At 38.3% G+C, this 68,710-nt stretch overlaps 1 protein-coding gene across 1 annotated transcript; it reads right to left on the bottom strand.

Moving 5' to 3' along the window:
- Window positions 1–17,068: 17,068 nt before the first annotated feature.
- On the bottom strand, window positions 17,069–57,051 carry LOC145140180 (uncharacterized). The gene is made up of 5 exons (XM_079073756.1): window positions 56,482–57,051; window positions 55,782–56,382; window positions 20,658–20,759; window positions 18,266–18,313; window positions 17,069–17,073 (listed from the first exon to the last, which is right to left on the bottom strand). Exons 1-5 carry the CDS (start codon window positions 57,049–57,051, stop codon window positions 17,069–17,071), a joined length of 1,326 nt encoding a protein of 441 aa, XP_078929882.1.
- Between the last annotated feature and the right edge of the window lie 11,659 nt (window positions 57,052–68,710).

Genomic DNA, 68,710 nt, shown 5'->3' with positions numbered 1-68,710 from the left:
CAAATTTGGATTTATATTCAATGACGTACAGTCCCCCAAAGTCGAGATATCAAAACTGGAAGTTTTTTAGTTTTTCAACTTTTTTGTATTCTGTGAAAAATTTAAAACATGCACATCTAATTCGTTTGAAGTCGGATTGACATGCAGTTTTTTCGAACTTGTAGTTTAGAGTTTGTACATGAGTTTAGACTATAATTTTGTCATTGTTGGTTTAATATTTAATGAATTACAGTCCCTCGAAGTCGGGATATCCAAGATGAAAATTATCAACTTTTCAGTTATTTGTTTTTGTATTTTGTATTCTATGAAAATGTTAAAACATGCATATCTCATTCGTTGAAAGTCGTATTGACATTCAATTTTTTATAAAGTGTAGCTTAGAGCTTGTATACGATTTTAGACTATAATTTTGTCAATTTTGTGATCATATTCAATGACTTACATATTCCCGAAGTCGGGATATCATTATGAAAATTTTCAAAGTTCAACCTAGTAAGTAGCGAGTAATTACCAAAAAATTCTGATTTTTTCCGGGTTTTCTGGTTCTAAACCCACTTTACCCGGTTCCACCCTACCCACTTTGATGTTTTCGGATTTTCCGGTTCTAGACCCACTTTACTCGGTACCGTACGCGGAACTAGTTCATATATGCCGGTCCGGTTTCTGATCCTACAAAATCTCGTTAATCGGTTCGGGTTTTCCAAGTCCATGTCTATTCAGGTCGGGTATGGACCCACTTTCATCCTTAGCATGGAGCACTTGGGAAAGGAATGAAGCATCATGGAGCATAGATGCACCATCCATGATGAAGATGCGTGACTTAGAATGTTATATGCATCATTTAGGAAGAGGGTGTGCCACCTATATATAAGGTGTGCCACTTTGGAATCAAGATGTACTATCTAGAATGAGGATGTTCCATCTTGAAGGAGGATGCGCCAACATAGAGGAACATGCGCCACTCTAGTGTGACATGGTGTACTCTGCAGTATTGATGTTCTACGGATGTGTTGCTGAAGCGTGGATGTGTCACTAATGATCATGATATGCCACTTGAGAATCATGATGTGCCATTAGGTGGCTTGATCTGCCACACATATTCCTGGTGTGCCACATTTGTTCCTGATGTGCCACGACATCCCTTGATGTGCCATCATGGCACCTCGACGAAGTGTTATGCACTGGAGATGCAACCAACTGACATGAGGTGCCACCACATAACAGGCGATGCCGCCAAGTGACAGGAGGTGCCGCCACGTGATAGGAGGTTTCGCCAAGTGCCTGGAGGTTCCACTAAGTGACAAGGGGTGCCACTTAATGACACATGATGTGCCAATGGTGTATTGATGGTGCCAATTCAATGTCTCTCAAGGATGAAGCTTCCAGAAGCGTTTGCATGGCCTTCCATTATTAGTTTGAGTTTCGGGCATCCCCTTCGTGGGTTAGTTATGGATGGGCCTAGCCCATCATAATTTGTGTTTCCCATGCTTTCCTATAAATATGTTAATATCATCATTTGTTATTCCTTACGAGTACATGCTTCTATATGTGTACACGTGAATTTCAAGAGAGCAATAATTGTGAGGTTGAGTGCACATCATTTAGAGCAGTTAGTAAGCAAGAGAGATTCTTTTGTTTTGAGAGATCAAGTGAGGTGTAACCTGCGTGTGTGATTATAAATTTTGTTGGAAGTTTAAGAAAATACTCTCTCTCTCTCTCTCTCTCTCCCGTGGACGTAGGCCAACTTGACCGAACCAAGTTAAATTTTGTGTTTAGATTTTGATTTAAGTTTTTTAGAAGTTTTATTTCCGCATGTTTTACCAAAGTTTGTTTGACATTTATCTGGAGTGCGTAACTTGCTTTGTTGTCATCCCAACAAACTGGTATCAGAGCTATGGCTGAAGATGGGAGAGTTAAGAAATTCAATGGTCACGATTTCGGTTTGTGGAGAATGCAAATCAAAGACTATATCTACCAGAAGAAGTTACATGAACCATTGTTCAAAAGTAAGCCTGAAGAAATGAAGTCTGAGGATTGGGAACTGTTAGATCGACAGACACTTGGTGTAGTGAGATTATCCTTGGCAAAGAATGTAGCTTACAACATTGTCAATGTGAAGACTACTCATGGTTTGATCAAGGAGCTATCTAATATGTATGAAAACCCTTTAACAACGAATAAGTTTCACTTGATTCAACAATCGGTAAATCTGAAGATGAAGGAGGGTGCTATTGGTTCCCAAACATGGAGGAACATTACGTATGTGTATTGACCATCGAGTTGTTAACAAGGTAACAATCAAATATTGCTTTCCTATTCCCTGGTCAGATAATCCCATAAACCAATTACATGGTGTGATAGTGTTGTCGAATATTGATTTAAGAAGTGGATACTACCATATTCGAATAAGGTTAGACGATGATTGGAAGATGGCTTTCAAGACTTGTCATGGGTTTTACGAGTGGATGGTTTTTCCATTTGGTTTATCTAATGCCCCGAGTACCCCTCATGCACCTCATGAACCAGGTTTTTAAGTCCTTTATTTCAACACCCGTTTCCTAGAATGGATCATGTGAGGGCTTGGTGGGACTAGAGATCAGGTTTTAGGAAAATCTAGGTGCCATGACGTAATGATTGGAGCACCACGACATGGAATATTTTATGTATGAACGCGCCTTTAGTTGGTCACCACGACGTGGAAAGGGAAAGGTCACGATGTGGTAGATGTGTCAGCCCAAGCCCATGATTTTTAGGGTTTTATCAATATTTAAACATCTAATCTCAAGGATTAGGGCATCCTTTTGAGCTTCCAACCCTTTTAAGCAAAACCCTAGCCTCCTTGGGGTGATTCTTGAAGGTTGAAGCTTTGGTTTGCTTTTTTGGAAGAAAGAAACGTGTGCTTGCTACTTAGAAGAGTGCATCGCTCCATATCTTGCACCTCATATATCTTGGGGAACTTGGGAAGTTATAAAGATTCCACATTTTTGGTTCTTTCTTCATAGATCTATGATTTAGTGCATTTCTTGGTTCATATTCTAGTTTGGGTTGGTTTGATGAGATAAAGTTTGCAACTTTATAACTCAACTTGGTCCCTTGGTCATTATATCTTTTGCATCTGAAGTTTGCTCGTGTTTTGATCTCTATGCATGAGATTTTGGTATTTTTGCCCCGTTTTGACCTAGTTTGAGATCTAGACTTGCATTAGACATTCATATCCATAAAGCTATGATTTTATGTTGGAATAGAAGTAAGAAATCCTTCTGGAAGGTTTGGATTTGTGGCTTAGTGATTAAGAGCTTAATGGATGAGTCCATGCCTTAAGTTGTCATTAAGGATCTAGGTTTAGAGATCTCGACTCATTGGGATGTCTTAATGGGTAAATTTGGAAACTTTATCCATCGAGACCTTGGGAAGGATTGGATTCGAGCTTTGGAGCCCTCGAGGTTGAAGGAAAACAACTTAATCCATTAAGTTATTGAGACTCGGTTTTCACAATGTGGCAAATAGGAGGCCACGACGTGGCGACTGGGGGATGTCCGACTAGTTTTTCGTTTTTCTCCCACGATGTGGCGACTTGCTGAAGTGGACTTTGACCATTGACTTTTTGACCAGTTTGACTTTTGGTCAAATTTGGTGAGGCGTTGAGCTATAGTCTAAGATTTAGCTTGTCATTGGTTTAAGAGGTTTGTGTAGCTGATTCTGTGGGACTATGAGTAGGGGATTTCATCTCTTCATTCAGGTGAGTCTTCTTACTATATTGTAGGATACTAGGTGTCGTTTTGTGCATGTTATCTTTATGACTCTTGATGGTATGCTTGTATGTTATGTACATGTGGGTTGATACGGACCCGAGGGAATCGATATGAACTCGGAGTCATTACGCACTCGGGGTTGATACGAACCCGGGGTTGATGCGTACCCGATGGATTCGATCTAGACTCGAAGTCAATACGAACTCGGGGTTGATGTAGACCTGGTGGAGTCGATCTTGTTAGGTTGAAAGTTATTGTGAAAATTCGAAATGTAGTGTCTTTAGGCAAAGTGTGTAGTTGTTATGAATCGAATGTATGAAATGAAATCAGAGTATGAATCAACTAAGAACACAGAATTGTAAATAATGTCTGTTTGGCTCAATATTGCTTTTGAAGATACATAGAGAATATAGAGTACAAGTTGCAACGACTTTGAAAGATACCCTAACTCTAGTATTAAAAAACTATTTATAGGGATGAAAAAAGCATACAAAAAATACATAAGGGCTTATACATTCACGCTTTGACATTACAATATTCCTTTATTTAAATAAACAAAACTGACTTCGATACTAACAAAAGACATAGGAAACTTTGACACCTTACTACTATTTCGAACCCAACATTCTCCCCCTTTGTAAGCAGTGTCAAATCCAAAGTCATCAGCATCTGAGCAGCTTGATGTAAAACCTTCCGACTTCCATATACCACAAGATTGACTTACCAACTTCAGATTTATCACCTTCTAAATTCTTCTTGCAATTATTGATACGAACCAGTAGATTCATATACTGAGAGTTCCCATATCTTTCCAAATCTTCAACCTTGAATAAGAACTTTGTAATTTTGTTGTTTTTATTCTTCCCAGCTAAAACAATTCCCAAGGGCTTCAAACAAATTTCACCATCATCATAATTCTTCGAGTTCTTTGCACCTTTCAACAATGACTGAGGGACAGAGATTTGTTTTCCCATAGTAAGTGCAAGCTCCACATCCATCATTGCAAGACAATCATAGTAATTATCGATAAAAAACTTTATGTGAGCAAAGCCAAGAAGAAAATTTTCTTTGTTGGTCAATTGTAGCTTCGAAACATCTATAAACTTCAAGATCTTAGCAACATTGATGAGATCATTGGTATTCATCAATGGAAAATCTGCTACTGAAAAATCGAAAGCAACATTATTGGCTCGGACAGCATGAAATATGAAATTCTGTAATACTCCTTCAAATAAGACATCCTTCGAAATATTCAGAACTTTCACTATCTTCACCAAGGACCAAATCTCTTCTATTATTTTTTCCAAGAACTGCATGGAATCTGAGCTTCTTTCTTTTAAATTCTTCTTTTGTCTTCAAATTTATCAATAATTTGATATTGCGAAGAAATGAATATCATTTTGTTGATAGGGAAGTGTAGCTAATTGAAATCTGAGTTTTCGATATCAAAGCTCTTTTTGGGAACTTTGGAAAACTCATGCATGACTCCACTGAAAACATTAGCCTCAATTGTTTCATAGTTTTAATGTTTAGATGGATCACCCTTATCAAGACCAGGAGGATCACTCTGTATTTGTCTTAGAATACTCTGAATTTTTCTTTGTTTTTCCATTTCCTGTTCCAAGGCCAAATTTTTCTCTTCGGCAGTTGGTTCTATCAGAATACCATTTCCTCTTCGCTTCAACTCTTCTGCTGATGGACGTGGTTTTGAACTTGACCCACCAGTAGATGATCCAATGACAATACCTTTAGTTAAAGATTTCGAAGTCATGGTTGTAGACGTAGTTGTTGTAGATACTGGAAATGTATTGGGAATTTGTGTGCTTGACACCTTACCAATAGCTTCAACTTGATCGGAATTCTTTGATGCACCCACCCCCTTTTCTCCCCCTTGCACCCCTGTGGAAACAGGTGGAGCAGCCGTGGCCATTAAATGAACCAATTATAGTAAAGGATCAAGATCAGCCTTCAGTCGAGACTCCAAAGAAGAAATCAGTTGTGAAATAGACTCTTGAGAAACTGTTGAAGTAGGAGGAATAGCAAGTTTCGAAAGCATCTCCTTCACTTCTGCCAATACGCCTTGCAAATGTACAAACTCCTTAGAGTTTAGAGAAGTGTGATACTCAACGAGCTTCATGACTGCATCAGCAACTATATCTACCTTATTATGAAGGTTAGAATAGTTCTGATCAACCTTCACAACCTCCTGTATCATTTCTTTTCGAATTTCTTCGATCTTCAAGTTAACATCCTCTTGAACTCTCTTTACAGCTTGAACAAATAAAAGATGGCGTTCCTTTGCAACAACTCGTAAATCCTTGACTTCATAATTAAACGAGTTGGATTGAAATTTAACTCAAAGTTTATTGTTTTTGTCCATCTGATCCATTGTTAGGATTAAATATCCTTGAATGGTTGATAGATTCAAACAGATTAAAGTAAGAACACGACAATGACTCAAAATATGTTGAATGATTCAAAAGTCACACCTCAGAAGAACTCGATGAAGAATTGCTACTGTAGAGGCGTGATTAGGGTTACAAAGTAATTATCAGAGTTACCAAAACACGATGCATGCATGCATCTTAAAAACTCTAACCCTAGATAATAAATACGGGAGGACAGGCCCAACCCGTTTACAAAATAGACTATACATAAGGCCTAATGACGCAACACTATATATCCAACAATCTCCCCCTTTTCCTCTATTGAGCGAGAATCCCTTCACTATTGAGTCTTTTTTACAGTCTTGAAGAGCTTGGGAATGACTGCGAGAAGATGCATGCGAAAGGCAACATACCAACGAATCATATCAGAAATGTTCTTCTTCGCAACATCATCATTCATCTTGCACTGGCCTGTGATTTCCAGAATAAGTTCCAAGCAAACTGTAGAGAACATATGCTTGTCAGGCAGTGCGAAGAGGCACTTCTTCAAACTCGCACCTGAACCACGATGAAACATCACAGTCCAGTTTTCTTTGTCAATTTTCCCCATCTTCATTTTGTTGATGTCATTCATTTTACCAGTGAGGGGAGCAGTGGGTTTCCTTTTCAAAAGCGAAGCTTTTTCAATATCGAAATCTTTGACTTCATAGACATACGAAACTAGCATTCATTTGATGTGTGATAGGACCGGTTCATACTTCTTCTCATCACCCAGATGGCAGTGCAGCAAAAAAATCCAGTCATAGGCATTAAGACATGGCAGATCAGCAAAGGAAAATTCATGAACAACACTTTCTGAACCTCGTGTCGTCTTGAACTTAACATTCACGAAGCTCCCAGTTTAAATAGGACCTATAACCTTCACAACAGTAATCTTCTGTGCACTCCAAGTAAGATACTCAGGTTTACCTTGAGATAAGTAGAACTCAATCAAGGATTGATTGACATTTGTGTCAGAAGTTGGAGTATTCACTGTTGAATCAAAACACCAGAAGAGGAATGCTTTTGGAGTCATCGGCATATCGAACTGCGAATCTTGTGAGTTCTCAAGATCGAATGAAGCAACAGGTTCCAGCCAATGCATGCTTGGGTTGTCAATAGCCTCATTAAGAATTCGCTCTATGGTCCAAGGTGGAAATAAAGTCTTTTGACTTTCCAAAGTCACTTGAGCTTCGCGTTCAGCTCTCTCTTTTGCTTTAGCTTCTCTCGCAATGCGAGCATTCTCATCCAGGAGTTGATCATGAGCCTTTCGCTTCAATTGATCAGATTCGTTTTCCTCCTCCTCTTCCCTGTGCACCACTTTTCTTTTCCTTTTGAACCCGAAGCTACATTAACCTTCGGTTCACCAGTGACTTTCGCCTTCTGCTCATCACGAGTTGGTTCTTTTGATGCTTCTCCCCCTTGTTTTGGAAAGACGGGAGGCTCCGAAACACCCTCAACCCTGTTCAACATTGCAAGAACAAGACGAAGCTTTTCAGCCAAGTATCGACGAATGGAGATGGTGAGTATAGGATCGTGAGAGTCAAGAATGTTGGAGAGTAACGCATTCACATCACCAACATATCTACGAACAACTTCACACTCAGACTTGAGTTCCTTGATCTCCTTTTTGGCATTAGCAAGTTTCGCTTGTGAGACTTTGACTGTCGTGGTGTGAGCAGCGAGTTGATCCATGAGATTATTTTTAGTTGCGATATATTCAGAAAGCTGGGTCATCTTTGAAGATATGGAGGCTTGAAACTCAGCATGAAATGTTTGGAGACCAATGCGAACCTGAACCAACGCCTCCTTTTCCTTTTGCAGTGTCGTGTTCAGATTCGGAATTGCTTCATTTGCTTTAACGGTGTTAGACTCAACAGAGGTTTTTAAGGTGGACATAAAGGCTTGAGCTTCAGTGAGGAGTTTTTCGACTTTCGCAGTCACCTTAGTACATAAAATGGTAGAGTCCGAAACTGCCTTATTCACGTTGTCCAAGTTGGCTTGATGCTCCTTGGTCATAAACTGGAAAAAGGCCTCAATCGTTGCCTTAGAATAAGAATCAGAAGATGAAGCTTGAGAAGCATGGATCAACGAGTCAAGTTTTTCGGTGATAACTATAAACTGACGTTGAGTTACCGGAGCATCATCGTCACTGTCTTCCAGAACCCTGAATGGGCTAAATTCAAAAGAGCGAAATTCAAACCCATCTCCCTAAAAAAAGGCATCGGTATCATCATGTCTAAGAGGGGAAAGTGGTGGTGTTGAGAAACCAACAGACAAACCTGAAGATCCTACCCCCGCATAAGATGCTTTGGTAGTAACTGGAGGTTCATCGTTCATGTTTGTAGCTGTGGTGGTGGTAGTAGTGGATTCAGTAAACATTGGGATAGATGCAGCAATAGAGGTTGGAACTTGAGAAGTGATAGGAGGTGGACATGGTGCAATGGTAATTGGAGTGGAAATGGTAGCAGTAGAAGAGGGAACAGAGGTATTCTCGAAAAAGTCATCAATAATAGGAACTGAGACCGGAATATGAAAGATTACCTCAGGGTTGGTAGAGGTAGGATGCGAAACCTCTGGTTGGGAAGTAGCAGCAGTATCTTCATTTTGCAAAGGCTCCTCTATTTCAATGCGAATGTATGACTGAGTGTCAGACTGCAAATTTTCGCTATCAGTTGGAGTAGGAGATTTGGCCTTGCGAGTTGCTTTCTTTAATTTTCAATTCTTAGGTGGTGGAGGAGGTGGTGCAGATGACTCGACTTTACCCTTTCATTTCTTAGGGTTCGGAGATTGAGCCGATGGACCCTCCTGAGCACCTTTCGTCTTCTCCCCTTTCTTTCCCCTTTTCGTCTGCCCTTCTTAGGTTTATCTGCTTGATCAATAATGGATTACATTTCAGGTGTGAGGGGACGAAACCCTGAAGCAGAAGGTTTCCTGTAGCCTTCCAAAATCTTGCTAGATGTTGGCACATCACGGAACATCGCCTATAGAAATGATCCAACAAACGGAAACTTAGAGTTGTCAGCAAGAATAATCCCGATGGTGTGAAAAGTTGAGATAGAGGCCACCATAGCACCCTGCATCATGGGAATCTGATATTTATCGATTTCCCATTGAACAATGACTGTCCAGAAACTGGCACATGAGATCTCATCGTCGCGAGTGGTTGAGTGGGTGCTTTAAACAACTTGAGCCCAGAGAATAGCTCCAAAATCGACGTTGAGACCTGTATAAACGTCGTAGATAATCACCATGAAGAGCTTGCTGGCGCAATCGGACCCTGTAACCCTTTCAGAAAAGGCTTTGAACAATAGAGTGAAAAGCCCATTCCATTGGGGCGGTATATTAGGTTTCTGGAACTTGGAGACGGCGATTAGGGTTTCTTTGTAACCCATCTGGTAAAACATCTCTATCAGAACCGCATTTGTGTCATGTTATGGGTTGATCATGCCCTCTGAATGTGGAAGCCCTAAGATCAAGGAGAATCGGGCTTTGGAGATGGAGATTTTTCGGTCATGGATCTCAAATGAAATCCTCTGTTCTTCTTTGATAAAACATGCCGACGAGTAGGCCTTTGACAGAAGAGAGACCGGAATAGCTTCCATCTTCGTCAGAGCGATGACAAGAGGAGAATATGTGACATCCCCAAAATCACGGCCTTTGACAGAGGAGAATACAATCAGAGTAATCTTTTAAAGAAAACTGTTGTGGAATTTGTTCCCAAAAAACATGATAAATACTTTATCCAAGCATCTCCGAAGAGATGTATTTTATTCGTTTTAAAACATTTGGTATGTCCTGGTCAATACAAACACATAAGCATAAACCGAACTTACATTCATCTACACTAATGATATACACCTCTTTAATCTCCCAGTGTAATGTATCTTTGTATCGATACCCGTGATATAAAAATATTGAGTGGGTCAGGTTTGGAAAACCTGGTGAGTACATAGGGATTCAATCCCACAATGTTATAACATATATATATATATATATATATATATATATATATATATATATATATATATATAATTTAGAATTCACACAATATAAACTTTCTCTATATATATATATATAACCAACTCTTACCCCACCCCGTCAATCCTCTCAACGAGACTAAAAACTAACCTCTCGACCTGATCCATACTACCGTATCTAAAACTAACCTCTCGACCTGATCCATACTCCCGGATCGAAAACTAACCTCTCGACCTGATCCATACTCCCGGATCTAAAACTAACCTCTAGACCTGATCCATACTCCCACATCTAATAACCAATAACTATGTCCTGTCCATACTCCCGGACTAAGGACAACTGATTATGTCTTAATCCATACTCCAGGATTAATGACAGATTATATGTCCTCTCCATACTCCCGGACTAAGGACAACTGACTATGTCTTAATCCATACTCCCGGATTAATGACAATTATCTAAATCCAATCCATACTCTCGGACTAGGGACGAATAACTATGTCTAATCAATGCTTCCGGATTAATGACATATTTTAAAGTTCTATTCTCCATATATATCTCACTTGTACTCATAAAGAGATACTACCCCATAACCATTATAACCAATCTTAGGTTTACTCTTTAACCTAAGTTATCATAAACAATCAGGGATGTTCTTTAACACTTAATTCAGACATCATCAAATAACTCACACAAAACATATATTTAATACATTCCAACAATACTTATATTAAAATCATGTTCATTAAAGGGACGATGCACTCACTTGATAAGACGATGCTCGGACAACACTACGACTCTTAAAGCAGTATTCCTCGGTGAAACTGTGATCTCTTCACACATCGGGCTTCTCACGGGCAGAGCTTCTGCTCGAAAACTCTTTTCTTCTCGGGATCTTCGGAGTTTCGGGACTCGTTTCCGGTCTCGGGATGATACCGGGGCGGCGGGGTATAACTTGCTCGTAAATCGAGGTAATATGGGTGAGAGGAAGAAATTGAGCAACAAAACTCGGCTGACCTTGCTTTCTATTTATAGGAGACTGAAAATCTATGCTCACGTCGTAAGCCACTAATGCTCACATCGTGAGCTCGATGTCATGGCGTTCGTTATCAGGCCACTTGCCCTGGAAGATGTCTATCACCTGCTCACATCGTGAGGCACTGTGCTCACGTCGTAAGCTCTGACACTGGGGTTGAAGTTCGTGCCCCGAATTTCAAAAATTCATATCTTTCGCATACGAGCTCTGTTTTCGACGTTCTTTATATCCACGGGTAGTTGAGATTATGCTCTACAACTCTCGTTTAGACTCTGTCGGCTAATTTTGACTTTAACTTTTATTATATTATTTTTAGTAGGCCGGGACAGGAAAACTCCGTTAGAAATTCATAACTCCTTTATCTGACGTCCGTTTTCGTTTGTCTTTTTACCGTCGGACTACTATCAACGAGATCTTCGATTCTCGTTTAGATTGTTTCGGGTAGAAACCACTCCATCTCATATTCGAACTTTGGGCTGCATACCGCTAAGTCGAAACTTCGAAAAATCATAACTTCCTCATACGAAGTCAGATTTAGACGTTCTTCTTATGTACGCTCTCGGTTTAACTTATTCTACGACTTTCATTTAGATCACTAAGACTAAATATCGCTCTATCATAAATTCACTATTTACGTCACGCAGTCTCGTACCGTTTTGTCACGAAACTTCGACAGGTCATAACTTCTTCGTTATAACTCGGATTTCGACATTCTTTATATATCCAGAATCCTTGTAACGACCACTAAAACTTAGTTAGGATTATTCATTCTAAATAATCTTTCATGAAAAAGTCACTTTTGATGTTTATCGTCTCTAAATTGACTAGCCCGGATCTACGGGCGTTACAATTATCTCCCCCTTAGGATGATTACGTCCCGGAATCATTAAAGAAAATAGGGCTTGTATAATGATTCCATACGTTATCTTTCCATCCTAAGTAATAACCGTGATGCTAAATCTTGCACCTGTTCTTCGTACTATGCTGGACTTTCAAATCGTAACCTATAAGTTACAAAATAAATCTTTATTGAGGACTCCTTCTTCTTCTTAGGATAAGTACTTTCCCTTATCTATTGTAACAGATAAATCTTTCACCTGTTCTTCGTACTATGGGTCATGCCCTAATGATCTCTCATCGTATGATGCAACGCTTAGACTCAAGTCTCTTAGAGTCAAATTCCAGAATGGAATACACCTTCCTTCATATTCTAATGTGATATAACCACATTTTAGCATGTAGCATTTCTAGCTACAAGCTTCTTTAACAACGTGCGCGATGCTATTGATCGCATTGATTTCAATCTTCCGGCTTAAGTCAGATGCTACATCGAACTTGGTACTCCGAACCACGTAACAAACTCATCGTAGTCGGACTCAATTTGATATGACCACTAGGGTCAGAATATCAATCATCTTTTTAGTCACTACCAAAACAATGGTAACACCATACTTGAAGAAAAACGGAATCAATCACTAGCTTCTTGGTAACCTTGTGACTTTCCCTGATCCAAGCGTGAGTCCTTTGCTTCCAGTAGTATAGATCTCTACTACTATTCACACCTACTCATACTCGTTGATGAATCAATGAATCGAGTATAAAATGAATCAGAGTATAAAATCAAGTAAGAATGCGAGATTGAACACCAGATGTAAATATGATCTTGTTTCAACTCTATTACGCTTTCGAATGTTTACAGAGTACAAAGACAGGTCTGTAAAAACTCTCCTCCAACTCATGTAAATATCCCTATTTATAGGGAACAGAAAGCGTACAAAAAATATACTAAGGCATAGACACTTAAGCTTCGAATAAAAGCGCCTTAGTAAAATAGATTACAAAACATTCGAAGAGTGCAAAATACACTTCAACTAATTACAACATTTAGACCCTTACAATCTCCCCCTTTGTAATCATAGTCGACCTTCTTAATTTGTAAGAATCTGGATGGAATACAACATCACTCTTCGAATTTCCGTGTACCAGGAAATTATCTTCGTTAGCTCTTTCTTATCTCCTTCATTGTTCTTCTTACAATGATTCATACGAACAATTAAGTTCGTATATTGAGACATTGAATATCTTTCCACTTCACATGCCTGAAATAAGAAACGTTTTGCTTTTCCAGCCTTGTCTTTTACTGCGAAGACCATCCCAAAAGGCTTCAAGCAGATTTCACCATCAGCATACTTTTTCAATTCTGCTTGAGTCTTCGTAGGTGCCATTGGAGCTTTTATTTCCATACCTTTAGCTGTAGCTAACTCCACATCTGTTAGAGCCAAACACTCATAATAATTTTCGATGAAAATCTTGATGTGAGCAACCCCAAGCTTAAATTCATCAGGTTCAGTGTTTTGAAGATATGAAAATGATTTATCTTTCAAAATCAATGCAACTTGTATAAGATCATACAAGTTCATTAATGAAAAATCTGCAGTTGTAAATTCGCAAATATTTCCATTTGCCCTGGCAACCACATACTTGATATTTTGGACTGTGTTTTCGAACACCACACCCTTTTTCATACTGATAACTTTCTTGATCTTCACCAAAGACCAAACTTCCTCAGGGGCTTTTGCAAGAACAACATGAAATCTAATTTTCATGTGAGTACCATCATCCTTTTCTTTGATATTTCCTTCTGCTTTAAATTGTGGCATGATGAACATCATTTCATTCATTGGGAAGTTAAGCTGACTTGTATCAGTATTCGTAACCATATAACTCTGTTTTGGTTTCTTCTCGAATGAATACATATGATTATATGCAACCTTGGCTTCGATTGTTTCATAATTTTAGTGTTTGGACGGATCACCTTTGTCCATACCCTTAGGATCACTAGCACGTTGTGTCATTATGCTTTGAATCAACCTTAGCTTTTCAATTTCAGCTTCTGCTTCAGCTTTCTTTTCTTCTTTCGACTTTTCCACAACTATCGTTTTCTCTTTATCTTTCAAAGTTGAATTATCTATTACCTCTTTTGTTTTTGAACCACTCCCACCAGTATCAGCAGATTTACCAATCACAATTGCTTTTGAAACTGGTCTTGTAATTGGCATAGTTGTTACAATTGTTGAAGTAATCGGCCCAGCGGATGCAACAATTGGCTTCGTTGATTGGATCTTCGAAGAGAACACCTTTCCCACAACCTTCACATCTTCACCACCAGCCTTCGTATCTTCAACTTTTCTTTCTCCCCCTTGCACCCCTATAAAAATAGGTGGGGCATCGGTTGTTGGTAGAAGGCTTGATATACGAGAAAGAGGGGCCAGTTGCTTGTGTAAAATTGCTTCGAATTGGGTGAACTTCTGGGATAAGAATTCTGGAGTAATCAAAGAAGACGAAACTGGCTTGACAGATAGATCTTTTAACTCCTTCAGCAATGTAAGCACTTCAACAAAGTTGTTACTTTCCATGGTAGAAAGTTGAGTAAGTTGAGGACTCATACTTTCGTATAATTTGACAAATTTTGTGACAATATCACAAATAATGTCAATCTTCTGACTCAGAGATGCAAAATCCTGTTGTACACTAGCAACCTCCTTTTGCATATCTTCACGAAGTTCACGAATCTGCAAATTAACATCCTCCCTGACTTTCTTAACATCTTGAACAAAGAGAACATGTCGTTCCTTTACAACTGTCTTCAAGTCTTTTAAATCTCCAACAAACTTTGAATTTTGAGAATTTATCCGTAGCTCATTGTTTTGATCAATATGATCAACCTTCTCCAAAATTCTTGACTCAGAGTCTCTAACCATCCCAGAGACTTTACCCACTATCTTGGCTTCGAACATTTGCAACATAGTATCAACTTCCAAGCTTGAGACTGGCGAACCACCCCCCAAATCAGCTTGAGATTGAATTATGGAATTCAACTTCATATTCAAAATTTTAAATTGTTTCATCGTCATCAACATATGATCTGGAAAATCTTCTTCTTCGTCATCAAACTTTAATTCATCAAACGTGCCTCCAAAACCTTCATTGTCAGTGTCGGTTTCCATAAGAACAGTTTCTTGAACAGGCGAATTAAGTTTGGGTATATCAGTAGATTGAGAAGAAAAAATGGAAGTAAAGGGTTGATTGATGATATTTTCGAATGTAGGGGAATCAGTGGTTGAAGTAATTGGAGTGATTGGTGGAGGTAAAGAAACAATATTTTCGAAGGCTATAGAAGTAGGATGACCTTGATCTTCTTTCTTCGAGTCTCCTTCACCCATATTGACATTTGCATCCGTATCAGATACGTTTGCAGGGATGCCTGAAGTTCGTACCTACTCAGAAACTGATTTGGCAGCCGAATCTTTGGGTGGTATGAATATTGTCTGCTCAGGAGTTGAACTTTCTTCGTGAAGAGTTACTTCTGGTGTTTCAGGAATTCTTTCATCGTCATCTTCTGTAGACTCAGTGGGAAGCATAAGCTTTCGTGTCTTCTTCTTCTTCTTTGACAGATGTTTGGCCATATCCTCAGCCCTTCGTTTCTTTGACAATGGAGAAACAGGTGCTGGCACTTCACGAATTAAAACACCTTGATGAGTAACTTGAGGCTTTCGGACCACTTTATGTGTTGGTGACTTGCTTTTATGTGTAGACTTCATTTTGATTCTTCAAAACATACCGGTCTTCGAAGGAATGGCTACTTGCTCTTGAGTATCTTCAACAACAGACTCAATCAATTTTGTCTCAGCCACAGACACTTCAACTGTAATAGGCTTCTTCTTTGGAGATTTCGTAGATTTCAATTCTGTGACTTTGTTTTCAGAAGAACTAGTTTCATTCTTCTTCGACCTCTTGGATTTCCTATCTTCCCTTTCCAATAATATCCCAGTTTCTATAGTAGAATTAATAGTTTTCAAATAAGCCACCAAGACAGAATTCGAAGGATCAACTCGTTTTAGCATAGCATTAGGAATACGAGCCACAAATGGAAAATCTTCTACATAATCTGTGACATCCTTCGGAATGTGAAATGTCTGGAAAACAGCTTTTTCTTCATCATTGGGTACCAAAATCCCCTCTTTGTTGTAAAAATATTGGAGAATCAAGCTCTAGTACCTCACACATGAAATTCCATGAAGAGCATATGTGTGTTCTACACTCTTTTGAAACTCCTTCCATAACTGTGTAGAATAGTCCACTTGAAGATCATAGTATAGCCCAACAACCATGACATATACCTCCATTCTTCCTTTATCGAGACCCACAGTTCTACCAGGTAAACACCTCAGAAAAATACCAAATAGAAAATTCCAGATACTAGGAAGACCAAATTTCTTAAAATCACTGATCTTAGTTAGTTGTGGTTGATAACCCATCTCATTGAACATATGAACAATTTGAGGGAAAGTGAAATCAACATATGGTGGTGAATTTGGAATTTCAAGAATTTGGCAAAAGAGTTTCTTTGACAATCTGACCTTTTTGTCATTAACCATATTAAAAGTAATAGCATTAAAAGCTTTGTTGTATGTAGCCGTTAATCCTACTTGAGAAAGCCATGACATCGGAACTGAAAACTAACTGGATATAGCCTTTGACAGAATAGAACTCTTTAAAGCAACAATTAACATCTTCAATTCTTCAGGGTGTTGAGAAACATCAGCATCCAATTGATAATTAGTCCCTTGAATCTTCATAATCGGTAATGAAGTCACATCTTCAGTGGTGTAAGAAGGATCAACATCGACATGAACAGAAGTCGCCATTGTTAGAGTTTGAAAGCTTTGATGATCAGAGATAATAGGGAATTTTTTTTGAACGCGTAAACTGATAAGAGACCTTGGAATCCCCTTTTATATGTAACCCTAGAATTTAAATTTGAAGCGGGATGAGCAATTAATGATATCCGACGTGGCACCTTAAAAGTCGCATCAGTCTGCCAAAAAATGTCCAGGTGTCAAAAAGTAACTGTCACATTGCCTTGAAACAAGGAAACGGCTCCTCCCACAGTCTGTTTGTGTCTCGTCAAGGAATAGTAACCGTCAGCATCTTCGGATGGAGGAAAGGCTCTTTCACTTTTGGGATGAAAAGCGAAGTCATATGCCAGATGTTTGAAATCATCAGCCTGAGTTGGTATTACTCAGAACCTCAAGGATTTCATGAGTGCAGTGTTCCAAAAAAAATTTAGACGAGAAGCAATAAAAAGAAAAATTTGGGATACTGATGTCAAAATATCAATTTGACACGAAGCCTGATATAACCCCGGGCAAAGATTGCTTCGTTAATCACCAAGAGAGATGATCAACAACTTGTGTGTGTTCCCGTGAAATACAATCGAATACTTGAAGAGAAGTATCGAAGGGCTTCTTTTATAAGGTTTCATGGGTAGCTATAAAAATTTCGTTACATATCATCCTAAACATAAGGTGATAAATTGTAACAGAAATTACTTGTTTGACCATTGTAATCAGTGACAAGTTTGCTTTGAAAAAATTTTAATTGACTTTGGATTTCGAATGAAACTCACACGGAAAGCATATTCACGAATTTTTTTTTTGTGCTGGATCTTGTTGGGTAACAAACATCATGGGTTTCGAATGTTTGATCAAGACCACTCATATGAACAGAATATGATTTTGAGTTTCGAATGTGGGTACTGAAACAAAGGTTTCGTGAAAATCTGGAACATAGTTCCCCGTCAATTCCTTAAAAGTTTAGATTATTGGGTTTCACCTTCATCACGGTCTCATGATGTCAGATCATGAACACAAATTTTTGATATGTCTAAGTCTCGATTGGTGTGTTTAGAGACCTCTCAGACATGTGTCTTCGTGTGTGATCGTGTAAGAACTTTTTGGATGAAAAAGATGGATAAAAGACACGAAATGTACCTATGTTATATTTGGACAAAACAGTAAACTCTTAACTCATTGTGAGAAGAGTCAGGTAGCTCAGGAGACTAATGTGAATACAACCCTGATTTGGAAGAAATTTTCGTGTGAAATATTTCATTAAGGCTTTCGTACACATACATTGAGTCATTGGAGGCTTTGGACAACATGCAGCAGCATGCTTCTAGGGACAACATAACTAGTTCAAACATTTAAAGATTCGTAAGATAAATTTACCTGACCCTAGTACTGCAGGCATTATCCACTGTTTATCATCATGAATATCTGCAACAAAGTACTAAAAAGAAATAAGAAACAAAATATTTTTGTTGTTTTGATTTTTCGAAAATAAAGAACGAAATAAAGAGAAAATATTTTTGATTTTTTTGATTTTTCGAAAATTAAGACAAAATAAACGAAAATCTTTTTGAATTTTTAATTTTTCGAAATTTAAATGACAAAACAAACGAAAATCTTTTTGTATTTTTAATTTTTCGAAAATTAAAGAACAAAACAAACGAAAATCTTTTTGGATTTTTAATTTTTCGAAAATAAAATGACAAACGAAATGTACTTGTTGCAAATAGACGAAATTTTATCAACCCTTGAAAAATGATAAATCTACGAATTCGAAGGGGTCGAAGCGTTGACTATGAACAGTAACCTCTGAAAACTGAATGACTTTGCATTGTCTTTTATTCAGCGCCTCTGAATCATTCCTGGTCAACCATCATTCTCCTTTTTCGCATGGAACAGAATTTCCATCGATCATTCCAAGTCCTTCTAAAATTTTTACAAAGGATTTTTCATCTAAAGATGTCGTGAAAATATCAGCTAACTGATCAGTTGTTTTTACGAAATGCACTTCAATATTTCCATCCTCCACGTGATCGTTGATGAAATGATAACGAAGAGCTATATGTTTAGTCTTCGAATGCTGCACATGATTATAACAAATTCTTATTGCACTTTGAGAATCACAATATAATGGATTCTTTTTCATATTAATTGCATAATCACGCAATTGACTTTGAATCCATATAATTTGTGATGTGCAAGCAGCAGCAGCCACATATTCTGCTTCAGCTGTTGAAATTGATACACATGTTTTCTTTTTCGACTGCCAACTCACCAATTTGCCATCGAGAAATTGACATCCGCCACTTGTGCTTTTTCTATCAAGATTACAACCACCCAAGTCTGCATCCGAATAAGCATGTACAAAGAACCCAGTTTTCGAAGGATACCACAATCCTAACGAAATTGTTCCTTTAAGATAACGAAAGATATTCTTCACAGCAGTGAGATGTGGTTCTCGTGGATTTGACTGATACCTAGCACAATTACACACAGAGAACATGATATCAGGTCTACTTGCTGTAAGATAAAGTAATGAACCAATCATGCTCCTGTAAAGAGTTAGGTCAACTGCAGGTTTATCAAACAAAGGTTTCAACTTTATGCCAGTTGCCATAGGAACTCGTAACTTTGTGCTATTCGTCAATCCAAACTTCTCTAGCAAATTCTTCGTATATTTTTCTTGATTAATAAAAAATTCATTCTCTGCTTTGACGAATATTCATTCCAAGAAAATTATTGATTTTTCCCATCATGCTCATTTCGAACTTACTTTTCATCAGATCTTCGAATTCTCTAGACAAGGCAGGGTCAGTTGAGCCAAAAATAATATCATCAACATAAATTTGAACAAGCATTAGATGATTCCCAACTTTCTTTCGAAATAATGTGGGGTCAACAGATCCTTGTTTAAATTTAGATTGTTTCAAAAATGAAGTAAGAGTTGCATACCATGCTCGTGGTGCTTGTTTTAAACCATAAACTGCCTTATCTAAAATATAAACATGATCAAGATGTTCTTCGTTAATAAAACCTGGGGGTTGTTCCACGTAAACAGTTTCTTCAAGCTCTCCATTTACAAATGCACACTTCATGTCTATTTGATAAACATCAAAGTCTTTGTGAGCTTCATAAGCCAGAAATATACGAACAACCTCGAGTCTTGCGACAGGGGCAAAAGTTTCTTCATAGTCGATTCCTTCTTGTTGTGAATATCCTTTAACAAAAAGCCTGGCTTTGTTTCGAACAATATTTCCATCTTTGTCGGTTTTGTTTTTGAAAATCCATTTTAACCCGACAATCGAAACATTTTCAGGTTTAGGAATTAATCTCCAAACCTTGTTTCGTTCAAATTCAGACAATTCAGATTGCATCGCACCAACCCAATCTGAGTGTTCCATTCCAACCTTAACTGTTTTTGGTTCAATTTTAGAGATGAAAACATTGAACATGGAAAATTCTTGATGAGTATTCAATACCTCATTCTTTGCACGAATTTGAGCTCTTGTTAAAACATCCTCTTGTGGATTCCCAATTACTTGTTCCTTCAGATGATCTCTTGTCCACTTTTCTATTGGCGGATAAGCTCGATCAAATTCCAAAGGTGCATCTTCGTATAAATCATCATTCTCTGAACCTGCAATCGAACAAACATCATCAAAATCATTATTATTCTCAATTTTTTCTAAATGCTCCCCCTCAACATCAGCATTCAATCTCTCATTCTCCCCCTCGAAAGAATGCTCCCCCTCCACTGGATTATTTGGCATACTTTCGCCTATCTCTTGAGAAGTGGATGTTGAATCATCAGTAAACTTCGTTAATTCAGAGAGATGGTTATCTTTTGCATTAATTTCAGGATCAACAGCATGATCTGAAATACCAAAAATTAAATCATAATCAATATCTAATGTTTGTGAAGGTTCAGATTCATCTTGTATTTCTTTTAGAATAGGATGATTGTCAAAATGCGTTTCAGTTTGTTTAATATAGTAATCATCAAATGTAAGATTAAAAGTTTCTTCAACTTTTCGTGTTCTTTTATTTAACACACAATATGCGACTGAATTATGCGAATATCCCAAGAAAATCCCTTCATCTGCTTTAGCTTGAAATTTTGTAAGATTATCCTTAAGATTCATAATAAAGCACCTGCATCCGAAAACATGGAAAAATTTGACGTTAGGTTTTCGATTGTTGAGAATTTCGTATGGAGTGATGTTAAAACGACGATGGATGAAAGATCTGTTTTGAGTAAAACATGCGGTGGATACTGCTTCAGCCCAAAGGTATTGTGGAAGATTCGCATATGCCAGCATAATGCTTGCTGCTTCGCATAGAGATCTATTTCTTCGTTCAACGACACCATTTTGTTGTGGTGTGTATGGAGATGAAAAATTATGCGAAATCCCTTTGTCCACCAAAAATGAATCAAGAACATTGTTCTTAAATTCAGTTCCATGATCACTCTTAATTTTTCGAACAATCTTCTTCAATGTTGTTTCCATCTTTTTGATAAAGTCAATCATGATTTGTGCAACTTCGGATTTAAGCCTGAGAAAATAAACCCACGTAAATCTTGAAAAGTCATCAACAATTACTAAAATGTACCGTTTCTTGTTGAGTGTTGAAACTATTGATGGACCACACAAATCAATATGTAAGAGCTCTAGAGGTGCGACAATTTTCGAATCTATCATAATCGGATGACCTTGTTTATGTTGCTTGCCAACTTCACAAGCTGCACATAAAGAATCATTATCAAATTTAAGTACAGGTAAACCTCTTACCAGATCTTGTACAACAAGTTTGTTGATGTTTCGAAAGTTGAGATGAGAAAGTCGTCGATGCCAAAGCCAACTTAAGTCTGATGAAGCTTTCGAAAGAAGACATATAGCAGGTTTGCCTACTATCGGATTGATGTCCAAAGTGAACATGTCACCTTTCCGTTTTGATTTAAGCAAAACTTCTTTAGTGTTTACATTCGAAATAATGCTTCCTTCTTCATTAAAAAGAACTTGATTGCCAGTGCCCACAACAAGTTGTGAAACACTTATCAAGTTATGTTGAAGACCTTCAACATAAGCAACATGATTCACTGTGAATTGTCCGTTCGTGATCTTCCCATATCCTTTGACTTGACATTTTTGATTGTTACCAAACTTCACTACTCCAACATTCTTTAGGCTTCGAAAATCACGTAAATTCTCCTTCTTCCCAGTCATGTGACGAGAGCAACCACTATCAATGTACCATTTATTATCATATTGATCGTCACATAGTACCTACAATCAGTGGAAAAATTTAGGTACCCAAGGCTTTTTGGGTCCTTGGAAATTAGATTTCAATTTCGAATGTAATGAATAACTTTTAACCCAATCACAAACTTTGATTTTGAGACTATCAATTAAGTTCACATCATCATTTATAGGAACCGAAACATAAGATTTTGATGGTTTCGGATGTTCACCGACATTACCCTTCGTATTCTGAGTTTGTGAATGTACATTCTTTGCTTTCATTACTGGTTTCCATGCTTTGACTGATATGTTTGAATCCTTAGAAGATGAACTGCCGTTTGATGAAGTATTCATATACTTCTCATAGGCTTCATGAATTTGCTCCTTTGAAAATGTACTCGACTGATACATTTTTCCTTTGCCTTCAAGCCAATGATCAATGTTCTTCCTTGAAGTTATCCCTTTTTTCATGTGAAATTTTCAAAGTTTGTTTCTTCGTATGATTAGGAAAATTTGGCTTTTGAGGAACAAAATCAACTTTTGGATTGGTTAGAAAAGATTGAGCATAAGATGTATCAACAGTCGATTTAAAATGTTGATGTTGAGAGAATTTTTGTGTTGGATTTGATTTATTTGAAAATTTTCTTGGAATATTAGTTTCTGAAACTTTCGAAAACTTTGGTTGTTTATTCACTTCATACCTTGAATGATTTGATTGTGATGAAGGTTGATTATTTGTTGAAAAAGAGGAATTTTTAGCTTTGAAAACATTTTTGGGTGATTGTGATTCAGACAAGTATTTATTTGTTGGAGCGGGATTTTTATTTTTGTTTGAAAAAGTTGCTGAATCTGTTTTTGTCATTTCATCTGACATCTTTTGAGACTCAATAATCTGCCAAAATATTTTCTTCGTAGCTTGTCTTTTTGAAATGTTATTTTCCTTCGAAAATTTGTCAATTTGATCTTTGAGTTCCTTGGAGTTTAGTTTGACAACATTTTCATTTTCCATTACAACTTGTTTTGAAATCTCTTTTTCAATTTTTGATTTTTCAACCCATTTTCTTTGTGGTTTTTCACGTTGAAAAACATACGAATTCTTTGTTGGGTTGTTTTCAACTGTGCTTTGATTTGCGAAGAAACCTTCATCAGTTGTTTTTAAATTATCTTCTTCAACTAACTTCTTTAATTCTGGTTTGATATTCTCAACATTTCCAGTAGTTACGAATACTTGATTTGGAAAAATGACATCATCTGTACACTTGAAATTTGGATAAACCACAGTATTCGTTTCAAGATAGTGAACACCTTTTTCATTCATTACTTTTTCGAACTTTTGTGTATCACCATACACTTGATCAACCACAATTCGAGGAATTTCTTCTTCCTTTGAAAATTTCTTTTTCTTCGAAATATTCTCTTCATTTTCATCATCGCTATCATCAGTTTGACTATCTCTGATATCCACGAAGTCCAAATCACAAACTTTCGAAGTTGAGGGTATATCAGTTTCTTTCTTAACCATCAAGTCCTTAACTTTTTCTTTCCCTTTAAATGTTGATGCAACATTAATAATAGACAACTGGAAACAATCAATATCCTCAAGATCACTAATTTCACTAATATTGTCAGGATTATCTTCAATATCAGCAAAATTAGATTGAGAATCAGATGTTGAATTCTCAGTCTTTTTCAAAATTTGAATTTGTTCAGATTTAGTCAAAGTATCATTCACTATGTTAACTAATTCATTAGTATCAAGACATTCATCAATTTTGACAATTCCATATTTATATCTATCATCAGGAACTTTGTCAAATTCAACTATTATCTTCTCACAATCATACGAAATATTATCTACCTTAGCTCTTTCGTATGCTAGAAAAGGTAGTAATTTTCTATGTTGCTCTTTACTTATTTCACATGAATGATGTAAATCAGTTAATTTGCCATAAAGTCTCTTAGCAGAATTACAGTATATGTTTCTTTGTGCTAGTAAAAGTTTGACTTCATTTGATAAAGTATCCCTATCACACATAATATTCGTTATTTGTAATTCCAAACAATCAACTTTACTTATTTTCATGTCTAATCGCTTTTTGGCCTCTAATAACTCCATGGACAACTTGTTGGCCTAATTGCTAGCAGACACAACAATTGAATGAAAATAAGTAACAGTCTCATCAAAAGATATTAGTTCATAGTCATAAGCATGTGTAAGAATATTAAAAGATTCGAGAATATTACGTACCTTTGTTGTCATTGGAGATTTGTCTGCTGCCTTGGATACGAAGCATCTTCCTTTCACTTCGAATTCCTCTTCATCTGAGTCCTCCTCCATCTTCGCATACATTGCTCCATGTGTTGAATTCCTCATTTCTTCATCGTCTGATCCGGATGACCAGATTTGATAAGTTCCATCCTCCTCCAGTTCACCCTTTGCGACCAGTGACAAATTCTTAGCTTTTGCACGAACCTCCTCAAGCCTCTTTGCATAATAAGCCTTATCTTTTACTTTATTCTTCTTCTCATCCTTCTTCCGCAGCATACAATCATTCGCAAGATGATTGGCTCCATTGCAATAATGACAATCTATTCCAGCATCACATTTCAGCTTTTTCTCACTCTTTCCTTCAGACACCTTCGAATCTTTCTTCTCAACCTTCTTTTTCTCCTCAACAACAGTTTTACTCACAACACTTCCTTTTACCTCAGCAAGCTTAGCTTTCGGATTGAACGACTTTTTGAAAAACTTCTTAACATGATTATTCGAGTAAAATGCTATTGCCTCATCATCCAAATTCATGATGAATCCCTCTTCTTCATCTAAATCACCATTTTCAGGTTCTTTCTCAGATATCTTGGACACAAGTGCCAATGGACCTCCCAAATTCAGCTTCGATTCCTCAGCTATTTCATTAACCTCAATTTCGTGTGTCTTCAACTGATTGTACAAATCATTGAGAGTTGATGTATCAAAACTTTGCTGATTCTTCACCATCATACTCACGCTTCTCCGTTCTTTTCGAAGACCCATCACAAAGATGAGATTGAATTCCATTGAAGTCCTGGTAATTCCATGGCGATTGCAACGATAGATTAACTCGTTCAGACGATCATAGTAAACTTCAATTGTTTCACCTTCTTTTTGTCTGAAATCTTTCAGCTCGACCAAACACTGTTTGACTGAATTGATTTTCGTCTTCTCACTTCCTTGAAACTTATCTTTCAGATTGTTCCATATCTCCTTAGCAGTTGTACAACTCCTTACGTAATTGTACACAACTGGACGTAAAGCTCCTCGCAATTCCCTCATACATCTCTTCTCCAGTTTCTTCAGACGATCAGTTTGATTTTCAACACCAGAACTTGCAGAAGATGATCCAATTGCTTGAACATTCACTGGAACACTGACATTTCCAGTGATACATGACCACAATTCTTCATCAAGACCATTCAGATAATCCTGCATACGATCAACCCACTGATCATAATATTCAGAGATTAGCATTGGAATTTTGGTCGATGATCCTAACAGATGAGAAAACGAGGTCATCGAATTGAGATTGAAGCTCGCCATTGTTGTACGTGTCACACCCCCAAACCAAGGATGTCGGAAAGGTCCGGGGGTGGGGGACTTCATGTATAGTATCACAACGAGTATAATAGTGCTCACAGTAAATACAACCATCATAAATATAATTGAAAAGGTTACATCATAGTATATGTTTGCATGTTTCAAAATCAATTACATTATGATGACAAAATGAACTGTTTGACGATTTAACGTCCCATCCTCAAAATGTTGTCGCTTAAGAGGGTTCGGTCCGAGAGGGTTCGGTCTGCTGAGCTTCGGTCCGAGAGGGTGTAGTTTGCTTCTGACACCTTCGCTTCTGACAAGTTCGGTTCCTAAGATGTTCGGCTCCTTAAGAGGGTTCGGCTCCTTAAGGCTGTTTTTCGCGTAGACTTCCGTTTTCGAGCTGTTTTTGTCTAATTCGAGGGTCGGGATGCCCCGAGTGATTATAAAAAGTTGAGAGAGATTTTGAGAGAGATTTGGGAGGGATTTCACATACTTGGAGAGATTTCTCATACTGGGAGAGATTTGGGAGAGATTTCACACGCTTGGAGAGATTTCTCATACAGAGAGAGATTTGGGAGAGATTTCACATGCTTGGAGAGATTTCTCATACAGAGAGAGATTTGGGAGAGATTTCACACGCTTGGAGAGATTTCTCATACAGAGAGAGATTTGGGAGAGATTTCACACGCTTGTAGAGATTTCTCATACAGATAGAGATTTGGGAGAGATTTCACATGCTTGGAGAGATTTCTCATACAGAGAGAGATTTGGGAGAGATTTCACACGCTTGGAGAGAGTTCTCATACAAAGAGAGATTTGGGAGAGATTTCACATGCTTGGAGAGATTTCTCATACAGAGAGAGATTTGGGAGAGATTTCACACGCTTGGAGAGATTTCTCATACAGAGAGAGATTTGGGAGAGATTTCACACGCTTGGAGAGATTTCTCATACAGAGAGAGATTTGGGAGAGATTTCACATATTTGGAGAGATTTGGGAGAGATTTTAAATAGAGAGAGATAGAGTGAAAGAGATTGAGAGGGACTTCGTTTGCGGCCTTTTTAAGTGTTTGGCTTCGTAACGCAACGTTTGTACATCCCGTTAAGTCTCGTTATGATTGTTATATGCCCCCGAGGGTTAAGGAATAATGTTTTATCGAATAGTTTCATCACTTGCCCTGATTAGGGTTTAGAAATTCTGAACACGTGAAAACTCTAAGTGATACTTTGTATTAAGATTGCGAGTAGTACAATATAAATCATATTGGAAACCCTAATATACAAGGGTTAGATGAGTTGACCGTTTTGATTTGTTGACTTTAGTTGACTTTGACTTGGCAAAAAATTGACGGTTGTCACATCATCCCCCTGTTAGAAAGAATTTCGTCCCGAAACTAGTGTTTCGACTGGGACTTCAAGAATTTGGAGGAAAGATGGGGGAACTTTTCATAGTACAAGAAATTGATTATGGTGGGGACCAATCCGCCTGATGTTAAATGACGACCTTGGAATTTCTTATTGTAACTTGAGCTGAGTCGATGTAAAAGGAGTTATTGTTTTGGAATGATAGTGTATTCTATGTGTGCCTTTATACTTCCCGCTTAATTCTTGATATTACTACTCCGAATATTTTATAATGTAGTTAGCGAGTTCCAGCATTACGAATGTTTAAACAATTTGTGACGAAATTTGCATTATAAGTCCTACCAAATCTTTTATAATCGCTTGGTGTAAACTAGTCGTATATCATTAAGATTGCAAACGCATTCAGATGGGTGACCCCGCCTTAAGACCACAACCAAACAAGGAACAGGAAATGAGGCGGAATCATACATTCTAAGTCCATAGAATCTTAATGATATATGACCTTAATGTTTACACTAGCCATCATAGATTCACTAGCAAAAACCCTGCGTTTTTATATAGATGATAAGACTTATTTGGGTTTTGCCGTGTTCTCGAGATTTATGGTTGATATACTTTAATCGATGCTAGATTTAGTAAAAAAATTTTTTAATTTAAACGTCGATGTTAGAAACACGTACTGATATTTACGGGCGGTTCCGGGGTGGTTTCTCCTGTAGTGATCGTAAGCACCCTTCCACCATCACCGATATTTCGTGCTCTTGGGTAGTCCCTTTTAAAGTGTCCCGTTTCACCGCACTTGTAACAGGCTGGGCTTACTCCAGTGCCAGGGACCTGGTTAATGGGTCGTGCTGGTGCCTTATAGAAACAGACAGTATGCTCCTTTCTGTTGCAATTTTTGCAATGCATCTCTCGGCAAGCCCCAGTGTGATGGAAGTTACACTCGTTGCATTTCGGAAGGGTTCCAGCGTATTGTTTTATGGGTGCTGGCGTGGCGAGGATTGTGGCAGCATGAACAGCAACGATCTGTTGCTTCTTAGTGAAGTCCTGGGCTGGTTGGTCCTTCTTGTTGTCCCAGAACTTCCTTTTGTTGTTCCCTCCTCTTTCTTGATCAGGGGTGGTTGTCGTAGTGTCATGGCTAGCACGATGGTCGATGAGTTGTTGTGCCAATTCCTTGGCACTGTCAAAGGTAGTTGGCCTTGAGGCCAACACGCTATCTTGAATTTGGGGGGGACAACCCCCAGAGGTACCGCTCCAACTTTTTGTCTTCCGGGGTGACCATAGCGGGACAAAGGAGTGCTAGATCACAGAATCAGACGTTATAGGTTGCAAGGTCAGATCCTGTCATCTTGAGGTTCCATAGTTCTTGCTCTAGCTTTTGCACCTCGCCCCTAGGGCAATACTCTTTCAGCATCTTTGCCTTCAAGTCCTCCCAACTCATCGAGTTAGCTACTATAAGCGTCAGTGACTTAATATGGCCGTTCCACCAAGTAAGGGCCCGACCGGAGAAAGTGCGACCTGCGAATTTGACTTTGCTCGCTTCGGGGCACGCACAGATCTCGAAGACAGATTCGGGCTTCTCGAACCATTGCATCAAATCGATGACTCCCCCGCTGCCATTGAATGAATCGGGTCTGGCATTGGTGAAGTCCTTAAAGGAGCATTCTCTAGAACTGTCACACCCCAAAACCAGAACGGCAGAAACGTTCGGGGGTGGAGGACGTCATGTACAGTATCACAACAATGCATAGTAGTAAACAAGCAACAACATCATCCATTGCATTAATAATATAATTTGATACAAGTGTGTTCTGTGAAGTTTAATAGACACCAAAAATATGAAACAAAATAAAAGATGAGTCTTGAACGAGCTCCATCTTCTCAAAACCTAGCACCGGTACCTGTCTACTGGTGACGTGAGAATACAAGTTATTTTGAAAGAGTTTATCAGCTTTAAAGCTGGTGAGATCATAAATATTTTTGTGTCATTGTTTGTATGAAAGTGTTTGTAAGTACTTCATGTATAAGTTTGTAAATGTTTGTAAATGTTTGTAATTGTTTCTAACTCCTAGAAAACCCTATGTTTTCTACTAAAAGTAGCCTTCTACCAAGGCATCAAATGTTTGTATGTGTATCTCTTGTAAGAGTATGTATTTTCCTAATTCTGACTATCATTAACCAAAAATATAGTTTTTACATTACTGTTCATTGTGAGAGGATCACAAAGTAAATGCAATGGGGAAATAAAATAGTACTGTAGTGTTGTATTAAGTAACTACTGCTGTACTAACTACCTTAAACCAATTGTTATTTAAAGTACCATGTGATATGCCTGTACCATACTACCGACTAAAAACACGACGATGAAAGACATCACAAGAAATGACATTTGGCACCCGTAGACTTGCAAGCCCCACTGTAGCGAGCATCAAGGTGTAGGATAGTCAATCCAGTATAGATCTATACACAAATTCAACGCTCTCCTTCTAGGAGACTCTGGATACAAAACGAGCCATGGAAGGTGATCTCATTCCCCGTTATGTGGCTCACATAACTGTTGTAATGTTCTTGTATATGTATTGTATGTACTAGTTGTATTGTATGTTCTCTCTCTGTCTAGTATGTATGTATGTTCTCTCTGTTTCTCATAATAGTATGTTCTTTTGTATAATGTATAGTATGTACTAGCTGTATTGTATGTTCTCTCTATCTGTCTAGTATGTATGTATGTTCTCTCTGTATGTTATCGTTTGTTTCTCGTTATAGTCTGTGTTGACTCATGTACGAACTGACTCATTGTATGTTTCATTGTTCTAGTAATAGTATTAGTAACTTCCTAAACTATACCTATTATAGTTTACTAGTAATGTTGTTTGTATGTATGAACATGTTTGTATACCTTTGCTACCCAAAGGTATTGAAATGAAAGAAGTAACTTTTATATCTATGTACATATACATAATATATAACTAGGATTCAAACGACCTTCAGACAAATAACCGATACCCTAAGTCCACAACCAAACAAGGAACAGGAAGCAAGGTGAGCTATCAGTCTTAAGTCCTTTCAATCCTACTTATATAACTATATATATAGATACACATTTGACAAAGTATAAGTTTAAAAGAGTTTGAATAGAAGGTATTTATCATGTAAAATAGTTTGCAAAACAGTTTGAAGTAGTTTGATTTATAACATAGTTTGAAAAGTAAGAAATCTACTTGTTTGGTAGTTATTAATCACATGTGATTGATATAATAACTATAATAGTTCAACTTGTATCCCCCCATAAAAGCATTTAAAATCATTTAAAAGGTTGATTAAGGGGTATGAACTCACCTGAAGTGAGTGATGTGAATGTAAGATCGGAAAAAGGATGCAAAGTGTCAAGTGAAGACTTGAGCACACACATATCCTATTTAGCATATAAAGACACATATATGAATACAATTAGTGTTTACTCAACTAATCAGGTAAAGAATAACACTTTAAGGACTAAGAAATCCTTAAATGGAAGTGTTATAATCACTTAGGATTGCATAAGAGGGTTGTAAAGCCACTTAAGGGAGTTTTCGGTCTAAGTGGTATGTTTCTTGGAGTTTTCGGTTCTTGTGGTTTTCGGTCCATATGGTTTTCGGTCCAAATGGTTTTCGGTCCATATGGTTTTCGGTCCAAATGGTTTTGACCGAAAACCCATGGTCTTTGATTCTTAAGGTGATTTTTAAGGGCTTTCCACAATCAATGAAGTGTTCTAGACTCAATACTAAGTATTAGGAAAGGCTTAAAGTCATTTTGCACCCTTCATAAGGGTTTTCGGACTAAGGAGATGCACTAGACCGAAAACACCTTTTGTTCTTGGATAAATGATGATTTCAAGGCCCTAAATCAAGAGTTTCAACTAGATAACAAGTATAGGGAAGTAATACTTACAATTTAGAGGCTAATAGAGTTGATTTTGGACCAAAACACTAGTGTGTGTTCTTGGTGTTCTTGAAGATCAAACCCAAAAGATGAAGTTAATGGATGAAATCGAAGGGTGTTACTAGTTAAAGCTTTGTAACAACAAATCAAATGGAAAGAATTTTTACAATTTTGAAGATCAAAGTGAAGAACTCGGTGATTCTTGAGAGAGAATGGATGTTTCTAGCCTTGAAAAGGAAAGAATGATCAAAATGATCATGAAATATATGTGTAGGATGGGGTTTTCGGTCACCTTGATCGAAAACTCTAATGTCTTGACCGAAAACTCCTTTTTGAGGAGGTTTTTGGTTTGCTTCATGACTAGAACTTCAACCCATTCATCCTAACACTGATTCCTTTGATGTACTAAGTTTAGAATACTCGAATAGACTCCAAATAGGGCTAAAAGTTAACAAACAAGACTAACTTTGATAAATTTGAATGTTTATACCAGCTAGAAATTTCGGATTGTCACATCATCCCCCCGTTAGAGAGAATTTCGTCCCGAAATTAGAGTTTAAGCAAATAAGTAGTTACAATAACTAAGTAAAAAGGTGAGGATATTTCAGTTTCATTTGATCCTCGCGCTCCCACGTGAATTCAGGACCTCGCTTGGCATTCCAACGAACCTTCACTATCGGGATACGACTTTGTTTCGTTTGCTTGACCTCTCGGTCCATGATCTCTACTGGTTCTTCCACGAAGTTGAGGCTCTCGTTGATTTCGATCTCTTCGAGTGGGATCACAAGAGTCTCGTCAGACAGACACTTTTTCAAGTTCGATACGTGGAAAGTAGGATGTACATTATTGAGTTCACTAGGTAGATTGAGTTTGTAAGCTACAGGGTCGATTCTGGCAAGAATCTCGAAAGGCCCTATATATCTTGGATTTAGCTTTCCAAGCTTTCCGAAGCGTATCAAGCCCTTCCAGGGTGAGACTTTCAATAGAACACGGTCTCCCATCTGGAATTCCAAAGGTTTCCTTCTTTTGTCAGCGTAGCTTTTCTGTCGGTCTCTAGAGGCTTTTAATCGCTCACGAATCTGAAAGATCTTCTCTGTCATTTCCCGAATGATCTCCGGACCCGTGAGAGTGCTGTCAGGAACTCGTCCTTTAGCTAATTGGGTATCACCCACCTCAGCCCAGCACAGAGGGGATCTGCACTTTCGGCCATAGAGGGCCTCGAATGGAGCAGCCTTTATGCTCGTGTGATAACTGTTGTTGTAGGAAAATTCGACAAGGGGTAAATGAGTATCCCATGCCTTCCCAAAGTCAATCACGCAGGCTCGCAACATATCTTCCAATGTTTGAATAGTCCTATCACTTTGTCCGTCAGTGTGTGGATGATAGGTTGTACTCATATCTAGCCTAGTTCCTAGGGAACTTTGTAGCGACTGCCAGAACCACGAAGTGAATCTACTATCTCTGTCCGAGATAATGGATATGGGAACACCGTGTAGTCGTACAATCTCCAGTATGTAGGTTCTTGTAAGCTTCTCCATCTTGTCTGTTTCTTTGATAGGCAGGAAGTGTGCGGACTTGGTCAATCTGTCGACGATGACCCATATGGTATCAAGTCCACCCGTTTTATTGGGCAGCTTGGTTATGAAGTCCATAGTGATCCGCTCCCACTTCCATTCTGGTATCTCCGGCTGTTGTAGAAGACCTGAGGGTTTCTGGTATTCGACCTTGACCTTGGCGTAAGTAAGGCATTTACTTACGAAGGTAGCAATCTCTGCATTCATGTTAGGCCACCAGTATAGCTTTTTAAGATCCAGATACATCTTATCTGAACCTGGGTGGACGGAATAACAAGTGTTATGTGCCTCGGTCATGACCAAGTCTCTGAAACCACCGTGTTTCGGTGTCCAGATCCGATCCATGAAATATAAGGCTCCACCACCTTTGACTTCTAAGTTCTTATCCATCCCTCTCAGGGATTCACTTGCCACATTTTCAGGTTTCAAAGCGTCGAGCTGAGCCTCCTTAATTTGCGTGGATAGGTGTGAATAGATAGTCATATTCAATGATTTGACTCTACGACCAGAGTATTCTTTCCGACTTAGGGCGTCAGCTACTACGTTGGCTTTACCCGGATGATAACGAATTTCGCATTTGTAATCACTGAGTAGCTCGACCCACCGTCGTTGTCTCATGTTGAGCTCCTTCTGGTCAAATAGATGTTGTAGGATTTTGTGGTCTGTAAAGATAGTGCTTTTTGTACCATACAGGTAGTGTCTCCAGATCTTCAGAGCAAACACAACTGCTCCTAGCTCAAGATCGTGAGTGGCGTAGTTGACCTCGTGTGTCTTCAGCTGTCTCGAGGCATAGGCGATGACCTTACCTCGTTGCATCAGAACACAGCCGAGCCCTTGATTTGACGCATCGCAATAGACAACGAAGTCTTCTATCCCTTCGGGGAGGGATAGTATTGGTGCGGTGCACAAGGCTCGCTTGAGCGTTTGAAACGCTCTCTCCTGCTTCTCTTCCCAGTCAAAGGACACACCCTTCTGGGTCAGTGTTGTAAGAGGTTTCACAATTCGTGAGAAGTTCTGAATGAACATGCGATAGTAGCCAGCGAGGCCTAGAAATTGACAAATTTCGGTAGGCGTCTTCGGTGCTGACCAGCTCTCAATGGCTTTGATTTTGGAAGGGTCCACGTATATTCCCTCTTCGCTAACTACGTGCCCTAAGAATTCGACTCTTCGGATCCAAAATTCGCATTTCGAGAACTTCGCATAGAGCTTCTCCGATCGTAATGTTTCTAAGACCTGTCGTAGATGTTGACTATGCTCCTCCATACTACGAGAGTAGATAAGTATGTCATCGATGAAGACGATGACGAACTGATCCAAGTAAGGACAACACACCCTATTCATTAAATCCATGAATACTGCGGGCGCGTTGGTTAATCCGAACGGCATCACTACGAATTCGTAGTGCCTATAACGAGTTCGGAAGGCTGTCTTCGGGACATCATCCCCTAGCACTCGTAGTTGGTGATATCCGGATCTTAGATCGATTTTTGAAAAGAAGTTCGCCCCTTGCAGTTGATCAAATAAATCGTATATGCGAGGCAGAGGGTAACGATTTTTGATGGTTAGCTTGTTGAGCTCCCTGTAGTCGATGCGCATACGAAACGATCCGTCTTTCTTCTTGACGAACAAGACTGGAGCTCCCCAGGGTGAGAAGCTTGGTCTTATAAAGCCCTTGCTGAGCATTTCGTTAAGTTGACTGGACAGTTCTTGCATCTCTACATGTGCTAGACGATAGGGCGATTTGGCTACTGAGGTAGCCCCTCGAACTAATTCGATTCTGAATTCGACTTGACGTTGCGGAGGTAATCCTGGGAGTTCTTCTGGAAATATGTCGGGAAAATCACGTACTACTGGAATGTTCTTAATGTCTTTCGCTTCATGGCTCACATCGACAACATGAGCGAGGAATGCTCGATATTCCTTTCGGAGGTATTTCTATGCTTGAATACTCGAGATGAGGCGAAGGTTAGTGCCGGGTTTGTCGCCGTAGATTTCTAGAGTTTCGCTAGACGGCAGATTAAGGCGAACAACCTTTTCATAACACATGATGTCGGCACGATGCAGACTCAACCAATCCATGCCGATAATGACGTCGAAACTTTTAATTGAGACCGGCATGAGGTCGATCGAAAATGAATGATTATCTAGAGTTAGGTTACAGCCTATGTATATGCAGCTAGTACTCTCTGTGTTTCCATTAGCCATTTCTACAGTGAATGGTTCTTTAAGTGCTCGTGATTTTTGCTTAAGTAAATGAGCAAATTTTTGGTTCACGAAACTCCACTCCGCTCCACTATCAAACAGTATGCATGCATAAGAGTTATCGAGGAGAAACGTACCAGTGACCACTGTGGGGTCGGCAACCGCTTCCTCGTGGCCTATGGCCATAACTCTTCCCACTCCGCCGGTGATCCCTGCCTTAGGGCAGTTCCTCTTGTAGTGGCCCGCCTCGCCACAACCGTAGCAAGCTTGGCCCACACCAACGACGGGGACTTGGGTGATTGGCTTCGCCGGAGCCTTGCAGAAACGGGCAGTGTGCCCCTTCCTGTTGCAGTTAGAGCACTGCATTTCTCGGCAGGCTCCGATGTGGTGGAAGTTGCATTTTTTGCACTTGGGCAAACTTCCAGCGTACTGCTTTACCGGAGCAGCAGCGGCAGGTGCTATCGCAGCATGAACTGCCACCACCTGCTGCTTTTTGGCAGCCTTCTTCTTCTTCTTGTCATCCCAGAACTTCCGCTTGGAATCAGCAGTTTTGGAGGGTTCCGAGATGGCCAGGGTTGTTGTTGTTGATGACGGGGTAGGGATCCCATGGTCAATAAGCCGATGTGCCAACCGTTTGGCACTATCGAATGTAGTGGGGTTTGAAGCCCAAACATTCCCCTAAAATGGAGGCACCAGCCCCCATATGTACCTTTCTATCTTCTTTCCCTCTGTGTGAACCATGTTGGGACAGAGGGCCACCAGCTCGCAGAACCTGGCGGTGTAGGTCACAATGTCGGAGCCCTTCATGGTCAGGCTCCAAAGTTCTTGCTCCAGCTTCTGGATTTCGCCCCTCGGGCAATATTCTTCAATCATTAGCTCCCTCAGAGCTTCCCAGCCCATAACATTAGCCACTATGAGAGATAGTGACTTGACATGGCTATTCCACCATGTCAGGGCTTTTGCCTCGAAGTTGCATGCATCAAATTTGACTTTGCTTCCTTCCGGGCATGAGCATATCTCGAAGATCGACTCCGTCTTTTCGAACCATTGCGAGAGGGCAATGACTCCGCCAGTCCCTTTAAAGGACAGTGTCCTGCAGTTGGTGAAGTCCTTGTAGTAGCACTCTCTCAAGCGCACAGGGGCTTCACCGTGAGTAGATTTAACAGGTGTTCCACCTCCGGTGGTACTGGAAGAATGATATTGAGCTATGGCTGTTGCCACAGCCGCAGCTACTGCAACATTTAGAGCTGCTGTATCAATTTGAGGAGCAGGCGGTGTTGCAGTTATCGGAGGATCGTGCCTCGTTGATTGGCATGGAGGCATCTTCTAACTATAAGTTTACAAAGATGAAGATATTGATAAGAATTTAATGGGGAGAATTTGATGAGAATGACTCATGGACTAACTCTCCATAGCCCAACAGCACAATTGAATAATATGATTGAATATAGATCTAATACTAACTGATGATAGTATATAGACATTAAATTCCTTGAGATTAGATATCTGTCAAATATACTGGAATTACAGATGTAACAAGTTCGGGAAAAATGACCTAGAAGTAGGCCTTACATCAACCAAGACGGGAAAGTTTTGACAGAACTACGACCTAATCAAGACCTAACAGGTCCAAGTTTTAACAAAGATAGGAAATTAGACTAGAGTTTTACATAACTAAGTTATATCCAAAAGAGAAGGTTGAGTAGGCTCTATCTACTACGAGAACCACTCGAATGAGTCCTTGATTCAGACAGACGGCGCTCTATATCTCGCATGCGCCTTTCATACATTGACTGCCTAGCCCGAAGTTCCCTAACTTCAGCTTGGGATGCAGCTAGCTGTTGCTGCAGAGTCCCATTGGTTATCCTAGCCCTTTCCATAGCTACCTCGAGTTGGCGAATGCGGACCGTGTTAACGCCAGAGTTGGCGTCAATCTCCATGACTCGGTCAATAGATGCTCGACCTTCCTCGGTGTTCCGAGCAATCCTACGGACCATGATGGGCAGGAATCGATCAGCTGAACCTCCCTCGTTTAGGTTGTAAAAGCTTCTGTCCCCATTGTAGGGAATGGGTTGACCCTGTTCATGACTCCATCTGTTCAAGTTTGTGGCCCACAGAGGTGTGAGTCCTTGAAATGATGGACGAGGGTTTGGGTTTGGAGCTACTGGGGGTAGGTTGTTGACTTCCGACTCTGAGTCAGAACCATCAGAAAAGCCTTCAGCTTGGTGATCATCCAAAGGGATTGGGTGATCATCTTCTGGTTCTTCTCCTAGCCATCCTGCATTGCCATTGTTGGGATAGTACGGGTCTCCGGGGATATGGAATCCAAACATGATATCTACGCGAGAAAAGGGGTATAAGAAATAAGCACATAAGTAATTTATAGTAACACAAAATATTCCTATAGTATTTTAGGTTTATGTTTTGTTCTAAGGTTTTCGTTGTGGTATTGTTGGTAAGTTTCTAGACTTGTTGCAACCTCACAACCACTCTTAGGCACATGCTAGTCACTCCCCGAATAATATAGTTGATCAGGCTATATCTTCCCAGATTTGACTATATGTCTCTAAGTCTACTTGTGCTGCCCAAAAATCATAATACTTTTGTTCTGTCCTAGTGACACTGATTTTAGCATGAATGCATGTATGTATACTTGGTTAAATATTTTATTATTTAAAAGTATAAACTCTTGGTCAGAGTATTTTAATCCCGTTGTGTTTATAGTTTGTATATCTTTTATGGGTTGATATACTCGATTCACTATAAACAATGCTCTGATACCAATCTGTCACACCCCAAAACCAGAACGGCGGAAACGTTCGGGGGTATAGGACGTCATGTACAGTATCACAACAATGCATAGTAGTAAACAAGCAACAACATCATCCATTGCATTAATAATATAATTTAATACAAGTGTGTTCTGTGAAGTTTAATAGACACCAAAAATATGAAACAAAATAAAATATGAGTCTTGAACGAGCTCCGTCTTCTCAAAACCTGGCACCGGTACCTGTCTACTGGTGACCTGAGAATACAAGTTATTTTGAAAGAGTTTATCAGCTTTAAAGCTGGTGAGATCATAAGTATTTTAGTGTCATTGTTTGTATGAAAGTGTTTGTAAGTACTTCATGTATAAGTTTGTAAATGTTTGTAATTGTTTGTAACTCCTAGTATTAGTAATAGTATTAGTAACTTCCTAAACTATACCTATTATAGTTTACTAGTAATGTTGTTTGTATGTATGAACATGTTTGTATACCTTTGCTACCCAAAGGTATTGAAATGAAAGAAGTAACTTTTATATCTATATACATATACATAATATATAACTAGGATTCAAACGACCTTCGGAGAATTAACTGATACCCTAAGTCCACAACCAAATAAGGCCCTAAATCAAGAGTTTAAAAGAGTTATCAGTCCAAAGTCCTTTCAATCCTACTTATATAACTATATCTATATAGATACACATTTGACAAAGTATAAGTTTAAAAGAGTTTGAATAGAAAGTATTTATCATGTAAAAGAGTTTGCAAAACAGTTTGAAGTAGTTTGATTTATAACATAGTTTGAAAAGTAAGAAATCCACTTGTTTGGTAGTTATTAATCACATGTGATTGATATAATAACTATAATAGTTCAACTTGTATCCCCCCCATAAAAGCATTTAAAATCATTTAAAAGGTTGATTAAGGGGTATGAACTCACTTGAAGTGAGTGATGCGAATGTAAGATTGGAAAAAGGATGCTAAGTGTCAAGTGAAGACTTGAGCACACACAGATCCTATTTAGCATATAAAGACACATATATGAATAAAATTAGTGTTTACTCAACTAATCAGGTAAAGAATAACACTTTAAGGACTAAGAAATCCTTAAATGGAAGTGTTATAATCACTTAGGATTGCATAAGAGGGTTGTAAAGCCACTTAAGGGAGTTTTCGGTCTAGGTGGTATGTTTCTTGGAGTTTTCGGTTCTTGTGGTTTTCGGTCCATATGGTTTTCAGTCCAAATGGTTTTGACTAAAAACCCATGGTCTTTGATGCTTAAGTTGATTTTTAAGGGCTTTCCACAATCAATGAAGTGTTCTAGACTCAATACTAAGTATTAGGAAAGGCTTAAAGTCATTTTGCACCCTTCATAAGAGTTTTCGGTCTAAGGAGATGCACTAGACCGAAAACACCTTTTGTTCTTGGATAAATGACGATTTCAAGGCCCTAAATCAAGAGTTTCAACTAGATAACAAGTCTAGGGAAGTAATACTTATGATTTAGAGGCTAATAGAGTTGATTTTGGACCAAAACACTAGTATGTGTTCTTGGTGTTCTTGAAGATCAAACCCAAAAGATGAAGTTAATGGATGAAATCGAAGGGTGTTACTAGTTAAAGCTTTGTAACAACAAATCAAATGGAAAGAATTCTTACAATTTTGAAGATCAAAGTGAAGAACTCGATGATACTTGAGAGAGAATGGATGTTTCTAGCTTTGAAAAGGAAAGAATGATCCAAATGATCATGAAATATATGTGTAGGATGGGGTTTTCGGTCACCTTGACCGAAAACTCTAAGGTCTTGACCGAAAACTCCTTTTTGAGGAGGTTTTCGGTTTGCTTCATGACTAGAACTTCAACCAATTCATCCTAACACTGATTCCTTTGATGTACTAAGTTTAGAATACTCGAATAGACTCCAAATAGGGCTAAAAGTTAACAAACAAGACTAACTCTGATAAATTTGAATGTTTATACGAGCTAGAAATTTCGGATTGTCACAAGAACGCCCTTGGCTATCTCCTTGAGTGGAGTTATTAGTACCACTCCCTGTCCGTCCTGCACCATCAGTGCTGATTTGGGACATAGCAGCTGCCACCGCGGCCGTGACTGCAACTTGGAACATAACAGGATCATATTGGGGAGGCGGCGGTGGTGGATTTGTTTGCGTTCCGCTAGTGCGTCTAACAGACCTTCGAGGCAACATCTTTCTGTTATAGAATTTCAAAGACGAAATGAGTATAAGTCTTTTAGTAATGGTTATTAGTCGGGCGTCGTAAAACTAGGTCATTAGTTTTCAAGTATAGTATTTCCCGATTTTTCGAATGTGGAAAATAATTCATAGCAGAGGTTTATATAAATAAACTTATGAATTTAGCAGAAATGACTCGATTGTAATATTGTGATTTGTTCCATGCCCGATCCACTCCTAAGATCACCCAATGTATACCGGTTGTGTGTAATTAAGGTCCAATAGGCCGTTGAGCTTAATGAGTCTGCCCTAAGCCCACAACCAAACAAGGAACAGGACCTAAGGCGGACTTACCATTTCTAAGTCGATCGTCTCTTAATTACACATAACCTTGAGGTATACATTAAGTAATCTTAGAGTTACCATAAGCAAATCGTTTGTAATAACAGGTTATGAGATATGTGGTAAACTCCCAATGAAATAAAATGCATGCCAATTTTTATTGATATGCTCTAGTTATATCCTTACCATTTATATACATACATATAAATTTCGCACTTTACTGAACTATTCTCGGTGTTTCTGCTAACATCCCTGAGACGGAGTTATGGTAGTGGGTAGAAGTAGGTTTTGTACGGGCGTTAAGATTTACTCATCACGTTGCTCGTGCAAGAATAGGGGTAGAAGAGATAATTAATAGACGTCTAATCCTATAATTACTTATAGGGGTGATCCTTATTAGTCACGTCTATAATCACATAGTGCATACCAGTTATACATAATCTGAGATAGATTAGACCTTCGAATAAATGACTCTACTCTAAGTCCACAACCAAACAAGGAACAGGAAGTAGAGTAATAGTCATAGATTCTGAGTCTATAATATCTTTAATTATGTATAACCTTGGGGTATGCACTCAGTCATTATAGACCTACTAATAGGGGTCTTTAGTTTTCACATAAGTTGGTTATAGTATCACCAAATACTCCTATAGTATTTTAATGTTTGACTTATGTTTTTCAATGTTTGTTTGTAGATAGAGTTGGTAAGTTTTTAGACTTGTTGCAACAACACAACCATTCCCGGGCATATGCTAATCACTTCTGGGATAGACATAGTTGATCAGGCTATGTCATTCCCAGACCTGACTATACATCCCCAAGCCTACTTGTGCCATTCAACAATCACCACTTTTTGTTTTGTTCTAGAATGATACTGACCTTAGTATGTGTGCATGCATGTATGCTTTTAACAAGAAACTATTTATTTCTAAAAGTATAGTCTTTCGAAAACGTTTAATCAGAGACTTTAGTCCCAATACATTTATAGTTTGTATATCTTATGTGGTCCGATATACTTAGTTCACTATAAACAATGCTCTGATACCAATCTGTCACACCCCCAAACCAAGGTTGGCGGAAACGTTCGGGGGTGGAGGACTTCATGTATAGTATCACAACAACGAGTATAATAGTGCTCAAAGTAAATACAACCATCATAAATATAATTGAAAAGGTTACATCATAGTATATGTTTGCATGTTTCAAAATCAATTACATTATGATGACAAAATGAACTGTTTGACGATTTAACGTCCCATCCTCAAAATGCTGTTGGTTTCCTGTTTCACTGATTTCCTGAGAATACAAGTAGTTTTGAAAAGTGTCAACAATTAAGTTGGTGAGTTCATAAGAGTTTTGTTTGAGGAAAAAGTCGTTTTCTTTGTAAAAGCGATAGAGTATGATTCCAGAAAATCCAATATTTTCTTTGTTAAGTGTAAAATGAGTGCTCTTATGTTAAGCGATAATGAACCCTAGAAAGACCTGTAGGTTCTTTCTATATAATCTCCCAACGTATATAAGTTATATAAAATTTAAGTTAAATAAACCGTTGAATATAACAGGTCTGCCCTAGGTCCACAACCAAACAAGGAATAGGAGATAAGGCGGGCCTACCAATTCTAAGTCGATTTCAATTCAATTTTATATGACTCTAACATGTACACTTAGCAATTATAGTTGAAAACTAACAATTCTAATGATATGTAGTTTAATACCATAGAACCATTTTGTGTAAACCCGGTGCTTTGTATTCGTACCCCATTTATATGAAAACCCGATACTTTGTAATGCACCCCTTTTTGTGTAAACCCGGTACTTTGTATTTGTACCCCGTTTCGTATAAACCCGATACTTTGTATTTGTACCCCTTTTTGTGTAAACCTGGTACTTTGTATTTGTACCCCTTTTTGTGTAAACCCGGTACTTTGTATTTGTACACATTTTTGTGTAAACCCGGTACTTTGTAATGTACCCCTTTTTGTGTAAATCCGGTACTTTGTATTTGTATCCCGTAAATGAAAGTCCTTTGTAATGAGTTTGAAATGTAAATGAAACATAAACTACACCTATTATAGTTTATCAACATGTTTGTAATGTATATGCAACCTAACTATACCTATTATAGTTTAGCATGTTTGTTTGTGGTGTATAAGAACCCTTTTCTATGTAAGTCGAATGTATAGCAAAAATAAACTATGTTTATCATGCCTTGTTTTGTACTATTGGTAATGATGGAGGATTCTTACAATTCAGTGAGTATTTTCTGTTATACGATTATCCCACAACAAGAAACACATGTAAGATATGAAATTCTCAAAGACTAACACTTTGCTCAGCATGTTACAAAGTGTGATACAAGTTATAAGCTGTTAACTAGTTTTTGACCTGCTACACTGTTTTAGAAAAATCATACGAAGTCGAAAACTGAATCTGTAAATTCTGAGAGTTCACAAAATGTGTCTAGTTTATTCATAATTTTTATTATGATTTTTAGAAGTCTTTAACTTGTGTTTATTCACAGACTGGTCCGAATTCGTTTCTGAAATGATAGATAGTTTTGTAAAAATCACCATAAATGGTAGAAAAATCGTATGGAGATGTGCAAGTAGTCATTTTAAAGATATGAACCTGAACTATTTGCATATTAAACAGTTTTGAAAGATATTAAGTTTAATATAGTCAAAACAGTCCGTGAATAAGACTCAACTTTTCTGATGAAAGATGTTGTTTGAATTTAGTTAAGTTTTTGGTGTTTTAACTTGTACTCCCCCCCCCTAAAACTTGATGAAAACATGAAAATGTAGGGGTATGAACTCACTTTGTGAGGTTTCAGAAGATGGATGATGAAGAAAGGGAGTGTTCAACTCAAGAACACTTTAGAAGATGCTTGAAGATTCGAAGATCTAACACAAATATGACGATGTTTGTGTAAGATATCCATGATTTAAGTAGAAAGAAGGAGAAATAATCATGTGAGGAGTGATATTAATTACTAGGAGTAGATGAAGAACTTGTGATCAACCTTGAAATTTTCAAGATTAGAGAGGGATAGTGAGAGAGAATGAGTTTTTGCTTTTTGGTGGAGTGGGAGTGAAATGGGAGGAGAGATAAGGATTTTTCTATCCTTGAATCAAAGTGTTTAGCTGAAAAGAGTGGGAAAAGGACGATGGAATGACCAGGTATGGTGGAATAGTGACTGGGGATGGTCATGTAGTGGGTGTGGGAGGTAACTTGTGTTTTTGCCCAAAGGGTAAGTCAACACTCCACCCATAAATCTTACCTACTAGATTTTATTCTTAGGCAACGATTTTCCCCAAATTATAATTAAAATATGAATATTTAGGGTTTATTATGTTAAAATACGAGTTTGGTTAAAATCCCGCGTTAAAATCACGAAAAACGAGCTTAAAACGAAGTTTGGGTCAAAAACCGGCAATCTGGACCGAACCTGCGAGGTTCGGCTCTAAGAGAGTAAGAACCGAGAGAAGGGAAGGAAGGAACCTAGAGAAGAGAAGGGGACCGAAGGTGCGAGGGTGGAGGGACCGAAGTTTGAGGTTCGGTTCGGTCTGCTGAGCTTCGGTTTGCGAGGGTGTAGTTCGCTTCTGACACCTTCGCTTCTGACAAGTTCGGCTCCTTAAGAGGTTTCAGCTCCTTAAGAGGGTTCGGCTCCTTAAGGCTGTTTTCCGCGTAGACTTCCGTTTTCGAGCTGTTTTTGTCTCATTCGAGGGTCGGGATGCCCCGAGTGATTATAAAAAGTTGAGAGAGATTTTGAGAGAGATTTGGGAGAGATTTCACATACTTGGAGAGATTTATCATATAGGGAGAGATTTGGGAGAGATTTCACATGCTTGGAGAGATTTCTCATACAGAGAGAGATTTTACACGCTTGGAGAGATTTCTCATACAGAGAGAGATTTGGGAGAGATTTCACATGCTTGGAGAGATTTCTCATACATCGAGAGATTTGGGAGAGATTTCACATGCTTGGAGAGATTTCTCATACAGAGAGAGATTTGGGAGAGATTTCACATACTTAGAGAGATTTGGGAGAGATTTTAAATAGAGAGAGATAGAGTGAAAGAGATTGAGAGGGACTTCGTTTGCGACCTTTTTAAGTGTTTGGCTTCGTAACGCAAGGTTTGTACATCCCGTTAAGTCTCGTTATGATTGTTATATGCCCCCGAGGGTTAAGGAATAATGTTTTATCGAATAGTTTCATCACTTGCCCTGATTAGGGTTTAGAAATTCCGAACACGTGAAAACTCTAAGTGATACTTTGTATTAAGATTGCGAGTAGTACAATATGAATCATATTGGAAACCCTAATATACAAGGGTTAGATGAGTCGACCGTTTTGACTTGTTGACTTTAGTTGACTTTGACTTGGCCAAAAATTGACGGTTGTCACAGTACGGAAAATGATTTTGAAAATTTTGAAGAAAATTTGGAAATTTGAAAACAAACTAGTTGAATCAAATCGGAATTATAAGAAGAACACTCGATTCAACAATTCAAATGCAGAATCGAATCACAAACTAAAATCTAGACAATTTTTTCACTATAAAAAAGTGCGGAGACTTTTGAACCAAAAAGTTGATTCAAAAACTTTTTGAATATGTGAAAATCAGATCACATATGTGATTCCTACTCTGATACCAATTGATGAATCAATGACTCGAGTATAAAATGAATCAGAGTATAAAATCAAGTAAGAATGCGAGATTGAACACCAGATGTAAATATGATCTTGTTTCAGCTCTATTACGCTTTCGAATGTTTACAGAGTACAAAGACAGGTCTATAAAAACTCTCCTCTAACTCATGTAAATATCCCTATTTATAGGGAACAGAAAGCGTACAAAAAATATACTAAGGCATAGACACTTAAGCTTCGAATAAAAGCGCCTTAGTAAAATAGATTACAAAACATTCGAAGAGTGCAAAATACACTTCGACTAATTACAACATTTTGACCCTTACACTCGTCCCAAGTATTGTATCGCAGTCTCTAAGTCCTAAAATCACAAAACAATTTAACACATACGAATGTGTCCAATTAATCATAGAAATTTTCCTAGACTCTATTAGGACTTCTTCCATGCGTATCTTCAATCATCAATTCTACTTCAACTCGGTTGGTGATGAAAATTCCAGACGATGGGACAACTTCAAGAATTACACCAATCGTTCCATCATCCTGTGAATCGAAGGTATACTTCAGACGTACCGTACTCCTCTAAACGTTCTGTTATTTTATCAGACATATTCTAAAGGCAAGATACCACTCTTACGATATCTTCCGATAGGTGTCATTCACTATCATAAGCCTTTCATTTTCTCCATTTACTCAATTATCTACGAGTCTTCACCATAACGTTTTGTACATCCAAGCAGACGTTCGGTGTACCGGGCGAGAATTTAAGATAAGAAAGCTTTAATTATGATAGACGTATAAATCTCCTTATCACTCCGAAACGTTTACATGCTAGTTCTAATACCGTAGTCATACGCTTAGAATCCTAAACACATAAGGTTTCCAGACCCGGATGTAAATATGATCTTCTTTCAGCTCTATTACGCTTTCGAATGTTTACAGAGTACAAAGACAGGTCTATAAAAACTCTCCTCTAACTCATGTAAATATCCCTATTTATAGGGAACAGAAAGCGTACAAAAAATATACTAAGGCATAGACACTTAAGCTTCGAATAAAAGCGCCTTAGTAAAATAGATTACAAAACATTCGAAGAGTGCAAAATACACTTCGACTAATTACAACATTTTGACCCTTACACTCGTCCCAAGTATTGTATCGCAGTCTCTAAGTCCTAAAATCACAAAACAATTTAACACATACGAATGTGTCCAATTAATCATAGAAATTTTCCTAGACTCTACTAGGACTTCTTCCATGCGTATCTTCAATCATCAATTCTACTTCAACTCGGTTGGTGATGAAAATTCCAGACGATGGACAACTTCAAGAATTACACCAATCGTTCCATCATCCTGTGAATCGAAGGTATACTTCAGACGTACCGTACTCCTCTAAACGTTCTGTTATTTTATCAGACATATTCTAAAGGCAAGATACCACTCTTACGATATCTTCCGATAGGTGTCATTCACTATCATAAGCCTTTCATTTTCTCCATTTACTCAATTATCTACGAGTCTTCACCATAACGTTTTGTACATCCAAGCAGACGTTCGGTGTACCGGGCGAGAATTTAAGATAAGAAAGCTTTAATTATGATAGACGTATAAATCTCCTTATCACTCCGAAACGTTTACATGCTAGTTCTAATACCGTAGTCATACGCTTAGAATCCTAAACACATAAGGTTTCCAGACCCGGATGTAAATATGATCTTGTTTCAGCTCTATTACGCTTTCGAATGTTTACAGAGTACAAAGACAGGTCTGTAAAAACTCTCCTCTAACTCATGTAAATATCCCTATTTATAGGGAACAGAAAGCGTACAAAAAATATACTAAGGCATAGACACTTAAGCTTCGAATAAAAGCGCCTTAGTAAAATAGATTACAAAACATTCGAAGAGTGCAAAATACACTTCGACTAATTACAACATTTTGACCCTTACACTCGTCCCAAGTATTGTATCGCAGTCTCTAAGTCCTAAAATCACAAAACAATTTAACACATACGAATGTGTCCAATTAATCATAGAAATTTTCCTAGACTCTACTAGGATTTCTTCCATGCGTATCTTCAATCATCAATTCTACTTCAACTCGGTTGGTGATGAAAATTCCAGACGATGGGACAACTTCAAGAATTACACCAATCGTTCCATCATCCTGTGAATCGAAGGTATACTTCAGACGTACCGTACTCCTCTAAACGTTCTGTTATTTTATCAGACATATTCTAAAGGCAAGATACCACTCTTACGATATCTTCATATAGGTGTCATTCACTATCATAAGCCTTTCATTTTCTCCATTTACTCAATTATCTACGAGTCTTCACCATAACGTTTTTTACATCCAAGGAGACGTTCGGTGTACCGGGCGAGAATTTAAGATAAGAAAGCTTTAATTATGATAGACGTATAAATCTCCTTATCACTCCGAAACGTTTACATGCTAGTTCTAATACCGTAGTTATACGCTTAAAATCCTAAACACATAAGGTTTCCAGACCCGGTCGGCAACAGACCATAGATCCGAACAAATAATATCATATATGGAAAACATATAACATTTAGCACATAAAAGCATTCTAGGCATCTTTCCTAAAATATACTAGTGCTCGTGTCTAAAATATGGTAGACACTCATCTCACAATCATCGCTTAGCATTCTAAGTTTAAGTCTAGAAATCCTACAAATTCCTAGTTCGCTTAAACTAATGCTCTGATACCAACTGTGACATCCCCAAAATCACGGCCAGAAAAGACCGATTTGTTTATGCTTTGTTTTAAAATCATAGTAATCTTTTAAAGAAAACTGTTGCGGAATTTGTTCCCAGAAAACATGATAAATACTTTATCCAAGCATCTCTGAAGAGATGTATTTTATTCGTTTTAAAATATTTGGGATGTCCTGGTCAATACAGACACATAAGCATAAACCAAACTTACATTCATCTACAGTAATGATATACACCTCTTTAATCTCTCAGTGTAATGTGTCTTTGTATCGATACCTGTGATACAAAAATATTGAGTGGGTCAGGTTTGGAAAACCTGGTGAGTACATAGGGATTTCAATCCCACAATGTTATAACATATATATATATATATATATATATATATATATATATATATATATATATATATATATATATAATTTAGAATTCACACAATATAAACTTTCTCTATATATATATATATAACCAACTCTTACCCTACCCCGTCAATCCTCTCAACGAGACCAAAAACTAACCTCTCAACCCGATCCATACTCCCGGATCTAAAACTAACCTCTCGACCTGATCCATACTCCCGGATCTAAAACTAACCTCTCGACCTGATCCATACTCCCGGATCTAAAACTAACCTCTAGACCTGATCCATACTCCCGGATCTAATAAGAAATAACTATGTCATGTCCATACTCTCGGACTAAGGACAACTGACTATGTATTAATCCATACTACTGGATTAATGACAGATTATATGTCCTGTCCATACTCCCAGACTAAGGACAACTAACTATGTCTTAATCCATACTCCCGGATTAATGACAATTAACTAAATCCAATCCATACTCTCGGACTAGGGACGAATAACTATGTCTAATCAATGCTTCCGGATTAATGACATATTTTAAAGTTCTATTCTCCATATATATCTCACTCGTACTCATAAAGAGATACTACCCCATAACCATTATAACCCTTCTTAGGTTTACTCTTTAACCTAAGTTATCATAAACAATCATGTATGTTCTTTAACACTTAATTCAGACATCATCAAATAACTCACACAAAACATATATTTAATACATTCCAACAATACTTATATTAAAATCATGTTCATTAAAGGGACGATGCACTCACTTGATAAGACGATGCTCGGACAACACTACGGCTCTTAAAGCAGTATTCCTCGGTGAAACTGTGATCTCTTCACACACCAGGCTTCTCACAGGCAGAGCTTCGGCTAGGAAACTCTTTTCTTCTCGGGATCTTCGGAGTTTCGGGACTCGCTTCTGGTCTCGGGATGATACCCGGGCTTCGGGGTATAACTTGCTCGTAAATCGAGGTAATACGGGCGAGAGGAAGAAATTGAGCAACAAAACTCGGCTGACCTTGCTTTCTATTTATAGGAGGCTGAAAATCTATGCTCACGTCGTGAGCCACTAATGCTCACATCATGAGCTCGATGTCATGGCGTTCGTCATTATGCCACTTGCCCTGGAAGATTTCTATCACCTGCTCACATCGTGAGGCACTGTGCTCACGCCGTGAGCTCTGACACAGGGGTTGAAGTTCGTGCCCCAAACTTCAGAAATTCATATCTTTCACATACGAGCTCCGTTTTCGACGTTCTTTATATCCACGCGTAGGTGAGATTCTACTCTACAACTCTCGTTTAGACTCTATCGGCTAATTTTGAATTTAACTTTTATTATATTATTTTTAGTAGGTCGGGACAGGAAAACTCCGTTAGAAATTCATAACTCCTTTATCTGACGTCCGTTTTCATCTGTCTTTTTACCGTCGGACTACTATCAATGACATCTTTGATTCTTGCTTAGATTGTTTCGGCTAGAAACCACTCCATCTCATATTCGAACTTTGGGCTGCATACCGCTAAGTCGAAACTTCGAAAAATCATAACTTCGTCATACGAAGTTAGATTTAGACGTTCTTCTTATGCACGCTCTTGGTTTAACTTATTCTACAACTTTTGTTTAGATCACTAAGACTAAATATCGCTCTATCGTAAATTCGCTATTTACGTCACGCAGTCTCGTACCGGTTCTGTCACGAAACTTTGACAGGTCATAACTTCTTCGTTATAACTCGTATTTCGGTATTCTTTATATATTCGGAATCCTTGTCACGACCACTACAACTTAGTTAGGATTATTCATTTTAAATAATCTTTCATCAAAAAGTCACTTTTGATGCTTATCGTCTCTAAATTGGCTAGCCCGGATCTATGGGCGTTACATAATACTTCAAACACTCGACGATTGGAAGAAGATAGTTGTCATACCTGTAAGGAACAAGATCAATCATCAGGTTCTGATTAGGTTTGATGGAAAGAAGTGAGGAGTATGCGGGTTGATCATGAACAGAAGAAGTCACCATTGTTGAGCTCTAGAAAGACAATGATGAATAGTAGATGCTTTGATCACCAAAAATCTTTGAGAGAGATTTGAGAGTAGTAATGAGAGATGAAGCGCCAAACCCCTTTATACCGTTTGCTTGGTGAAAGAAATGAGGAGAGAGAATCTGACGAGTACTGAAACGACTCATGAAAAAGTGCAATTTGACAGCTGTGGCGTCAGAAACGTATGTCAGGCGGCGGTAAAGTAAGTGACCGTTCAAATTTTCCCACGCCCAAAGTAAATCTTATCTCTTCAAATATAGCCGTTTCAAATTCTCCTTGTTTGCAGTTATGACATTCACAGCGAATCATGAGCTTTCGTATTGAATCATTATTGACTTGAAAAACTAAGAGCAACCATGAGAACCACGAACCAGACTGTGGAAAATCACTAGGATTTTCATGCAAGAGTGTGCCAACGAGACAAAAATAAAACAATAGGTTCTAAAGGATTCTAGTGATGTCTAATTAAGACACGAAACTGTGGATCCCGGGCATAGATGTCTTTCTTCGAAGTCAAGAGAGATTAAGAAGTGTCTGTGTGGCTTCCCGTGGAAATACGATCAATAGTTTATTAAGAAACATTGAAAGGCATCTTTTTATAAGGCTAAATGGGTGGCTTTATCTCCAACCAAACACCAAAACTTGATATAAGAACGAAAATTCGGATGAAGGACTCGTGTGACCAGTGTAGTCAGTTGAACGAGTAGGTTGGGAAATATTTGAGTGGCAAGGAAAGTTTTAGAAATCTCAGAAAAATAATAAAAAAATTGGATCTTATGGGAAGAAGGGTCTTGGGACGAGCACTTCATAAAGATCTCGCAAAAGAAAAAGAGATTTCTTGGTACAGACTACAAATGTGGCATTCGTTAATTCTTTAGTGAAAATCTTGAACGTTTAATTGTTGACTGTCAATTCATTTATATGTGTTGAATTTAGGGTTTCACTCAGCTAGTGGTGTAACGGAACTAAGATCATTAACACAGATGTTGTGCAACCATAAACCTTAGTGGTAATTGCTGAGAGTCTCAAGGGTTACATGTAGGGAAGCGAATGTGATGGAGAATAGTGTAAGGTGGTGTAAGAAAAACGAAAGTACCTCTGCTATGCGAAAGTGACCAAGCAGACAACTCTTGACTCAATATGAGAAGAGTAAGGTAGCACAAGACTTATGTGAAATAATAGTCTGATTGGAAAGAAATGATTGGTATTATCGATTCATTAAGGCTTCATCATAAACTCGTCAAGGCTTTAGTCAACATGCAACAACATGCTTCTAGGGACACTTAGCTACTTCATAAATAAAAAGATTTATACCTGCCCTATCATTCGTGTTAAAAATTTAGCCTTGAACCCTGCACAAGTGGTTACTTAACAAAAGAAGAACAATATTTTTGGATTATTAAGAGTTTTCTAAAAAATAAGAGAAACAAAAAAAAAATATTTTTGTATTTTAGGAGTTTTCTAAAAAAATATAAAAACAGAAACAAACAAATAATTTTTGAATTTTTGAAGTTTTCTGAAAAAGATTGATAAACGAAAACTGGACCACAAATGATATTGGAAAATCCGAACCACAAATCAGAGTGGACTACGAATCACTTCGAGCGTTCGCACCGATTTGCAGTGCCAAAGTAGACTACGAATCACTGCGAGCGTTAGCACCAATTCGCAGCGACAACTTTATTAAAGCGAAAGTGGTTTTGGAACTGATTCAACTTCCATCATTCCTAGGCCTTGAAGAATTCTATTGAAGGTTGTTTCAGGCAAGGCTTTTGTGAATATGTTAGCCAATTGATCAGCGGATCTTACGAAGTGTACTTCAACATTGCCATCTTCCACATAATCCTTGATGAAATGATACCTCAGTGCTATATGTTTTGTTTTTGAGTGTTGCACTGGGTTGTGACAAATACGAATGGCACTTTCGGAGTCTGTCACACCCCCAAACCAAGGATGGCGGAAACGTCCGGGGGTGGAGGACTTCATGTATAGTATCATAACAACAATTGTAATAGTAATTCAAGCAAACACAACCAACATATATATAATTGAAAAAGTTACATCATTGTATGAATTACATGTTTACGAATCAATTACAATATGTTGATAAAATATGAAATAGTAGACGCCTTAGCGTCCCATCCTCAAAAGCACTTGATTACCTGTTTAATGATTTCCTGAGAATACAAGTTGTTTGAAAAAGTGTCAACACAAAGGTTGGTGAGTTCATAAGCTTTTGTTTGGTATTATTAAAAGCCTTTCGTTTGTAAAAGTAGTATTTGTGTTAGAAAATCCAATATTTTGCTTAATGTGTAAATGTAGTCTTAAAACCCAAAGACCGAAATGTACAAGTAATTTGTCATATTTATAGTAAAACAATGCAAGTTTAAATCGACATAAACTCGTTAAATTTTAATGAAGTTCCCGTAAATTCCAATGTTTATTAATACTTTATGTGAGTTTATTATAACCATACTATGACCAAGGTTGCCTAAAACGACATTCTTCAGGCGTCGGAAATGTTATGACATTTGTCACCCCAGACCTATCGGTCTAACTGTTGCATGCAGTTTAGGTGTGGGTTTGTCAAACCCAATATAGATCTATACACAAGTATCACGCTCTCCCTCAAGGAGACTCTGGTTACAATACAGGACTTAATGGTAATTTGAAGTAAATGTCTCACAAAGTCATTAACGGAATTACGTGTTATGAAAACTTGGTACCGTATGGCCGTACCTTGCTTAATGAAAATATCATTTGTATAAATGTACCCTTTTTAAATGTATGTGTTATGTAATGTATCATAAACTATACCTATTATAGTTTATCAACCAAGGGTAGTACGTGGTAATGTATGCAAACTATATTCAAAATAGTTTATTTAATGTTTGTATCGATTGTACTTTGATTATAATCACTTGTTATTCTTTATATTTTATATGACCAAATCCATTTGTAAACTGATGTGTGTCTAAATACTAAGATAAAATGTCATATATTGCAATAACATATAATCACATAAAGATATACACCTTGCTCAACATGTTACAAGGTGAAATGAAATTAACAGCAACTTTTCGTTGAAAAGAGTTTCTGTTACCGTTCTTAGAAAATTTATAGAAAAATAATCAAAGCTCTAAATCCAAATCCGTAAATTTTGAGAGTTTGGAATATGAGTCTAGTTTGTTCGTAAATTTTATCATGATTTTTAGTGATCTCTAACAGAGATGAAAATGTTCATAATCACAGACTGGTCCGGGTTTGCCTTTGAAATGACAGGCAGTTTTGTAAAAATCACCATAAATTGTAGAAACATCATATGGATATGTTCAAGTAGCCATTTTAAAGCTAAGAGTTTGAACTACTTGCATCTGAAACAGTTTTGAAAACTAAAATATTTAAGTTGACCAAAACAGTCCGTGATTAACGTCCATCTTTTCTGATGTAATCTGTTAGAAAAAGTTTAATTGTGTTCTTGATGATTTTACTTGTATTCCCCCCTTAAAACTTAAGAAAAACATGTAAATGTAGGGGTATGAACTCACCTTATGTGGTTTCAGTAGATGAAAGTGAGAGAGAGGAAGTGTTCAACCCAAGAACACTAAGAAGATGTCTTGATGATTCAAGAATCTAACACCGAATAAGATGGAACTTGTGTATGATATCAATGATTTGAGTAGAATGGAGTTTAATAATTATGTGAATGATGAAGATACTTACTAATTGAAGAAAGAAATCCCTGGAGAAAGCCTTGAAGTTCTTGAAGTTGAGAGAAAAGATGAGAGAATTTTGGAGAGTGTTCTTGGTTGCTAAGTGTAGAATGAAATAATTTTATGGAGAATGAGGAGAGAGGATCAATCCTCCAGCTCTTAGAACGTGGGAAGAGCTGGAGATTGGTTGTAAAGGTCCACTAAGGATACAAGGGGTAGTGGGAAAGAGTGGCTAATCATAGAGTGAGGTGGTGGTGGTTTGCTTTTGCCATAAATTAAGGAAAAGCAAATATTCCCTCAATAATTAGTTCAACCACTAATTCTTTTAATATATTTTATAAAAAGCCTGGAGATTTATATATTTTGGGGCCTTAGTTTATAAAATAAAGTTTTGGGTGAAAATCCCACGTTAAAATAATGAAAAACGGAGTTAAAACGAAGTCGTAGTCGAAAAACCGGTAAAAAGGGGCCGTCTGCGAGACCTCTCGCATGGGGGCCGAAGATGCGAGGCTTCGGACCCTCGCATGCGAGGCTTCGGTCTTCTGGCTTCGGTCCTCGTCTCGTGAGAAGCCTCGGCTTCGGATCAGAGGCCTCATATGCGAGGCTTCGGTCCTGAAGCTTCGGTTTCGGATCCTTAAAGCTATTTTACTCGTTTTTACCCCGTTTCAAGCGGTATTTGACCCGGTTAAGGGTCGAGATGACCCAAATGATTACAAAAAGTTAAAGTAACTTTTGAGAGAGATTTGGGAGAGATTTCAAATAAAAAGAGATAGAGTGAAAACGATTTAGAGAGGTTTCGTTTGTGATTATTTTGAGTGTCCGGCTTCACAACGCAAGGTTCGTAAACCCCGTTGAACCGTGTTTTAGTGTCGTACACAATCCCGATGATTGTGCAATAGTGTTTTATCGCTTTGGTTCGTTGTTTAGCACTGTTAAGGCTAAGGAAAATCAAACACATGAACTTTCCAAATGATGATTTCTCATTAAAATAACGAATTGTATAGTGATTACATAACGTAAACCCTAACATACAAGGGTTATTGGAGTTGACCGGTTTGACTTGTTGACTTTGTTTGACTTTGAATTGACCGAAATTTAACGGTTGTCACAGAGTCACAATATAATGGGATTCGTTTCATGTTTAGGCCATAGTCACGAAGTTAACTTTGAATCCATATGACCTGCGAAGTGCATGAGGCAGCAGCTATATACTCAACTTCAATAGTAGAGAGGGATACGCAAGTTTGCCTTTTCAGCTGCCAAGTTACGAGCTTGCCATCCAAGAATTGACATCCTCCTGTTGTACTTTTCCTATCTAACCCACATCCTCCTAGATCTGCATCCGAAAAGGCTTGTACAAAGAATCCAGAATTTGAAGGGTACCATATTCCAAGTGATGATGTTCGTTTTAGATACCGAAAAATGTTCTTAACAACCGTCATGTGTGGTTCTCGAGGATTAGCTTGGAACCTAGCACAATAGCAAACAGAATCATAATATTTTGACGACTCGCAGTTAGATACATTAAGGAACCTATCATTTGGCGATAGAGTGTCATGTCTGTAGCTAGTTTATCCAAAGAAGGGGTTAGCTTTGTTCCGAACGCCATTGGAACCTTCACTTTTGAGTCTCCCACCATTCCAAACTTTGCAAATAGATTCTTCGTGTAGGCTTCCTGGTTAATAAAGATACCTTCCTGACTCTGTCTAATGTTCAGTCCAAGGAAAAAGTTAATAGGACCCATGGAGCTTATCTCATATTTAGTTTCCATCAACATTCGGAACTCAACTGTTAGGCTGGGATTAGTAGATTCGAAGATGATGTCATCAACATAAATTTGGACAATCATCAAGTGGTCACCCTCTTTCTTGCGAAAGAAGGTTGGGTCAACCGAACCTTGTTTAAATTTAGACATTTTTAGAAAGCGAGTGAGAGTTTCGTACCAGGCTCTTGGAGCTTGCTTCATACCGTAAACAACCTTGTCAAGAATGTAATAGTGATTAGGATACTTTTCGTTTATGAACCCAGGTGGTTGTTCCACATACACTGTCTCTTCAAGTTCTCCATTCAAGAATGCACACTTGACATCCATCTGAAACACTTCGAAGTTCTTATGCGCTGCATATGCCAAGAAGATGCGAACGGATTCTAATCTTGCAACGGGTGCGAAGGTTTCTTCGTAGTCAATACCTTCTTCCTGACAATATCCCTTGAAAATGAGTCTCGCTTTGTTTCTTATCACATTTCCTTCTTTATCCAGCTTATTTCGAAACATCCATTTTAAACCAAGAACTGATGCATCAGGTGGAGTGGGAATTAACCTCCAAACTTTGTTTCGTTTGAACTCATTGAATTCATCTTGCATCGCTTGCACCCAATCAGAATGATCAAGAGCAACATTGACGGTTTTGGGTTCAACCTTGGAGACAAATGAATTAAACATACAAAATGCTACTTTAGAGAATAATAAAGTTCGTTTCGCTTTTTGCTGGGATCTTGTGAGCACTCCTGCAGAGGTCTCACCAATCACTTGTGTTTTCGGATGATCTCTGGTCCATTTGATCAAAGGAGGGTAATTCGGATCATAAGAGGGATCCAATTCAGCATTTACCTCCTCAAATTCTGATTGAACATCTGAATCATCATTCGCAACATCCGGATCATCATTCGCTTCGTTATTCTCCCCCTCGAATGATGAGAACTCCTTTACTATAGGAATTGAATTGTCATCGTCGAATGGATGTTCATGGATCACTGTTGGTGGGTCAATAGATGAAGTAAAACACTCCCACTGCAATGGAGTGTTTGTATCTTGTGGGATGGGTTGCTCCCCCTGAAAGCTTGCACTGGTAGTTGATTCAGGATTCTCCCCCTAGAGAGGTGTGCTAACCGGTCGTGATTCTTTCGAACTGTGAGGATTTCTTTCTAGATCTTTCACAGCATAGTCGATTATTTTCTTCAGTTCATCCTGTTTATTGTCTGCTTCTTTGGATTCTGAAGAAATAACTTTAGCTGGTTCATCAAATAAAAGCATGAATTCTGCATAGAGATTAGCCAATGGTATGGTGGCAGGATTTGCTTGTGGAAAGATCTCCTTTGATTGTTTCGCAGTCTGCTGATACCTCTTTAAATAACTGTCATCGAACGTAACATAATAGGTTTCTTCGATCTTCTTGGACTTTTTATTAAGAACCCTATATGCCTTGGAGGTCAGCGAATATCCCAAGAAAATACCTTCGTCAGCCTTCACATCGAATTTATTGCATTGCTCCTTGAAGTTGAAAATAAAACAGCGAGAACCAAAAACATGGAAAAACTTAACGTTCAGTTTGCGTTTATTCAGGATTTCATAGGGAGTAACTGCGAATCGCTTGTTGAGAATTGAGCGATTTTGTGTAAAGCACGCTGCTCCAATCGTATCAGCCCAGAAGTAGAGTGGCAGATTCGCAAATGAGAGCATGGTTCTCGCAGCCTCACATAATGATCAGTTTCGTCTTTCAACAACCCCGTTCTATTGTGGAGTATAAGGAGCAGAGAAATTGTGCAAGACTCCTTTAATAGTTAGAAATTCTTCAAATGCTTGGTTCTTGAATTCCAACCCATTATATCTGCGAACGTTGCCAACCTGCTTTTGCAGTTGAATCTCTATCTGCTTTATAAAATCTTTTAGCTTTGGTGTTGCTTCAGATTTCTGTTTAAGAAAGAACACCCAAGTAAAACATGAAAAATCATCAACTATGACAAGAATGTATTTACTACCACCAACACTTTCGATTGCAGAGGGGCCACAAAGGTCGATCTGTAGAATTTCCAGTGGTTCAATGACTTTCATGTTTACTATCGTTGGATGACTTTTCCTACTTTGCTTTCCCATTTCAAAAGCTGCAAATAGATGTTTTTTGTCATATTTTAAGAGGGGTAGACCTCACACATGATCACCAAGAACTAGCTTGTTGATATCTTTGAAGTTGAGGTGCGAAAGTCTACGATGCCACAGCCGACTTTCGTCTGACGAAGCTTTCGCAAGCAGACATATAGTTGGCTTCACTATAATGGGTTTTAGATCGAGAGGGAACATCTCTCCTTTTCATTTTGATCTGATGAGAACATTCTTTGTTTTCTTCTCAAAAATTTCAGATCCTTCATCATCAAACGGAACTTTTAGCCTAGTTCCAACCACTAGCTGCGAAACTCTGATTAAATTGTGTTGAAGTCCTTACACATATGCCACCTTGTGAATTGAGAATTCACCATTCGTGATCATTCCATAACCTCTGATTGTGCCAAGGGAATTGCTTCCAAACTTTACTCTTCCTCCATCTTTTAGTGCCATATATTCTCGCAGTTCCTCCTTCCTACCTGCAATGTGACGTTAGCAGCCGTTGTCGATATACTATTCTGAGTCAAACGGCTTGTCACGAATTACCTGCAAAAAATTCAAGCAGATTTAGGAACCCAAAGTTGTTTGGGCCCTTGTGAGGTTTTCATGGAAGTGGGAAAAACAATAGATGGATCAAGCAAGTACGTTCGTTTTATTAATGTGGTACTATCTTTCTTAGTAATTTGAAAAAAACTGTTATTCTTTTTTGTCTTTTAGATTCACATCTTTAGAAGACATTTCTTTTGTTGAATATTCTGTTTAACAAATTGCTTTTCTGCTTTCTTGGACCTAGTTTCAGACTCCTTGAAATGAGCTTTAGACTCCGAAACCATCTTACTTTTGCCTTTGACATCTTTTGATGTGTTAGCAAAGTCTGAACCATTCTCCTTGGTTTTTGATTTCACCACTGGTTTAGCTGGATTTTGAAGCTTTGGTTTTGAACCCTGTGGCGTCTTAGATTGATTTTGTGAAAAACCTTGAGGTTTCGCATTTTGAGAGAGTTTCGCATTTAGATTGAAATGAGGGGATTTTTCTTTATGCACGTAATTAGGATTTCTAGATTTTCAGAATTGCTTTCTTTCACTGAGATTTTTGTTATATCTCGTAATTCTTTGGCGTTTTTGAGCCGCAAATTGCTCAGATGACTTATGGATCTGTGCTTTGGGTTTCGTCTTTCTCCTAGGTTGTTTGCTTTTTACTGATGAGGTTTCGCATATAACATCCTTTTTGTAGCTTGATGGATTGTTGAGTGGTTCCGCTACATATCTCCCTTTTACTCCCCATGAAGTCTTTTCTGAGAGACCCACGGTTTCATCTGTGTTATCGATCGGTCCAGACCAGAAATGTTCGTCACATCCACTTTTGTTATCTTCATTTATAAGGGACGTTAATTTGATAGTTTGGTTTTTATCTAGTCATCTGGTTGCAAAAACTTGATTTGGGACAGTTTGAACCTTTTGATAAACTACAACTTTTTCTTTTAAAGACTTTGGTTTATTTTGTAAAAGACGTGCGAATTCTACTGAATTTTCAGAAATTAGTACTTTCGCCGGTTCTGATTCGTTTTTAACAAACGCTGAACAATCAACCTTATCTTCTACCGAAATTTCACTCATGTCAATATCATCGTCGAATTCAGATGTGTTATCAACAATGAGTTTATTATCTGAACTCAACTTTGAACTCAATGAGTCAAATTTTTGTACAGTTTCAGTTTTGAATTTTAGTTTATCATTTTCATCTAAAAGCTGCTTCAACATGTTCTTATGTTCTTTGGACTTAATGTATGTTTCAATTTTGTCCAGTCCCACCCTGTAAGCATCTTAAATTTCATCAGAAGAGACAATCGAATCACACTTATAGCAATCATCATCGATTTCATCTTCTTTTAATTCAAGGAAAGGCAAGATCATTTTATGAATTTTCTTACCAATCTCACAATCAAGATGCAATTGTGTGATATTGAAATAACGCCTTTTTGCAATTAAACAAAAAATGATGTGTTGGTTCAAAAGCATTAAATTGTCTCTATGCAAATAAATAAGTTCATCCCTAGACTTAGAAATATCGGACTCCAACTTTTCAATCCATATGCATCGTTCCTAACTCTTTGACAAAACCCTGCTCATTTGATCGGTTAGGTTAGAATTTGTCAATCGAGTTTGTTTCAAACTGTTACTTATACTTGAAAATGTGAATTTTAATTCTTTTAGTTCAGTTTTATATTGTGACACAGGAATATTGAGTGATTCAAGAATAGAGTGTACCTTATTGATCATTTGATCACACTTGTTGATTTGTTTAAACAATGGCTTCGCAGCAAAGCGACTATCACTTTCATTTTCCCTATAGTTTGTCACCACAATACATATTCCTTCATGGTGCGAATCCTTTCGCAACAAAGCTTTTCCCGTGAGTAGGACTGCGAACCTCCTTTTCTTCAGATTCTGTGGACCAGACTTCTACCCTGCCAAATTCATCATTAGCTTCATTTTCCTGCACAATCAAAGCAGGCATAGAGTTATCTGCATTCTTTTTCTTCTTGATTTCTTCAAGATTTCGCAGATGGTAAGCTTCATCATCTTCTCCCTCTTTCTTTTCGTTCAATCTTCGCAGCATACACTCCTTTGCCAAGTGGTTTTTGCCATGGCAATAGTTGCAATCATATCCGGAGTCACCCATGAGCTTCTTCTCTTTCTTGTCTTCATCCTTCTGCGAACCATTCGCATTTTCTTCTTTCACCTTTTCAGAGCTATAACTGCCCTGCCAATTACGGTTCTTGTTCCGGTTGAAGTTCTTCTTTGCGAATCTCTTTGGTTGCGACACCATCATTGCAAACTCTTCTTTAGATAGTTCGCACTCAGAGAGCTCAAAATCTGAATCATCCTCTTCAACCATCTTCTTACCCTTCGCAACAAGGGCCAATGAACCCATTCTTGAGACAACTTTCGCTTCTTTAGTCACTTCATCTTCATGTGACCTTACGATACCAACAAGCTTGGCAAGTGTATAGTTCTTAAACTGCTCATGTGCCTTGACTTTAGACACCACTGCTTTCCACTCTGATCGAAGTCCATTCTAAAACATGACTTTTTGTTCAATTAACTCATGTCCAATCCCATGTTTCATCATTCTGCTCAAAAGATGATTATATCGATTGAAGGTTTGACTTAAACTCTCTTCAGCCTTCTGAGAAAAAGCACCAAACTCTGAAAGCAAGAGCGTTTGTGTTGAGTACTCAAGATCCGCATCTGTTGAGTAGAGTTCCTTCAGTCGATCCCAGATGGCTTTGGCAGTGTCACAGGGGCTGACCAGATGAAAAGTATCAGCTTGCAAGGCAAATCGAATGATCCTCAATGCCTTAACATTGATGATCAGTTTTTCCTTTTCATCTTGAGGAACGTCCTTACCATCAAGAAGGAGTTTTTTGTAGTCGTTTTGAGTTTTGATGGCTCTTTTGCGTTCAGTGTGAACAAACAGTCCAAGAGTTATAGCCTCCCATATCAGATATCCATTATCTTCTAAGCCAAGAACATAATATTCAAAGTGGTGTGCCCAAACTTCATACTCATTGGGAAAGAGAATCGGGATCCTAGTGGTCGATCCAATGCTGCTTGAAAGATTGATAGAGTTGATGTGAGAATCTTCGTGCTGCATGATGATTAGATCTTTAAAACCTGTTAAGAATCATATGTGTAAAACTAAAGCAGTTTTTAAGGGTAATATTGTGATTGCTAAACAACGTCAAGAACACAGTGATGATCCTTAAGCCAGATCCAATATTAACAGAAACCCTAAAAGCTCTTAAACAGAAGAGATGCGTATTTATTACACAGTCTCCCGCTCTGATACCAATTGTTATGACTAAATATCCTTGAATGATCGATAGATTCAAACAAATTAAAGTAAGAACACGACAATGACTCAAAATATGCTGGATGATTCAAAAGTCACGCCTCAGAAGAACTCGATGAAGAATTGCTACTGTAGAGGCATGATTAGGGTTACAAAGTAATTATCAGAGTTACCAAAACCCGATGCATGTATGCATCTTAAATAATCTAACCCTAGATAATAAATACGGGAGGACAGGCCCAACCCATTTACAAAATAGACTATACATAAGGCCCAATGATGTAACACTATATATCCCACAACCATCATTGTATTCAGTCGAAATTCCTGAACCTTTAGCATCACATCAACCTCGATCCCAGTAACATTGTTTCGACTTCCAGCATCAGCCAGAAGCTGGAGTAATGCATTAAGTTTGTGGTTGAGGATTTTAAATTGCTTACCAGAAATTAGCATATGATCTGGTATATCCTCCTCTTCTGGATCAAACTGAAGATCCGCAAAAGAAACACACACATCATCATCATATGTTGTTGTATCAGGAATAGATTTTGGACCTTCAGTGGATTGCGAAGGAAACAAATATGTGATAGGTTGATTGATAATGTTTTGAAAAGTAGGCGAAGTGGTGGATTGAGGTAATGAAGTAGAAATAGGTGAATGAAATGGTGGTAATGAAGTACTCATATCAATACAAGAGACTTAGAAGGTAGAAGAGACGATGATTGAATCCGAAGTACCTTGGGCTTGAGAAGTCGACACCCCATCACCCTTACTGACATTTGCGTGCATATCAGATATGTTTGCAGAGATGCCTAAAGTTCGCACCTCCACCATATTGGACTCGGCTTGCGAAACCTCGGGTGGTATGACGAAAGTCTGCTCAGGGATGGATAATTGCGAATGATCACCCAGATTGATGGTTGTGTCCACATGAAATTTTTCCACATTGTCATCAAGACTACCAGTCACCTCGAAAGTTGACTTGACTGGAGAGTACCTATGTGGTGATGAAAAACCCGTATCAGCATGTCGAAGTGGAGATTGAGACTTACCACTATCATCGACATCTGTTTCAAGAACCACCTCATCCAAATTGTCCTCCACTTGTTTGCGCTTTTTGGTGTTTTTCTTCACCATATCTCGAGCTCTTCGTTTCTTTGAAGATGGAGATACAGGAGCTGGAATTTCCCAAATAAGCACATGTTGAGTATTTGAGATATTGAAACTTATTTGGCATGTTTGTTTATTTAGAGAAGCCTTTTTATGGTTAATCGTTTTATGATTCCCTACGGTGCCTTTACAGTACTAGTTCTTTATTGAGCTCTTCTAAGGCAATGGTTTTGTTTTAAGGAATTGGTTTTATATTTATGGTAAATGTTTTATGTTCCCTATAAATAATCATTAGTTTAGATTTTGAGGTAAGCTTTTTCCTGATTAGGGTTTTCTTTGTACGTTCATATCATAATCAATATACACAAAACCTTTACCATATTACTTGCATATTATGGTAGTTGATTGTAATACCCCAAATTTCAGAGGTATGATTTAAGGGTTTAAAGTGTAATTTTGAAGAAGGGACTCGACGAGTAGGTATGCTTACTCGCCGAGTCAGAGCGGGTATTGGGTCGCGAATTAAGTGACCAACTCGCCGAGTCGGAAGCTGGACTCGACGAGTTGGTGCTGGAATGAGAAAAAACCTAATCTGGGGGGTTGCACCCTATTTAAAGGAGTTTATGTCCTTCTCTCAGCCTCCTTATTGCCCTTGAGAACCAGAAAACCCTAAGCTCGTGTGTGTGAGGCCTTTGGAGGGAGATTGAAGCTTGGAAGTTGTTTCTAGTGGAAGAAACTTGAAGATCAAAAGGGCTTGCATCAAGAGAGTGGTGTAGATCCAGAATCTACTGCAGTTTGGGCACATTTTGGAGGTAACAAGCTGTTACCTTGACTTTATTGCATTTATATCTATTCAAGAATGAGATTTGGGGCCCTTTTTGCATGTTAAGGATCTATTTCGGATTAGGGGTCTAGATCTGAGGTTGCTACTTCAGATCTAGACTTGTCTTGGTCCAGAAACTCACAAAGTATCAGCCTTTGGCTTGTTGATGAAGCATCCTTGTCTTAAACCTTAGCCCTAGAGTGATTTGGGCTTATATCTCCTTGGTTTCACGTAAAGTTTGCAACTTTACGTAGGAGTTATGCCCTAGAAGAGTGGATCTACAGTTTGGAGCCCCTGCATGGCTCGAAAAGCCTCTGCATGAATAAAGGACTGAAGGGACTCGACGAGTCTGTTGAATATATGCATGAACTCGATGAGTTGGAGGAACAACTCGGTGAGTCTGTTGAAGATTGTCGTGGACTCGGCGAGTCTGTTCTTGGACTCGGCGAGTCAGAACACAAAACCCCAACCTCTTTTGGTTAAGACTCAGATCAGTGAGTTGAGTGGTGACTCAGTGAGTTGGACATGATAGGACTCAGAGATTGTTGAACTCGACGAGTCGAGTTGTGATATAAGAGTTTTCTGAAGTTGGGGACTCGACGAGTCAGCGGGTTGACTCGGCGAGTAGGGTCAATCAAGAAAGTTGACTTCAGCCAGGACCTTGACTTTGACCAGTTTGACCTTCAAGGGTGTTATGGTAATTTGGATATTTACATCAATGGATCATTGATGGCTATAGGTGTTGGAGTTTGAGGCAGTGCTTCGGGATTGTGCTTTTGTGGTTCGGCTCGGCAGTTGCAAGGTGAGTTATCCTCACTATACCCAAGGGTCTAAGGCACCAAGGCCGGCCCTTTGATTTGTTATTTGAGTTAGTTACTGCTGTATTATGTTAGTTGGAATCCTGGTAGATAGGATGGCTATATGATGGTATGCTCTGTTAGATTGGTATTCTGGTAGATTGGATGTGGCTATGCTTAGTGACCGGTAGTTGGTCTGACTGTCTGTATGATGGTAGGAGATTACCTGTTATATATGCACGTGTTTGGCAGTAGTAAAGGGTATTCCATCCTGGTAGGATGATAGGGCCCTAGTATGTCATTCTGTAGACTTTTATGTGATTATTTGATAGGTGCACATGTTTGATAGTAGGTGGGCATTCCAACCTGATGGTTGTGGGCCAGGAGTATTCCATCCCGGTAGGATGATTGGACTCATAGTAGGTGGGCATTCCAACCCGATGGTTGAGGGCCTGGGGTATTCCATCTTGAGGGATGATTGGACCCATAGTAGTTATTGTATGTACAGTAGGTGGGCATTCTAACCTGATGGTTGTGGGCCAGGAGTATTCCATCCCGGTAGGATGATTGGACTCATAGTAGGTGGGCATTCCAACCCGATGGTTGAGGGCCTGGGGTATTCCATCCTGAGGGATGATTGGACCCATAGTAGTTTTTGTATGTATAGGTGGGTGGGCATTCCAACCCGATGGTTGTGGGCCGAGAGTATTCCATCCCGAGGATGATTGGACTCGTAGTATGTTGGCATTCCAACCCGATGGTTGAGGGCCTGAGGTATTCCAACTTGACGGTTGATTGGACCCATAGTATGCTGTTCATTGCTATATGTGTATGGTTATGTGTGTTCGTGTATTTTGGGGGAAGTCACTAAGCTTTCGAGCTTACGGTTTTCAGTTTATTGTTTCAGGTACATCAGGTGATCGTGGCAAGGCAAAGGCATGATCGTACCGCTCCTCATATCTCATGATTTTGTGATTTGGTTGTGGGGATACTCTGATGTTTAAACTATTTTGAAAACAAGTTGTAATAACTTAATGGTTTTTGAATGGGTTAAAATGTTTTAAATTTGCCTGAATTCTATGGTCGTTACATTGATTCTTGATTGTTCTTGAATTTTTGCATTCGTCATCTCTAATTTATTCCTAAAAAGTGGTATCAGAGCGGGTTCTTGTAGATCTCAGCAATTACTGCAAGAATCGATCTTGTTTATGGCGATATTTTATCATTAATCTCACCTTGTTCTTCAAGTTTTGTAAGTTTTCTGAAAAGAAAAAGTCTAATACATTGTTTAATTGCAAAATCTTGTTCAACTCTGTTTTCTTCTACTCATTATTTCATCTGATTTGTTCTTGAATCGTGTTATGGAAGAGAAATAGAAGAAGAATTTAGTGTTTATTATCATATTTGTGTTTCGATCTACTTTATCTCTCTAAAAATCATCTCAGATCTGTTTTCTCTCTCTAGAAACAATCTCAGATCCGTTTTCTCTCTCTAGAAATCTTATCAAATCCATTTTCTCTCTCTTTGAATTTTGATTCTTGTTGAAGATTTAATGGCGAATTGGAGGGTATTAAAACCCATGAAAGAACTTGGTTTAAAAGTTTCAAATACAAAGTTTGGTCTTCTTCTTGAATGATATTTATTATGGGATGTTCCTGGTGAATCTATATTGAAGAATGCCATTTAAATGTATAATCTCTTTGTTGATGAGAAGATTGGTGATCTTACACAGATTTCTTGTGGTGGATTGGAAAATAGTCGTTTAGATGAAGATAAAGATTTGCTAAAGAAATTTTTCGTTATCAGAGAATATTTACTTTTGAAGAAAATACAACAGAAGTTAGAGAAAGAAAGAAAAGAAAAAGAAGGTGTTCTTGGTGTTCTTAGTGTTCTTGATAAAGATCATGAAGTTCTTCAAGTTTCTAAAAAAAAAAGTGACTTCAGATATTCTTGTTGAGGGAGAGTCAAAAGTTTCAAGTGTTTCTACAAAGTCTTGTGATTCAGAAGCCTTACATTCCGAATCCGGTGTTTCAAATCATGAATCTCAAAGCAAATCTTCTGAAATCGTGAAAGTAAGGACATTTTGTTCAATTGGAACTCAAACTGTAACATCCCAAAATTCAAGGCCAAAAATTTCGTTATAATTAAGTAATTATATAAAACCATCAGTATAAAAACATTCATAATAATATTTCGTGTCAAACCAAAGTTGTCAATAATCAAAACATATTATCATAAAACCATATCAGAGTGTAATCCCAAAGATCTCATGTGCGGAAACATAGTGTGATGCGCTGCGATCAAGCCGACTCATTTCCTTTAAAAACGAGTACCTGAAACCAAAATTAAAAACCGTAAGCACGAAGCTTAGTGAGTTCCCCCATCATATCACATACCATACAATCACATAGCATACATACTGCCAGGCAATTCTGGGGTGCCCGACCCACCCGTGTCAAGCCATTCTGGGGTGCTGACCTACCCGTGTCAAGCCATTCTGGGGTGCTGACCTACCCGTGTCAAGCCATTCTGTGGTGCTGACCTACCCTTCGGTCCTAACAACCGAACTCCAGGGACTATCTCACCCCATACTACTACTATCACACATATCATAACATAATCATACTGTCAGGCATATCTGGGGTGCCCGAACTATCCTTCGGTCCCTACGACCGAGATGCGAGGACTATTTCACCTCCTACTACTACCACATAATATCATAGCATAAACCTACTGTCAGGCATATTTGGGATGCCCGACCTACCCTTTGGTCCCTACGGCCGAGATGCGAGGACTATTTCACCTCCTACTACTACTATCACATATAACATATCATGCCAGCATATAACATATCAGGTAGTAGCAAACCTAGATGAATATCACAAAGACAATCATATAACATACAACTCCTACTGGTGGGCCGGCATTGTGGCCGTAGACCCACCGCTACTGGAAGGTAACTTACCTCACACTGCTGAATTCCCGTAGACACAATCCCACTCTGCTGAAGTCCCGCAGACTCAGCCCCAGCTGCTGGATGACAGATTCCCGAACTGTCAACACCAAAATTACACCCAATTAATAATTGGGTCCCACTACATTACCATAAGTACATTCTTTAGGTAATTACCACATTACCCCTAGCTTGGCTTATTCAAGCCCAAGGCCCAATCCATAGGCCCAAAGTCAATTAGGAATCAAAGCCCAACACATGGCCTAATTTTCCAAATTGGGCCTAGGCCTATACATGGTCTCATTCTAACGCCCAACATCATATAATCATTAAGGCCCAAACTATGGCCCATCTATGGCCCAATTTTCCAAATTAGGCCCAACTCCTCATATGGGCCTTACCACAAAGCCCATTAATTATTCTAGTCCATTTGCTCGATCTTGGATGGCCCATTAATAGTCCAATCATCAAGGCCCAATAAAGGCCCACCAATAAACCCAAGTGAAATTAGGGTTTTCATATAAAATGACAATTAGGGTTAAGTGTTTCTCACTTAACCCATTAAGAGCTTAATCCATTAAGGACTTAATCCATTAAGTCCATCATTCTTCTAAATAAGTCATATGGTGTGATTGGGCTTAATCACACAATTCCATTCCAATGGCCCAAAAGTGGGTCCCAATAAGTCCAAGCCCATAAATCCAATATTAGGGTTTTCTAAACCCTAATTAGGGTTTCCAATCTCATCTTAGCCTAATAGGCCCAAAACCAAGTCCTTAAGCCCATTAGGGTTTTTCTTAGGCCAATTAGGGTTTATTACACCTATTAGTCACATGTTTGGGCTTTTGGGTCCATTAAGCTTCATTGGGCCCATTAGGGTTCATTAAGCACATTAAGCCTCGTTGGGCAAATTAGGGTTTCTTAGTCCCTTGTCCAAACATCCAAACGAGTCAAACACAACAAGCACACCGCCACCCGACACGACGGCCGGTAGTGGCAACCACCACATCACGGTGGTGGTTTCGAATTTCTTTCTCATTATTCCATTTTTTGTTGTTACAATTTACAATGGAAATACCAAAAGCAACACAGACACACACATACTAGATACACCCACCCACGGTGGTTCATGGTGGCAGCCACCACCTCACAGTGGTGGCAGTGACGGTTCTCTTCGGATCTCCCGCCAAGATGTACTCCTGCAACCCTATACCATTACATTACACACACACCGATGCATAACCACAGCCACCCACACCCGGTGGTCGAAGGTGGCGGAAAGCAAAAATAGCGGCAGCGACATCAACCCAGCGTCCTGTGACATCCGCCTAAAATGGATTCGGGTCAACCCAACCCAATTGGAAATTTAATAAACCCTACTCAAGATTACTTGACGCTAATAGGATCAAAACCCATGCAATACGATATAACTTGACGTTAATAGCAACATAGTATTGTACAACGTTATAACTATAATCAAAGTAAATTATGATACCATATTAAAATAAAATCAAAGTATAATGCTCTAATTAAATTAAAATAATCAAACTTGAATTCTCTAATTAAACTTCAAATCAAAGTAGATTGTTATAATCAAATAATAACCTATCTTTTATAAAACTCCATTTTTATAAACTCTACATTAAATTTTATAAAACTCTATTTTTTATAAACTTTACTTTAAATTTTATAAAACTC

This window comes from Lactuca virosa, chromosome 9 (genome assembly GCF_052849685.1).
Source record: "Lactuca virosa cultivar CGN04683 chromosome 9, Lactuca_virosa_CGN04683_v6, whole genome shotgun sequence".
Taxonomy (NCBI): Eukaryota; Viridiplantae; Streptophyta; class Magnoliopsida; order Asterales; family Asteraceae; genus Lactuca; species Lactuca virosa.
Note: the sequence above shows the minus strand (reverse complement) of the source record. Positions and strands in the feature narration are given on the sequence as shown.

Bases quoted from the DNA above. Each gene is read 5' to 3' on its own strand.
- LOC145140180 (XM_079073756.1), bottom strand. From the start codon at position 57,051: ATGCTCTCATTTGCGAATCTGCCACTCTACTTCTGGGCTGATACGATT. The intron at 20,760-55,781 runs GTATTGACTACG...TTGGTATTTCAG, and splicing joins GGGATATTGTCAGGAAGAAG to ATCATGCTGTTGATCCTGAA. The intron at 18,314-20,657 runs GTATGCCAAATA...ACTTTGTTGCAG, and splicing joins TTCTCAAGAGATAGGCGAAA to ATATTCATGATGATAAACAG.